This window comes from Polypterus senegalus, chromosome 5, assembly GCF_016835505.1.
Source record: "Polypterus senegalus isolate Bchr_013 chromosome 5, ASM1683550v1, whole genome shotgun sequence".
NCBI classification, from domain to species: Eukaryota; Metazoa; Chordata; class Cladistia; order Polypteriformes; family Polypteridae; genus Polypterus; species Polypterus senegalus.
The window spans coordinates 82,904,005-82,976,093 of NC_053158.1; positions in this window are offsets into that span (position 1 = coordinate 82,904,005).

Consider the following 72,089-nt stretch of genomic DNA (forward strand, 5'->3'; position numbering starts at 1 on the left):
TTAGCATTGCACCATGCAAGCTGTCGTGTCAATCGCCTACTTGTAACTTGCTTTCTTTTTTCTTCGGTTATACAGGTAGTCTTGAATAAAAGTGCACTTGTTTTGTTTGCACTTGTTTTCATCCAGGTACTGTTCTCCAGCTCATCTGTGGACAAAATGCCAAAACAAAATTCTAATTTTGACTTGTTAGTCCAAAGCACTTCCTGCTATTTATCTGCCTCCTAGTCTTTGTGTTTCAATGTGTAAGTGAGCCATCTAGCTTCATTTCCACCTGGTAGGAATGGATTTTTGGTCATATTTCTTCCATTAAGAACACTTCTGCAGCAGGATCCCAGTGGTTTATGCCACTTCTGCAGTAATAGCAGTGCTGGAGGTCTTCGGAAGTAAGCTTGATGAATTCCTCATTTGCTGTATTCAGTTTCCATGGAATTTCCAGTCATCAACTTTGCCTATTTGTTTGTTTTTTCTATAAAAGGGCTTTTCCAGCACATCTTGCCACAGAATTTCTGCTTGAGAGAGACCTTAATGATACAGGATGACCATCTTGTGTCTTGTTGCTATGTTCTCTTTTGCCATGGTGTAAGATCTGCAGGTTAAACTGCCACATCTACCACCTTACCTATTTAATATCGGTGTTCCTTTGCCAAGTTTTGTTCTCACTATGCAGCTGTTTCTGTTTCAGTGAACCTAAACATGATCTCAATGACTAATAGCACCTATTTGTTAGATTTGCTTTATCAAGCACTGCTCTATATATGCATACAAATATGTCACATTTTTAACTGAAAAGTGGTCTGTAAGTATGTTAGTGTATTTATTATGAGATACTCTATTGTGTTACTTTCTCCTTTAAAGGGAATGTTTTTAACTCTGAACTGTGCTTTTTTCTATTGACACACTATTCCAGGAGGCATAAAATAACCGTCTAAGAAAAATATTTTAGTGAGAGATATAAAATGCTTAAGACATTTTTAAAGTACTACATCTTCTACAACTACATCTTCTTTGGTATTATCCCTTCCACCTCCATCTTGCTGTACCTATTCATTAAATCTTCCTCTTCCTTTTGCCACCATGTCCATCCATCCATCCATTTTCCAAACCGCTGAATCCGAACACAGGGTCACGGGGGTCTGCTGGAGCCAATCCCAGCCAACACAGGGCACAAGGCAGGACCCAATCCCAGGCAGGGTGCCAACCCACCACAGTGCCCCCATGTCACATTTTCTTTAACATCTACCCCTCCCACACGCCACATCTTTCCCCATCTTAGCATTCATCTTCCTCTCATCCGTGACACTACAACTATTCACATGATCATTCTCATCTCTGTTCTTTTTAGATTTTCTTCACCGTGCTTTTATGGCGACACCTCACTACTATATACTTTATAAACAGGTATCCTAACCTGTCCCCTTCAGTCCCATAAAGACTCATTTTTAGCTTTACACAGTGGCAGTATTGTGGTTGATTGGGTTTATTTATGGAGTGGTTGTTGCTCATTCAAGAGAGTAAGCATTATTTTAAAGGAAATATTGCAGGTTCCTTCATTCCCTATTTTAACTACTTAATATGAAAGTTATCATTTTTTTGTATAAAAGCAGATTATGTTTTCACTCTGTGCCAGAAGTCTGACTGGTGCAACACAAACAGTGGCTCTTTCTTTGTCTGAAGAAGCCAGACTTATAGAGTTATTTTCTAGGCACTATCGAATTGAAATTCTCATGAGCTAACCAGCAATTCCCTGCAGTCCTGTAAAATTGCTCTTCATAAAATATGATAAAACACATTTGACACCTTCTGTTGAGTGCTATGTTAACTCCAATAAACTGCAAATAAATGTTTTGTATATGTACAGTAGATGAGTCACTGGCTGCACATTACTAGTTTGCCATTTCTAAAATACACTCTATCATTCCACATTTTGATTTGTTTTATGTCTAATAAGAACACCCTCAAACTCTTTATTCCCTACAGTATTTAGCCGTACATTCTAAGCAGGATAAGGTTTGAGTCATTTATCCATAGGTTCTGTAAACTATTATTGAATTACACAAACTGGTTAAACCATAGAGCTATATCTGTTCAATTCACTTCATGCAACAAGACCTTGACAGTCCATACAGGTAAAAATGTGATGTTAATATTTATCTCTTTAACATGTTTTTTTTCATTGTGCATATCCAGTCTATTAAGAAGTGTTTGTACAATACTGTCCTAAGCATCTATAATTTTGCCATGAAAATACATTAACACACAGTGATTCTGATAGGGAGAGAGTCACAGAAGTATGTCAATATTGTAGTATAAACTTGTAAATGTGTTACAGAAAAAATAAGATTTTCTTAAGCTATGTCCTCAGTACTATGTTTCTATTTTAAAACACAGACATTAGTTTCCACTTTTGCCCTTTGTTCACACTACCCTGGCATTTTTTACCTCTGAGAACAGAGAATTCTGAAAATGCTCTCCAGAGCTATATACTTCTGAAAATGCCTGTTCAGCATTGCAATATTGATGGGTGAAGACATAGATTTTTGAAATTGCAGACTCTAATTGCACTCTGATTTATTTGTGCTTAATAAATATCCCTCTTCTGATTAGATCCTGCTCATTACAATGTATCATTTCCTGATTGGTCATCATTTATTAAAGAAAACCATATTTACCTTTGAAATACAGCAGAAAGTTTTGAATGGTTTGCATTTGAGGTTTGTGCTTTGTTATTGGACAGAAATATTTTAAACCTTTTAAGCCTTACATATACACGCACATATACATATGTTTATTTATTCATTTATATATACATATAGACCGAACTCCTTGCATTTGCACATGAATGCGCAATTGGCCAAGCACCTCACGCATGCATGTTCCGGGACTTACAATTACTTATTTAAAATACCACAAACCCTTCTCATGACAATTAGAGACTGGGGGACACTTCTGTTCTCTCTTTGCCCTGAAAGTTCTTCTTTTGTTAGAATACTTAGAGTTTGGCGCTCCCAAATCCATATGAATAACCTGCCATGGGTGCATTGGAAGTTACTAACTCTAAGATCCAGTTTTCCTTGTAACGCTCAGACATGGCAAAGACTGTAAAACCCAAACTGAGATGAGAAAGATAACATCACTCACCAAGCACAAATGAAGGTAATGAGCACACTTTGCTACTAGCAAAGTTTTTCACCTGAACCTGGAGCATGACATGAAAATTCATACCACATAGGATAAAATCTATAAAGGTTTATTATTGTAAAAATTGTTTTCGTGTGAAAAGATAAATTATAGCTCTAAGTAGCTAGCAAACAGCCATAAAAAAACTGTCTCTTCATGTTTAATTGCTACTGAGTGACAAGCTCATGATTAACTGTGTCAGGTAAATGTCTGCCTTGCATAAGCCTCTAACTAATCTGAACATGAAGGAGTTACAGACTAATAGTTTAGCTCTCCTGGGACTGTGCAGGTCGACCCCAAGCTGCTGGGTCCTCCAGGGAGCCTCTTGAACCTGACACCACTGATAACGTACCCAAGGCATAAGCCAGCAGATGAGGACAAAACACATAAAACAAGGGGGCAGTGCATGAAGGTGCCAAATGCCTTAATTAAAACCATCAAATAACAAACAGTGTTCAAAAGTGCAGTGCGTTCAATAAATAAATAATCCATGAAATCAAGTTGCTGGTGGAGGTTAAAAAAATCCATTAAATAATCCAATAAAAGTGAGGTTAAAATTATTTGACAGGGAGCAGTCCTTAAAAACATGAGTGCAACCCTTTAAATGCTGACATCTCCTTGGCTTAACCCTAAGCAGTTCCTTGAGGCCAAGCAGATACCTAAACGGTATTTCAGCCAACCTTCTGTGCTGCTCCTAGGCTTGGGCTCCTGTAACCATCTCTGGCTCCCAGCAGGGTACCAAGTATCCTCAAGTATGCAACTCCCCCCAGGACACCTCACTAAGCCTTCCATTCCACTGCAGCTGCACTGCTTCCTTCTGGCCTTATGTAGTGAGTTGTGCCAAGTGAGGACCACGTCATAGTCCAGCTCCCAGATCGCCCCACTGGAGTGACCTCCTTCAGCCCCTGAGTGACGGCTGTCTTCCTTCTGTCTCTTTCTCTCTCGTTCACTCACACCAGCTCATGCTGTATTCTGCCTTCTCTTTTCATCTATTAACCCCCTTTCCTATTTCTGATCTTTTCTCTTTTTTATCTGATCGGTTTTCTTTTTTCCTTTCTGATCTTTTTCTGACTGATCTTTTCTATCTTCCTTTTGATTCTCCCTTTCTTTTTTCTGTTTTCTCCTTCTATTTCTCATGCTGCCTCTTTCTTGTATGCCTCTGCAGGCACAACATCTTAATCATGCTCTGCAGGAAGCCGATGAAGCAATCGAGACAGACTGCACTCTCACATGAAGGTGTGTTTCTCCTCAAGTACCTCACTAACTTCCCGTAGCTACGTAAGCTTACACACCCACAGAGATCGAGCCAGCCAATTAATTCATTATTTATTAAAACAGCCCCTAATTGTTAAGCCGCGGACCTACTATACCACCTCTCCCACCCAAGGCTATGTATTAGATAAAACTGACTGTGATGTCATGATGAAATTCCACAGCTGAATGAAAAAGCTTGAAGACTCAAGTTACTCCAGGAAACCTCTTAAATAACTATGGATAACCTCTTCTGTGTTCTGCCTTTTCTGTTTCACCTGTCAATCATCCTGCCTTTATGCTGAAATATAAACAATTCCAAAATCCTTTTATCAATATTGTATTACTCTGTTGCTTAAAAACAACTGTGAATCAGTTATATTGATAGAAATCTACTTGCCAAGCATGGCCAAAAGCAAAGCCTATAATTAATTAAATGAATGATTAACTAATTTGAGGCATTCCTTTTCCCCACAGCTTCTTACTCATGCAAAATATAAAGCCATGAAAGGTTTTATTATTAAATTACACATACAGTACATGAATAGTAAAAACTGATGCTGCTGTCTCCTTCAAATCCTTTTAATTTTTTATTTTCTAAGGCGGTGCAACACAGTGCAATTGTTGGTAGCAGTGGCTACCTGGCTTTTAATTACGCACCCAGCTCATGTCTGTGTAGAGTCTGTAGGCTCTAACCATGCATACATAGACATTTCACTTTATTAAATTGATTCCAGTATGTACAGAAATGTACTGACAGTACTCAGTCATTATACACAGAAGTTCAATATGGTGTCCCGCGGGGCTCAGTACTGGGACCTTTACTGTTTTCACTTTACATGCTTCCACTGGGATCTATCATTAGGAAACAATGTTAATTTTCATTCGTATGCAGATGACACCCAGTTATACCTTTTATTTAGATCAAATGAAGTTTCTCCGATGTTGTCTTTAATAAGTTGTGTTAGTGAATTAAAGGAGTGGATAGATGAGAACTACTTGTCTTTAAAGACAGATAAAACAGAGATGTTAATTGTTGGAGGGAATGACATTGATCACAACAATATTCTGTCATCATTTAACTCAGTTGGAATCACCATTAATTTTACTGAATCAGCCCAAAATCTCAGCGTTCTCTTTGACTCTAGCATGTCATTTAAAGCACATATTACAAAGTTGTTCAAATCATGTTTCTTCCATCTTAAAAATGTTAGGAAATTAAGGCACTTTATAAATAAACAGGATTCTGAGAAATTAATTCATGCATTTATTTATAGTAGGATTGACTACTGCAATGTGGTGTTCACTGGACGTTCAAACTGTTCTTTATACAGCCTCCAGTTAATCCAAAATGCTGCTGCAAGAATTATTACAAGAACAAGAAAATACGAACACATAACTCCAGTTCTTAAATCCTTACACTGGCTCCCGGTTAAGTTTAGGGCAGATTTCAAAATCCTTCCTTTAAAATATAGAGCATTAAATGGCCAAGGTCCGGCTTACTTATCATGACTTACAAACCAGAGCGCACATTAAGATCTCAAGATGCCGGTCTACTTATGATTCCAAGGATTAATAAAATAACAGTGGGAGGTTGAGCTTTTAGTTACAGGGCCCCTAAACTGTGGAATGGTCTGCCTGCTACTATAAGAGATGCCCCTTTGGTCTCAGCTTATAAATCCCGGCTGAAGACTCACTACTTCAGTTTAGCATATCCTGACTAGAGCTGCTGATTAACTGTACATACTGCATCTCTGTTGTCAGTCATTAGCACTTAAACATAAGTAACATGATAGTTATAATTTGATAGTAACCCTCACCTATTCTGTTTCTCTTCTCGATACTCAAATGTGGCACTTGGTGCCATGGCCCACCTGCCAAGTTGTTGTGCCTGCCTATGGTAAAGTCATCCTTGATGGAGGATCGCTGGAATCATGGGAAAGAGGGGTCCTTTCATCGGATTGGCTGGCCCAGCACTGTTTCAGCTGCGGAATTGCCGAATGGGGGAGGCAGCTTGATGGATGAGGTCTCCAGGACTGTAAACAAATCCAAATCATATTATGGGATATCATCAACTGTTAAATTCTGCTACGTACTTCTAAAATTTTTATTTTTATACTGTATTGAGGATTTGTTCTATTTTGTGTAGTGTATTGTATTATATTCACCCCCTTCTTTTTGACACCCACTGCACGCCCAACCTACCTGGAAAGGGGTCTCTCTTTGAACTGCCTTTCCCGAGGTTTCTTCCATTTTTTCCCTACTGGGGTTTTTTTGGGAATTTTTCCTTGTCTTCTTAGAGAGTCAAGGCTGGGGGGCTATCAAGAGGCAGGGCCTGTTAAAGCCCATTGCGGCACTCCTTGTGTGAATTTGGGCTATTAAAAATTAAATTGTATTGTATTGTATTGTATTTCCGTCAGATACTCTGGTTTTCCTCTTCTATCTTGAAGCTACTTTAATTGTAGATTTCAAATTGTCCGCACAGTGTCTGTGGGTGTGTGAGTGGACCCTGTGATAGACTGGGTTTTTTTCACACTTGTTTCTATCATTTCAGAATAGACCTTGACTCCCCAAAAGCATAAACTGGAAATTTGTTTTGAGAATGTTATGTTACACGATTTTCTAAAATGTAGAAATGTAATACAAAGTTAACATAGAAATAAAGCATTACTGTTCCTGTTTTTCTCAGTTTATCAATAACCAATGCACTATGCTTTATCAAAGGCTTGGAAAGCATAACAATTTATTTTTAATCATTAAAGGTTTAGTAGTGCTCCTGTTATAATTTAAACAAAGCAGAGTCCTCATATTATATTATTTTATAAATAATTATTATGGCATTTTACATTCTAATTTTCTTATATCCTTTCTTAAACTATATATTTTGAAAAAATTAGTTAATTTAATTGATATGAATTAATTTGTAAAACTCTCTACAATAGTCTTTATCTTTAAATGTTCTACATACAAAAAAAAAAAGCAAAAATGCATAAAAACATTTTTGCTGTTTTCACTGGTTTTTGTCTAATTTGCTTTTAGATAGAAAGGCTATATATATATATATATATATATATATATATATATATATATATATATATATATATATATATATTATTTTCACATTACTAGCTATTTTAGTCTTTTTATCAAAACCTAGATTTAGATGTAAACAAATTTTGTTTTGCCAGGAACTGATCAGTGTCCTCTGATGTGTTTTTGCAGAATATGCTTTAATTATTAATGATTTGTGACCACTAAGATAGAAAAGCATAAATTGTCATGCATGAGTGCCAATGTAACATTAGTAAAAACAAACATTAGGATGTCAGTTTACATGTTCACTAAAGACAAATAGTTTACTGTGAACAGTTCATTCAGAAAATATTCAGACCAGTTTGGTTTTTTTTTTACATTTTGCTATGTTACAACCCTGTGTTTGCAATTTTTTCCCCACATAAAGCAACACTCAATAACCCAGAATGACAAAGCGAAAGCAGGATTTTAGAAATTATTGCAAATGCATTAAAAAAAGAAAGAATATCACACAAACACAGGTATTCAGACCCATTACTCTGTATTCATAGTGGAGGCACATTTGGCAGTGATTATGGCCTCCATTCTTCATGGTCCAATCTGAGATCCAGACTACTTTCTATTAGGTTTTCATTAAGGATATCTCTCTACTTTGCTCCATTCAGCTTTACCTGAAAAAGAACTCCACAGTATGATGCTGCCACTACCATGCTTTGCCATTTGAATAGTATTGCACAAATTATGAGTGGTGCCTGGTTTTCTCCAGGTATGACACTAATTGTGGTTTCATCAAACCGGAGTACCTTGTTTCTCAGACTGAGAGTCCTTTAAGTTCCTTGGTGCCAAATTCAGAAGGGCTTCCGTGGGTCAATAACTGAAGAGGGGCTTCTCTGTTGCCACTCTGCCATAAAGTCTAGATAGGTGTAGTTTTGCAGTAATGGTTGTCCTCCTGGAAGTTTCTCTTATCTCCACACAGGTTCTCTAAACGCAAGCAGAGTGACCTTCAGGTTCTTGTTCACCTGTTTTAACATGGCCCTTCTCCCACAGTTTCTTAGTTTGATTGGGTGGCTAGCTCTAGGAAGAATTATGGTTGTTTCAAACTTCTTCCATTTAAGAATTGTGAAGGCAACTGTGCTCTTAGGCACATGTAATGCTGCAGGATTTGTTTTGTTGCCTCCTCCAGATCTGTGCCATGACATAATCCAGCCTCTAAACTCTGCAGGCAATTCCTCTGTTCATGGTTTGGTTTCTGCTCAGATATACAGTAAATTGTCAGCAGTGGGACCTTATATAAATCGGAAGTGTTTTTTTCTTCTAGACCTCTCTCTCTCACTCACTCTCATCAAGGACATGAAGCGGAAGTAGAAGATGGCCAATTGTGAGCTGCAATGTGTTGACAACGAACTCTGGGCCCTTGAGAGACAGATTAAGCAACTCCTTGACAGACAGACACACTTCAGGGATATGAAAGGTCTCCTGAGAAAAGAGAACTCCTCAGCATCCAAGGTCGATGTAACTTTAGTTGACGTGACATCAACCCCAATGCATACCATATGATTACTAGGCTTAGTGAGTTTTTCCCCTGCTCTTACTCAACATGATGATGATGATGTAATCTGTCTGTTTCAGTGTTGCAGGTGGGGGCTCAGGGCAAGATCATCTCCATTAGCCCAGGCAAGCATTGCAATCCACAATCGCTTTGATTCTTTCCACTCCTCCACAGTACCAACAGACTTTGGTAATGTACTTGTTTTAGAGGATTCATTTGTATGCAACCTCAATATTTCATTCCCTAAACAAAAATTTTTTGTTTCTTGTTTTCCTGGTGCACGAACACAAGACATTACAAGGAGAGCTTCAAAGGTCTTTAAGAAGCACAAGAACAGGGCTGTTGAGTCCACTGCAGTCTATGCAGGTATGAACAACATTTGATGTTGACAGTTGGAGGTTCTAAAAGTGGACTTTGCAGCATTAATTAAGGAGGAGAGGACCCTTTCTGTAAGAAGCATTACTTCAGGTCCTTTGCTGTTGGTTAGAAGGTTGAATGAAGCCTATAGTCAACTACTGTCCTTGAATAACTAGTTAAAAGGCTTCTACAAAAGATGAAATATCTGTTTCATGAACAACTGGGATTTCTACTGGGATAGAGTGTGTTTATTCAGACAACATGGTGCTGCATCCTAACAGATTCGGCACCTTGGTTCTCCCCAAAAACATCTCAAAGGTAATCATTTTAGTCTTAATATTTTCAATAATGCTGTATTTGGATGTGATAATTCTGTAGTGCACTCATCTTTAGATGTGCACTGTATCAGCACTATAATAACCAACCAGTCTAACTAAAAAACCCAGACAAAGAGTTATAAATGCAAATGATTTACTTACCATTTCACCTATTGATGTGCACTGTTTTAGAACTATAACAACACACCAGAGATTAAAAAAAATCTACACAAAATGACATTAATAAGTTAATTAACATTTCAAGCTGTTGTACGCTCTGATTCAGCTCTGCTCTTCTGAGACATTAAATATTAGTGCGTTAACCAACAAGACTTTTTACACTAATGATCTCATTAGTGTTGGGAAAATCGACTTTTTCCCACTAAGTGAAACGTGGCACAGCTCAGATGGTGCTGCAGTATTAATTGAAGTAGCACCTCTGAATTACAACTTTTCTCATTCGGTTTGACAAGGCAAAAAAGGTGTTGTTTCATCTTTAATTGAGGAGTTCTCAGACTTAGTATCTATAATAATAACTAACGATGACAGGTTCCTAATTATAGGTGATTTTGATTTTCATGTGGACAACCAGTGAGACCCAAAAGTAAGAGAATTCCTGAACTTACTGCACTCTTTCGATCTGAATCAGCATGTCAGTGAGCTCACACATAAAAGAGGCCACATGCTGGATTTAGCAATTTCAGAAGGATTAATAGTTGATGTGAGGCAGGTCATTGATACCGGTATTTCAGACCATTTTTGCATATAATTTAATGTACAAATACTGATAACTACAACTAATGAGAAGTATATTGTTAACATCATTTTAATATAATTGCAGGTTCAGTGTTTGCTAATATTCTAAGCAATCAGTCAGATTGTAGTGCTTATCTCAATAGTGCCAACAGTGTAAAGTAGAAAATTTCTATGCTACGATGAGAGCTGCAGTTGACCTAGTGGCCCCTGAAAAGACAGTTAAGAAATCCTGCAGCACTATTATACCATGGAAGACACAAAGAGTGCATGATTTAAAGAGAACATGCTTGAGAGCTGTTAGTAAATTGAGAAAAGCTAATCTGATAGTCCACTATGAAATATTCAAGGCAAAAATAACCAATTTTAACAATGCAGTCTGCCTTCAGAGGCAGTCCCATTTCTCTAAAATTATACATGATAGTTCTAGTAATTCAAGAGTTTTATTTTCAACTATCGATCATCGTTTAAACCCAGCTCACTCAAAGGAATGCCTCCTAAAACTACTAGTGAAGCTTGTGAGGCTTTGCTATATTTTTTAAACACTAAATACATGATAGTAAAAATAATATAGTGCATTCCCCCCAAAGTTATTCCAATTGAATCCCACAGTGCTCTTTTAAGTGTTAAGTTAAATTCTTTCAGTGGAATAGTTCGGCCCAAACTATGTAGAATAATTTCTTAACTGAAACCCTCCATCTGTGTCCTTGACCTAGTACCAACAGGATTTTTTTAAAGAAGTCTCCAATGTCCTTGTTGATATTGTACTTGACATAGTGAACTCATCATTAGATCTGGGATCTTCCCTGACTGTCTAAATACTGCAGTTGTTAAACCCCTGCTCAAGAAAAATGATCTTGACTCCTCTGTCATTGACAAATTTAGACACAAATTCCAACCTGCCTTTCTTAAGTAAAATTCTAGAAAAGGCAGTTATTAAGCAGCTTAATGATTGCTTGAATAAGCACTATATCTATATATATAAAAGTCAATGTGTGCATGTATTGTGGTCTATGGCCGGCCAGTCATCCCAGCCAATACCCTCAGGCCGCCAGATGGAGCCATCCCTGCAATGTGGAGAGGCCCCGAATTCCAGCAAGGCATCATGGACTATGGAATTTTATTACACGTCGGGGCCGGCAGGGGATGCTGCAGGAAGACACAGAGACGTTTGGTTTTCATACAGCCCGGAAGTACTTACAGGTCACGAGGATGGAAGAAATAAAAGTGCTTCCGGGCTGACCAAGAAAAGAAGGATTTTTATCTGACCTGGAAATGTTCCTAGTCACGTGGACAGAGAGAGCAAAACACTTCTGGGTCGAGGACTATAAAAGATTATGGGAAATCCTCAGACGACGAGCTGAGCTGGGTGGAAGGGTGGCAATGCGTCTGGGAGAGGAGGATTGGTTATTGTGTTGATTATTGATTGTATTTATGAGTATTGTGGAGAGGAGGGTGCTTTGTGCACTGTTTAATAATAAAAAATCAAATATTTGGATTTTTATCTGGTGTCTGGCGTATAGAGGGTTCAAGGGAGCGATAGTGCCCCCAATCTGTCACAGTATGTATGTTCCAGCATCACTTCCGAACGGCTGGAGCAATTTTCATGAAACTTGGTACACATGTTCCTCATTGCTCGACTAAACATACTGTAGGGTGAAATCAGCCCTAACCCACCCCCTTCTGGGTAGGGTGGGGGTGATCTTGCAGTCTTGTATGCATGCTATCATCCAGTTGACACTAAGAATGAGTGTCCCAACTATTTTTGGGACTCATTCTGTTTTTGTGACACGAACAGCCATTTATATACAGTAGATCCCCACAAAGTCACGGTTCAGATTTCGCGGCCTCAGTCATTTCGCAGATTTTACCTTAGAACCTAACTAATAATTGTTAGTGGAAACCACAAATATCCTTCACAATTTTTATGGCTTTTTTCGTGGCAATTCTGTACTGTAGAGAGAACAGTAAGCAACTGTAGGGAAAACCGTGACTTGGGATGGTGAAAGTAGCCAAAAGAATTTGAAACTGCAACTCCCAGCATTCCCTACAGTGGCTCTGATTGGTCTTCTGCTGAGGGTACTGGGGCTGTTGAGGTCAAAGGATGTCAGCAGGGCTTTTAAAAAGGGGGCTGGTGACCAAAAGCAAAAAAAAAAGTTTTTGTAATTTGTGTTTCAAGTTCCTGTATGTCTGCCTTCTGTTGGGTTACCTGCACTTATTCATTTTTTCCTGGACTCATTCTCTCTCTTTCTTTCCTAGGTCACGAAGCGGAAGTAGAAGCAGACAATGGCCGACAGTGAGATGAATCATGTTGCCGTCGTCGTCGAAGAACTCCAGGCACTCGACAAACAGATTCAGAAACTCCTGTCCAGACGAAGGTACCTTAGAGACTTGAATGCTCGGCTGCTGGATAAACCATCCTCGACATCTGAAGTCGACATAACATCAACCCCACCTCATGCCGCTCAATTCCAAGGGCAAGTAAGCTTCACCCCCGCGCCTCATAGGAGCGACGACGATGCCGATAAAGACCTCGGCGTGTTTCAACTATGCAGGCGGGGGTTCAAGGCTAGAACACCTCCATCGGCACAGGCGAGCATCTCAATCCAGAACCGGTTCGACCCTCTCCGTGTCCCCAGTTTGCCTTCAGCCCAGGGTGATGTAATCGTGGAAGGTGATTCGATTGTACGAAACCTTAATATTGCATGCCCTAATAGAAAATCTTTTGTTTCTTGTTTTCCCGGTGCTCGAGTCCGAGATGTGATGAGACATGCTCTGACCATCTACGAGAAGCACAAGAGGGCAGTTGGATCCATTATTTTACATGCCGGCGTAAACGACATAAGGCACGACAGTCGGAGGTTCTCAAGGTTGACTTCGCATCACTAATTAAAGACATGCAGGAGAGGACCCCATTGACAAAAATCTTCATCTCGGGTCCACTAACTCTCGTCAGATGATCAAATGAATACTACAGTCGTCTACTGGGATTAAACAACTGGCTGAAAGGCTTATGCAAGACTCGAGACATCGGGTTTATTGACAATTGGGACCTTTTTTGGGAAAGGCTGCATTTCTTCAAGCAAGATGGATTGCATCCGAATACATTTGACGCCCGGGTCCTCTCCGAAAACATCGCTAAGGTAATTCGTCTATCTTGACTGTCTATTTCTACTTTAAACCCCTTCCGTAATGCTACTGCTTTGCTAGGACATAATGGCTTAACAAGTCTTCCTAAAGTGCACAACATTAATAATCTAATAACCAATCTTAATGCACGTAATAAATCTAGGCAGTGCGGCATAAACATTAATAATTTAATTGCAATTACTACTTTAGATCAACAATGCATTAAAACTATAAAAACAGATTGTAGATTACATAAAAATACACACAGAGCGCTTAACAAAAATAACTTAGTTTTGTTCCAAATACCAATAACGCATAGAATTCAGCTCTGCCCCTCCGAAACATTAAATATGGCACTATTAAATGTTAGAGCTTTAACTAACAAGACATTTTTTATAAACGATCTTATTAGTGATAGAAACATTGATTTTATTGCACTAAGTGAAACGTGGCTTAACTCAGATGGCGCGGCTGTTTTAATTGAATCTGCGCCTCTGGATTACAGTTTTACTCGTGCAGACCGCCAGGGAAAAAAAGGGGCGGCTTGGCAAACATTTTCTCGAGCCGGTTAAAATGTAAAGATGTTAGTTTTGGTAAATTTAAGTCCTTTGAGTATCTCGCCGTTGTTATTCATGGAGATTCTCACGTTCTAGTATTATCCGTGTATAGACCTCCTAAATATAACACATCTTTCTTTGAGGAATTCTCAGACTTAATGTCAATTTTAATTACGAACTATGACACACTGTTAATTGTCGGCGACTTTAACTTTCATATGATAATCAGTGTGACCAAAAGTAAAGGAATTCATGAACCTCCTGGACTCTTTTGATTTGAGACAGCTCGTTAATCAGCCTACACATAAAGCAGGTCATACGTTAGACTTAGTGATTACTAAAGGACTAAAGTTGATATAAAGCAGATCATTGATATTGGTCTATCAGACCATTTCTTCTACTATTTAATATAGAAATAATGATAGAAAACATTCATGAGAAGCATATTGTTAAAAAACGCTTCTTTGACTCATCAGCAGCTTTAAAACTTACAAACATTCTAAGCAATCAGTCCGTTTATAGTGCCAACTATAATAGCGAGGATAATGTAAATAGTAAGTGGAAAAATTTAATTCTAAAGTAAGAGCTGCTGTTGACATAGTTGCACCTTAAAAGACAGTTAAAAATCTTCTAGCATTGTTATTCCATGGAAGACCCAAAGAGTGTCTGATTTAAAAAGAACATGTCGTAGAGCTGAGCGTAAATGGAGGAAAACTAAACTAACTATCCATTATGAGATATTGAAGGTTAAAATAACAGAATACAATAACACAGTCCGTCTTGAGAGGCTGCTATTTCTCTAAGATTATAAATAACAATGCTAGTAATCCCAGAGTCTTATTTTCTACAATTGATCGTCTGTTAAACCCAGGTAACACAAAGGAATGCTCCCAGAATACTTCCAGTGAAACCTGTGAGAACATTGCTGTATTTTTCAATCAAAAAATTAATGATATTAGAAATAACATAGTATATCTCCCCAACACTGCAGAACCTCCAAAGCCCCAGTACTCCGTTATAAACAAATTAATCTTTCACCAGGATAGATTTACCTGAATTACATAGAATAATCTCTCAACTGAAACCCTCCACCTGCGTCCTTGACCCAATACCAACAAGGTTTTTCAAAGAAGTATCAGGCGTGCTAATTGACAATATTCTTGACATAGTAAATTCGTCATTAGATACGGGGGTCTTCCCAGACTGTCTTAAGACTGCTGTAGTTAAACCCCTGCTCAAAAATAATCTTGACCCCTCTGCTTTGAAAATTTTAGACCCATCTCTAACCTGCCCTTCTTAAGTAAAATTCTAGAGAAGGCAGTCATTATGCAGTTAAATGACCACCTCAATAAACATGCTATTCTTGATAAATTTCAGTCAGGTTTCAGAACAAATCACAGCACAGAAACTGCACTCGTTAAAGTAGTAAATGACTTGCGGGTAAATGCAGACAGAGGCCATTTATCTGTATCTGAGTGCCGCATTTGACACCATTGATCACAATATTCTTAGAAATCGCCTTAGTCAATGGGTGGGCCTCTCTGGCAGTGTCTTAAATTGGTTTGAATCCTACCTGGCAGGGAGAAAATTCTTTGTTAGTTGTGGTAATACAACTCAAAGACACATGATATCTATATGGTGTTCCACAAGGCTCTATCCTGGGTCCGCTGCTCTTCTCAATCTACATGCTTCCGTTAGGTCAGATTATCTCAGGTTACAACGTGAGCTACCACAGCTATGCTGATGACACACAGCTGTACTTATCAATAGCACCTGATGACACCGACTCTCTCGATTCACTAACACAATGTCTTACTGGTATTTCTGAATGGATGAATAGTAATTTTCTCAAACTAAATAAAGAGAAAACTGAAATTTTAGTGATTGGCAATAATGGATTCAATGAGGTTATCAGAAATAAACTTGATGCATTAGGATTAAAAGTTAAGACAGAAGTAAAAAACTTAGGGGTAACTGTTGACTGTAACCCGAATTTTAAATCGCATATTCATCAGACCACTAGGACAGCATTTTTCACTTAAGAAACATAGCAAAAGTTAGACCTCTTATATCATTGAAAGATGCTGAGAAATTAATTCACGCTTTTGTTTTCAGTAGACTAGATTACTGTAACGCACTCCTCTCAGGACTACCCAAAAGACATAAATCGTTTGCAACTAGTGCAGAATGCAGCTGCTAGAATCCTAACGAGGAAAAGAAAATCCGAACACATTTCTCCAGTTTTAATGTCACTACACTGGTTACCTGTGTCATTCAGGATTGACTTTAAAATTCTGCTTATGGTTTATAAAGCCTTAAATAATCTCGCTCCATCTTATATATCGGAATGTCTGACACCCTATATTCCAAATCGTAACCTTAGATCCTCAAATGAGTGTCTCCTTAGAATTCCAAAAGCTAAACTTAAAAGAAGTGGTGAGGCGGCCTTCTGCTGTTATGCACCTAAAATCTGGAATAGCCTGCCAATAGGAATTCGCCAGGCTAATACAGTAGAGCACTTTAAAACACTGCTGAAAACACATTACTTTAACATGGCCTTCTCATAACTTCACTTTAACTTAATCTGGATACTCTGCATGTTCAATTCATCATAGTGGCTCTAAAATCCATACTGACCACTACTCTCTCTTTTGTTTCTTTTTCTGGTTTGGCCGCCACCACAACCTACTCAAAGCATCATGATGCTCCAACATTGATGGACTAAAAGCCAGAAGTCTACGTGACCATCATCATCAAGTCCTTCCGTGAGATCCCTAAATACAAAGAGGACTGTCTCATTTATGTTAGGTAGATTGCCCAGAGGGGACTGGGCGGTGTTATGGTCTGGAATCCCTGCAGATTTTATTTATTTATTTTTTTTCTGTCCACCCTGGCCATCTTTGTAAAGCACTTTGAGCTACATTTTTTTGTATGAAAATGTGCTATATAAATAAATGTTGCTGTTGTTGGACCGTTTTCTGCATCTAGATTGTCTGCCATCTGCCTGTGTACATGAGGACTGTAAGTGGATTCATGGCTATCCTGCAAAGAAAGGAGCGCTCCTGAACCCGTCCACCAATCTTCACCATTTCAGGAACTACCGGTTGGACTATCTGTACATTCCCATTCAACATGTGGATCTCTGGACTATCTGTTTTCATGATTACATTTCATCTGTTGCTGTTTTTCATTAGCTTTTTCATGATTTACTGTGTATGTTTTGTTTGTGCTTTGTTGTATTTAATGTGTAATTGCTGTAAGGGAAACAGGGGTGGTCCTTTTTGGCTGATTGCTTTGTTTCACTCTCCTCCCCCAGACATTCTCTGCTCCTGTTGGTTGTTGTGCTCTCCTATGATGTTTGTCTATTGTTTAATCGATAACTAACTACATACTAAGCTCCTTTTACTTCTGAAAGAGACATGTTTGTTTGAAGTGTTTGAATAAAGTTCCTGTCTCTCCAATCTCCCGTGTTTCTGTGCAACTCTGTGACCCAAGCATGACACCCTGCAGCACTGCCCCTGGGATTAAGCCACTGCACTAGACTAGCCTGGTAAGCTTCAGCGTTGGCCTCTGTGTGCTTGAGTGCAGCCTGTTCAAGTGCAGTTGGCTCTGTGATTTACATCCATGTACATATTGTTCCAGTAGTTTTTTAAATAGTTTTTACAGTTCATTATCAGTGTGTATAATGATTAGTGTTGCAGTAATTGCGATGGTCTTTGCATGAAAAAATGTGTTCCATTAAAATGTAACTTTTTCTTTGTGAATTGTGACGTTTACTTAAAGAGCAGCAAAAAAGTATTTGGCGTCCAGGGATGCATTAACCCCCAAGTATGTGGCAGTTTAAGGGTTAAAGCCCAAGATGCCGCCTGCACCTTCTAAGGCTTCTGGCAATGAAAACGCGCTTATATGAATTACAGTACATATTGCGGTAACATCAGTATTTTACATTCTAGTGCTGCAGAAGACATAGCAGTATAGTATACAGGTTTACCTTTACATTCTTTATTTTTAGGTAATGTATTAAGCTGAGTTTGAAATTAAATTAAAGTGTTTTGAGGGCATATTTAGGGTTTAAACTATGAAAATAGGCATTTTTTTAACCACATCCAAAATCTGCGGTTTTTCACAATTCGCGGGGGTTACGTTGCTAGAGCAACGTAGGAATTTACTATATCTTATATATAAATGTCTATGCGTGGAAGTGTGTGTCTTTGTCCAGCCCGGAAGTGAGAGGTAAAGTCGGGGTAAGAGCTCCAGCTCCGAGGATACGCAAGCGAAGCCAGCACACCAGCAAAACGGAACCGCCAAAGAAAGACAGTCGCTTAGCTGGTAATGCACAAACGATGCGAGCACATCGGCAACACGAATCCTCCTAAGGGAGAGATGCACAGAGTAGTTCTAATGATTTGAATACTTTCTAGGATCCTGTGCTGTTGTTAGTGTGTGAGTGTATACTGTATATATATTGTCTGTCTGCTTTTCACGAGAGAATTACTTAACAGATTTAGATCTGGTTGTTTTCTATAATTTGCTTGAACTTTCTGGTTGATTTTGTGACTTCTTTCATCGCACTAAGTACCATAGTTTGTGTGCGGTACCGATGTATTTATGCAAATCCAACAGAGTGGCTATGGGCTGAGAGCAGAGGGTCAGGGCCTTCCTCATTCCCTCGCCAACTTCTTTTCGAGTTAGTCTATGTCTCAACATGTGTTGCAGTGCACCCTGCCTCCACTTAGCTAGCGATACCTCTTTTGTTCAACAGACATTATCATCTACAGATTGTTACGGAGTAACGTTTGACACTTTTGAGAGAGAGATTAGAGCTACGTGTGTTTTACGGAGTAGCTGCTGATTGCCAGAGACATCACGGGCATGTGCTTTTCTCCCCACGTGGGGAACGATTTCCCGTCAAAGCTGAACACGATCAGATACAGTGCCAATGTCTATTGATTTTTAAAGTTTCTCCTGTTTCATTAAGTTAATGCATATGTGTGTGTGTATATGTATTTATGTTTCAGCATCACTTCTGAACGGCTGGACCAATTTTCATGACACTTGGTACACATGTTTCTCATTGGTTGACTTAAAATACTGTAGGGTGAAATCAACCCTAACCCACCCCCTTCTGGGTAAGATGGGGGTGATCTTGCGGTCATGTATGCATGTTATCATTCAGTTGACACTCGGAATGACCACCAGAAGACGAACTGGAGATGACTGTCAGCATTCTTTATGTTTGAGCACCACCGTGCCTCTGTTGCTTTTCAAATTAAATAGAGTTGACTAGTTCCGAACGTCAACTAGATGATAACATACATACAAGACCGCAAGACAAACACATTAGTGAGTCTTCATTGTTTGTTAATTTATTTATTTTTTTTTTTTTTAGTTTTTTACATATATTTTTTCTCAAACTATTTTTTTTAAACAATATATCTTCCTCCTGGGCAACGCCAAGTATTTCAGCTAGTCCTTAAAAACCAAGCAAAATGACACCTTTTATTTTAATGATTACATCTTGCCTGAAGAAGGGGCCTGAATTACCTCGGAAGCTTGCATATTGTAATCTTTTTAGTTAGCCAATAAAAGGTGTAATTTTGCTTGGCTTTTCTCTACATTCATAATGGCTAACACGGTACAACACCCTAGTACTACAGCTAGTTCTTAATAAATTTCAGTCAGGTTTTAGAACTAATCCAAGAGACTGAGCTGGTTAAAGTAGCAAATGATTTGCAGGTTAGCGAGGACAGAGGCCATACTGTATATCTGTTCTTGTTCTGTTAGACCTGAGGGCAGAATTTGATACCATAGACCACAATAGTCTTATAAGACAATGGGTGGGCCTCTCTGGCAGTGTCTTAAATTGGTCAAAGTCTTACTTAATAGGTAGAAAATTCTTTGTCAGTTTTGGTGATTGCACTTGGGTGATTCATGATATTGTATATGGTGTACCATAGAGATCTACTATATTCTGGGTCCCCTGCTCTTTTCAATCTACAGGCTTCCATTAGGTGAGATTATCTCAAAGCAAAAGGTGAGCTACCACAGCTTTATTTATCGATAGTGCCTGATGATCCTGACGCTCATGGATCTCTGATCCAATGTCTTAGCAGTATTTCTGAGTTTCTGAGTAGAAACTTTCTCAAACAAAATAAGGAAAAAACAGAAATCTTAGTGATTGGAAAATCTGGAAATAGTGAGGGTATTAGAAATAAACTCAGTCCCTTAGGTTTAAACATCAAGATGGAGGTAAAGAATCATTGACACTGACCTAAACTATAAATTGCATATTATCTAGATTATGATGACTGCATTTTTTCACTTAATGAATATAGCAAAAGTTAGACCTCTAATAATTTTATAAGATGCTGAAAAATGAATTCACACTTTTGTTTTTAGTTGACTAGAATAGGACTAACAGGACTACCTAAGAAAGACATAAATTGGTTGCAATTAGTGCATAATGCAGCAGCCAGAATCAGCAACCTGCACTTCTGTGGTGTCAATCTATGCCACCACCACCTGATCAAGGCACCCTGCAGCCCCCTGAGATAATGGAATGAAAGCAGGGGTCTCATCTGTCCACGAGGCCAACTTTATCAAATCCTATCATGTGAAGCCTGAAAACAAAGAGGACTGTTTTAGGAACATTTATGTTAGGTAGAATGCCCTGTGTAGGGGCTGGGTGGTCTTTTGGCTCTGGAATCCCTGCTGATTTTTTTTTTCTCTCCTCCTGGCTATTTGACCTTACCTTGTTTTGTTGTTGCTTATTCTTTAATATTATTGCCTAATCTTAATTGTTTTTCTTTTCATGTAACTTTCTCTTTGTTTCTTGTAAAGTACTGTACTTTGAGCTACATTGTTTTATGAAAACGTGCCATTTAAATAAAATGATAGATGTTTCCTGATTATGTACAATCAGTTGAATTGACCACAGTGGTCTCCAAACAAGGTGTAGAAACATATGAACGATAAATAATAGAATGGGATGCACGTGAGCCAAATTTCAATTGTCAAATTAAAGGGTCCGAATAAATGTGTCAATATGATATTTCTATTTTCTAATTTGAATTTGTTTTCAAAAAATTTTAAATACTGTTTTCCCTTTGTCATTTTGAAGTATTAATTGTTGCTTGACATTGGAAAAAAAATGAATTTAAATTATTTTACCACAAGGCTGCAACATAAAAAATGGAAAAAATGTGAAGGGTTCGAAGACATTTTGAATCTTGTCCACTGTGTGTGAACTATATTTGATTGTAAATGTTGACATGTAAGCAGAAAAAAATTAGAAAAGCCCAGTTCTCTCAAGTAACCTAATATAACATTATCCAGCCTGCCTAAACATACACCTGGCTATAATGGGCTTAGAGCATACCCCAGCAGCATCAGGCACAATGCTGGAATTGACCCTGAATGGAGTGCCAGTCTATTGCAGGACCAACTCAGGTGCAGAACCATACAAGGGCAATTTTTAATTGCCCTTTAACCTAACGCAAATATCTTCAAGAAGTGAGAAGATAATTAGAGTTCCCATCAAAAACCCAAGGAAGATACTGGAAGAAAGTGCAAACTCTACTCAGACCTGCCACAGAATTTGAACCCAGTATCCATGATGCATGCTAACCACTTCTCAACCACACTGCTCCTATGTCAAATGTTTTTGTTTCACTGATGTTATGATTTTCGAATGTTAAAATAATATTAATTTTGTATGTTGGTGATTCTTATATGCTTTATAGAATAAAACATTCTCTGGATTCTTCTTTGTAAAGTATGTCCACCTAATGTACTTTAGACTAAACTAACTACCAATTGGCTTAGCTGCGTTTTACCAAGGAATCGTTTTTGATTCTGAGCACCACCACGCTAGGTAATATTATTTTGAATAAAGAGTTAAGCAGTTATCAGTAAGAATAACATTAGATATAAAGCAGAAAATTTTGGTAGCTGCACTGTTTGGGAAACATTTAACTCTGGCAAATGTTTTGTGTTCATCTATTTTAAGATTCAGACACTTTGAAAGGCCACTTCATATATTGAAGCCACTTAATGATAGTTAGCAAGGACCCACTGCTAAAACTAAAGCACACTTGGAACATCGCAACTGTTTTTAATTATGGGTTTATAGAGTCGTTATTGTCTTGTGTACATTGTTCAGTGAAATTCTTACTTGAATGTACTAATCAATATATGCCATTGTCAGTCTCCAGTGCCATGATTATTTAAGCCAATTTCTATTTTTAAAGCTAACAACAGAACACAGTTTAAACATAAATACAGTTAAAATGAAAATAATTAAAATGTTAAAAAAAATCATATAATTAGGACAACTAGCAACTTTACCTTACATAAATTAAAAAGGATATCTAAAAATAACTTATGTAAAAATGAACCTTAAAGGAATACTCCACCAAAAAAATGACTTACCCCATATAGTTTGTAGTGAGAAGACTTTTAATCTTATGTTTTCATTCAAATGGATATAATAAAGTTTCTGATAGAATAGGTGTCTATGGCAAGCAACACTAGACAACAGCAAACAATATCAAAATGTCCATGAAAAAACGGTTACATTACTCGTGTCACATAATCCCCATTTCAAGTCATTCAGTTGTACTCTCACAACATCCCACATTCATCTATAGGTACTAAAATGATGTTTAATTGAATCACTTCCCAAAAAGACTCTTGTAAACCGAGCATTTGAATTATAGACTCCCCTCCATTCCTCATTTGTTGGTCAAAAGACCAATCTAGCAACAACTTATTCATAGATAGAGAGATAGATGTAGATACTTTATTAATCCCAAGGCGAAATTCACATAATCCAGCAGCAGTATACTGATACAAAAAACAATATTAAATTAAAGAGTAATAAAAAATGCATGTAAAAGCAGACAATAACTTTGAGTAATGTTAGCATTCACCCAAGGGTGGAATTGAAGAGTCGCATAGTGTGGGGGAGGAACGATCTCCTCAGTCTGTCAGTGGAGCAAGATAGTGGCAAAAGTCTGTCACTGAAGCTACTTCTCTGCCTGGTGATGACACTGTTCAGTGGATGCAGTGAATTCTCCATGATTGACAGGAGTTTGTTTAGTGTCTGTCACTCTGCTACAGATGTTAAACTGTCCAGCATAATTCCTACAATAGAGCCTGCCTTCCTAACAAGTTTGTCCAGGCGTGAGACATCCTTCTTCTTTATGCTGCCTCCCCAGTACACCACCACGTAGAAGAGGGCGCTCGCCACAACCGTCTGGTAGAACATCTGCAGCATCTTATTGCAGATGTCGAAGGATGCCAACCTTCTAAGGAAGTATAGTCGGCTCTGACCTTTCTTACACAGAGCATCAGTATTGGCAGACCAGTCCAATTTGTCATCCGGCTGCACTCCCAGGTATTTATAGGTCTGTACCCTCTGCACACAGTCTCTTCTGATGATCATGGGCTCCATGAGGGGCCTGGGCCTCCTAAAATCCACCACCAGTTCCTTGGTCTTGCTGGTGTTCAGGTGTAAGTGGTTTGAGTCGCACCATTTAACAAAGTCTTTGATTAGGTTCCTGTACTCCTCCTCCTGCCCACTCCCGATGCAGCCCACAATAGCAGTGTCTTCAGCAAACTTTTGCACGTGGCAGGACTCCGAATCGTATTGGAAGTCTGATGTATATAGGCTGAACAGGACCGGAGAAAGTACAGTCCCCTGCGGCGCTCCTGTGTTGCTGACCACAATGTCAGACCTGCAGTTCCCGAGACGCACATACTGAGGTCTGTCTGTAAGATAGTCCACGATCCATGCCACCAGGTGTGAATCTACTCCCATCTCTGTCAGCTTGTCCCTAAGGAGCAGAGGTTGGATGGTGTTGAAAGCGCTAGAGAAGTCCAAAAACATAATTCTAACAGCACCACTGCCTCTGTCCAAGTGGGAGAGGGATCGGTGTAGCATATAGATGATGGCATCCTCCACTCCCACCTTCTCCTGGTATGCGAACTGCAGAGGGTCGAGGGTCGAGGGCGTGGCAGACCTGTGGCCTCAGGTGGTAAAGCAGCAGCCGCTCCATGGTCTTCATCACATGTGATGTCAGAGCAACAGGCCGGAAGTCATTCAGCTCACTAGAACATGATACCTTTGGTACTGGGGTGATACAAGATGTTTTCCAAAGCTTCTGGACTCTCCCCTGTTCCAGGCTCAGGTTGAAGATGCACTGTAGAGGACTCCCCAGTTCCAACACACAGGCCTTCAGCAGTCGTGGCGATATTCCATCTGGACCCGCTGCTTTGCTGGCACGAAGTCTCCTCAGCTCTCTGCTCACCTGCGCTGCTGTAATTGTGGGTGGGGATGTCTTTCCTATGCTGGTATCAGCAGAAGGATGGGTGGAGGATGCAGTACTCCGAGGTGAGAGTGGGTTAGGGTGGTCAAATCTGTTAAAGAAGTTGTTCATTTGGTTTGCTCTCTCCACATCTTTCTCGATGGTGGCACCCCGCTTCGAGCTGCAACCAGTGATGATCTTCATCCCATCCCACACTTCCTTCATGCTGCTATTCTGCAACTTCTGCTCCAGCTTTCTCCTGTACTGCTCCTTTGCCGCCCTGAGTTGGACTCGGAGTTCCTTCTGCACACGCTTGAGCTCATGCTGATCAGCGTCTTTAAAAGCCCTTTTCTTTTGGTTCAAAAGGCCCTTGATGTCACTTGTAATCCATGGCTTGTTGTTAGCATAGCAGTGTACTGTTCTTGCTGGAACTACAATGTCCATACAGAAGTTGATGTAATCAGTTGTGCAGTTAACAGACTCTTCAATATTCTCACTATGTGACCCCTGCAGTATATCCCAGTCTGTAGTTCCAAAGCAGTCTCTCAGAGCCTGCTCTGCCTCAGGGGACCACTTCCTGAATGAGCGTGTGGTTGTAGGTAGAGCCTTCACTCTTGATCTGTAATGAGGCTGAAGCAGAACCAGGTTATGATCTGCTTTTCCCAAGCGCAGGCAGTGGGGTGGCGCTGTATGCATCTTTAACGTTTGCATACAGTAGGTCAATCGTCCTATTTCCCCGGGTGTTGCAGTCCACATACTGAGAGAAGGCAGGTAATGTTTTGTCCAGCGTCACATGGTTAAAATCTCCAGAGATTAGCACAAGCGCCTCGGGGTGCTGCGTTTGTAACATAGCAACTACGGAATGGATTGCATTTAACATAGCACTTCCAGTGATATCAAGATTAAACGTTAAAGAAAACCCAGTGAAAATATTATTAGGAAGAGAATATACCTCATAATTGTGCATATATCCAATATGCCTCATACTTGTGCATATCCATGGTGCTTCGTTTCACCAATGCATATTCACAAACTGCTGCAAAATAATCCTTAGGGATTCCACTTGTGACTCACCACTAAATATACAATATACAAGCAATGATGGGAGGCAGGTCTACAGTTCAAATGCCCTTTTGCATCTGAGTGTGTTCCATTTTTGTTCCCATGGGAAGTGGTTTATTTAACAATATTTTATTAAAAATACAGTTGTTTGGGGCATTGTGAGAACATGACTGGATGACTTGATATGTGGATCATGCAAAATGCGTAACGTGAGATTTTTCATGGACGTTTAAATATTTGTCTGGCATTGGTTACCAGAGACGCTTGTTTTATCTGAGACTTTGTTATCTCTGTTCTACATGAAAAGAGTAGTTTAAAACTCTGTCCACCAGCACTACAAACTACATGTGGAAACTATCTTATAAAACTAATTTTTATGGGTGTAGCATTCTTTATAAACATTGTGATCTCATTAGAATTTTATAAATTCTTGTGCTAACAGCTTCTACAATGTGGCGGAACTTTCAATAAACATGTAATAATGTACAGTTTTGTGTGCAATATGTATTTAGTTAGACTCTTTTAATTTACTGTTATGGCTCAGATGAAGATCATATCAAATTTTAGCCAGCCATATAGCATATGGGAAACATTTTACCATTTACAGACTCAATGAGAGGCATTCCCCATCATTCAGCCACACTGACTGACTTTAGTTCTCACTGTAGTATATCACAGAATGCATGAGAAGAGGTTGGGTCCCCCAATATGCCCAAGTCAGAATGACTTTAACTTGTATTTTGTTTCCAGTGACCAATGTGTTTTCTCTGGAATATTTGTAGATCCAAGTTTTGGTTTTCTTTTCTCTACTACTTTGTTTACTTACAGTACATCATAAACTGTATATGTGTGTATTGATTTATATTGCATGGTATTTTACTATTTTATAGCATAGTATTTAGGGCTTTTCATTGAAATTTAATTGACAACTTTTTGTAAGAGTACAAATGATATACTTATAGTTTTTCATTCCAGAAAATACTGCTTTTCTTTTGTCCAATAGAATATACTAGGTCTACTTCTAAATATAAAAAGAAAGATTAAACAGATTCAAGTTAAACTGAATTTGTTTTTACTTCCCTTGACACAAGATAGATCTCAAGTAAATAGAGAATTATAGTTTAATCAGTGGGATTTGAATGTCTTTTCTGTTAACTATTTCTCCTATCTCCTCATAGCTAAAAGCAGGGATTAACCAACCATGATTAAGAAAAATATATACTGAAATATCACTTTGACAAGTTGCAGTAGCAGGACAGATAAACATGCCAGAGAATCACTGTTAGCTGAAATGCAAAAGTAAATATACCTGTCTTGGGAGCGCAGAATTAGAGGAAAGATGGGATGCACATACAGTATGCCATATTGCTCTGTAATGAAATGCCTAAGCAAAATTTTTATTCTCTTTATCTAATGCTTTAAAAATATGTTTCCTTGTAAATCACCATGAAAGCCAACTGAAATTCACATCAGCCTTAACAATCTATTTTAATAAATAATAATAAACTGGCATTGGCTGTTCAACTACATAATTAATACTGTTCTTTTGTTGCGTGAGAATTGTTTTTAGTTAAAGTTTAACTTCAAGCTGTGCCCATCAATCTCATACACATTTGAAAGCTGGCGCCTGAAGTACCATGCCTCTAACAAATACCCTTTGATGACCAGATTTCACAAACAATGCAACCCATCTAGGTACAGAGCAGCTGCCCTGGGCAATGTAGCTCTTTATTGTTTCTTATGATGTGACATTTTAGAGTGATGGGGCACTTTAATCCACAAAGGAATTGAGGAGCACTTTACAAAAGCTAGGGTCAAAATTATGCATTAACAGTTGCTGATGAAACCTGCGCAGTAGATCATATGTTAAGGTTTACATGGCACATGGGAAAGCTGAGTGAGTACTGAAGTCCTTTTACTATTACTGTAGCTAAACAAAAAATCTGAACTAGTAACATAATATGAGCTTCTCTTTTCACGACTGTTTTATTACAATATTTCTATAAGAATGTGATGTGTTGGATTATGATGTATATTGTCTTGTTGAACAGTTTTTATAAGTTAAATAGTTCATTCTTAGCGCCCAAGAAATTCTGTGTCTTAATTACTGTATTGTGTATAGATTGGTATAGCCAGAAGCAAGTCAAGTCAAAATAGTTGATTTAAATTGATGTAAATTTGCAAAAAAAGTAGAAAATAAAAACAAGTTTTTTTACCTTCTAGGTATATACTGATGTTAGACTTTCCAGTCCCTTCTGTATGTTTACTTACTAATAATACATGGTACAAGTGTGGAGAAATTGATATAGTAAAGGTTTATAATTGTGTAGCTTAGATGAGGACCGATATTGTATCTATCTGACTTTGTACATCATTATCTGGATTTTGTAAAAATGGAAATTAAATTTCCTCCCCATAATATTGTGTTTGCTACTTGAATATGTTATGGTAATATTTTAAAAAGCACACGCATTATAAAACCAGTACCTGTGTATAGATACCTTATATTACAATAAATATCTGAAAAAATGCATTGGAATTGGAAAGCACTCCAACCCCACAATTTCCTGATTTTTTCAAAACTCAAAAATATAAAAATTCAGAAATGTTTTTGAATAAGTGAGAGAAATAAAGCAGTAGTATAACTGGTAAAACTGACAAATAAACAAGAAGTGCTTCTATGTTAAACTAGATAGATAGATAGATAGATAGATAGATAGATAGATAGATAGATAGATACTTTATTAATCCCCAAGTGGAAATTCACAAACTAAATGCCTGTTTTAACTCTCCTTTTCCACCACAAAAGCCCTGATTCTCAACTTCCATCTATTTTCTTCCTTTATCTCTCTCTATCCTATCAAATAGCTGTTGTCCTTCCCCAGTACCAGTGATTTTTGTGCACATTTTCAACAGACTTAATGGGAGTTTGGCAGGGTGATGCCTTAAAATACATTATGAAAGTAATTGCTGTGCCAAAACGGTGCGATTATTTCCAGAATCAGTGATTCTGTATAAAACCCCTAGGTTTCTAACTCAGAGTTCCTTCTTCAGCTGTAGAAAGGAAGAACACTTTTGAGTACATTTCCTCTGAAGGGAGCATCTTCCAAGCTGTCCAATCTTTATTTTTGTTATGTTGTAATGGAAAACAGGTGGAGGAAATTTTTTAGAAATCATTAGTACTGTATCGCTATATATTAATTAAGGTAATCATTATTAATCTCTACTTTTTTTTCTCTGCATTTTTCTGTAGTGGCGTTTTGCAGATACTCTAACTGTCCATGAGATGCACTGCATCCAATCTCCTAGGATGACACTTAAAAAACAATAGAAACTATTTAAGCACTTTTGTTAGTAGAATGTCCAGTGGGGGCTTTTGGCCTTTAAAAAACTGCAGATTTTCTGTCATGCCCAGCCATCTGACCTTAGCATTTGCCTTATCATTAGAGAATTAAAAACAAATCTATATAAACAGCTCAAAAAAATTAAAGGAATACTTTGAAAACACATCAGATCTCAATAGGGAAAAAAAAATTATGCTGTATATCTATACTGATATGGAATGAGTAATGTGTTAGGAATGAAAGGATGCCACATCGTTTGATGGAAATGAAAATTAGGGAATTCAAAGACAAATCAAAGTGAAAAAATGATGCAGCAGGCAAGTCCATTTTGCCGAAATTTTATTGCAGCAACTTAAAATCGTACTCAGTAGTTTGTATGGCTCCCACGTGCTTGTATGCATGCCTGACAGCGTCAGGGCATGCTCCTAATGAGATGAAGGATGATGTCTCAGGGGATCTCCTCCCAGATCTGGACCAGGGCATCACTGAACTCCTGGACAGTTTGAAGTGCAACCTGGCGGTGTCAGATGGACCAAAACATAATGTCCCAGAGGTGTTCTATTGAATTTAGGTCAGTATAGGGGCCAGCCAATGGTATCAATGCCTGCATACTCTCGCCACATGAGGCCAGGCATTGTTGTGCACCAGGAGGAACCCAGGACCCTCTGCACCAGCATAGGGTCTGACAATGAGTCCAAGGATTTCATCCCAGGGTGAACCTGCTCTCATCTGTGAAAAGCACAGCATGCTAGTGGTAGACCTGCCAATTCTGGTATTCTATGGCAAATGCCAATCGAGCTCATGGTGCTGGACAGTAAGCACAGGGCCCACTAGAAGACATCGGGCCCTCAGGCCACCCTTATGAAGTCTGTTTCAGATTGTTTGGTCAGAGACATTCACACCAGTGGCCTGCTGGAGGTCATTCTGTAGGGCTCTGGCAGTGTTCATCCTGTTCCTCCTTGCCCAAAGGAGCAGATAACGGTCCTGCTAATGGGTTAAGGACCTTCTATGGCCCTGTCTAGCTCTTCTAGAGTAACTGCCTGTCTCCTGGAATCTCCTCCATGTCCTTGAGACTGTGCTGGGAGACACAGCAAATCTTCTGGCAATGGCACGTATTGATGTGCCATCCTGGAGAAGTTGGATTACCTGTGCAGCCTCTGTAGGGTCCAGGTATCACCCCATGCTACCATTAGTGACAATGACCATAGCAAAATGCAAAACTATTGAAAAACAGTAAGAAAAGATGAGGAGGGAAAAATGTCAGTGGCCTCCACCTGTTAAACCATTCCTGTTTTGGGGGTCATCTCATTGTTGCCCCTCTAGTGCATCTGTTGTTAATTTCATTAACACCAAAGCAGCTGAAACTGATTAACAACCCCCTCTGCTACTTAACTGACCAGATCAATATCCCAGAAGTTTCACTGATTTGATGCTATACTCTGATTAAAAATTGTTCCTTTTACTGGTATATCTGTGTTATGTAAGTGTTGATTTATTCTTATTTTTGGATTGTCATTTATTCATTTTTATTCTTACCTATCTGTAATTTGTTTTGTTCTTTCTTGCAGTTTTTTTCTTTGACATACTATAAAGCACTTTGAACTACATTTTTGTATGAAAATGTCATATAATGTCATTTACTAACCAGACCAGGATCACCGGTGCTGGGCTCTATCCCAGCTAGCATAGGGCACAAGGCAGGAACAAACCTTGGACTGTGTACCAGTCCATGGCAGGGCAAACACACACACACACACATAGAGCAAACACACACTATAGCTAATTTAGTGTCAATTCATCAAATCTGAATTGTCTTTGGACTTTGAGAGGAAACCAAAGCACCCAAAAATCCCATGCAAACTCAGAGACAACATGCAAACTCCTTGGAGAGGGGACCTGTTATGCCAATCCTGGTGTCCTCACTGCGAGGCATCTTTGTATGAAAATGTGCTATAAGCCAAAAGTCAAAGTCAAAATAGCATGCGCAAATGAAAAAACTAGGTGGTCAAAACAAAACCAAACAGCCAAGTATAATGCACGAAATAGTCAAATTTGAAGTAACACATTAAAATTCAGGATCCCTAAAGATTTTACCACACTCCTAACACCATGAAAATTGTAGTTTTTTGAAAGAATCCAGCATATTGGACATCAGGAGAAGCCTGTCATCATTTTTTGAGTGGTGACATCATCACATGCAGCTTCATAGCATCATGTGATGGCAACAAGGGTATATTTCTAACCACAAGATGACTTCCTACACCAAAGCAAGCTAGAAAATGTTGGCAAATAATATAAACAAAATCATAAGATAACCATCAAAATGTATTCCAATTACTACAAAAATGGGGAAGAGTTCATTGCAATTTTTAGGTGGCAGAATCTAAACATCACAAGTGGGTTGTCTTTTTTGTAATCTTCTGTTCTGGAGTTTTGCATGATTCCTAACTTTTCTTTAATCCTGCATGAAAATGATATTTCTTGGACTTCTTTCCTTGCATCATAAACAACACGCTCCTATTTCACCTTACAGTATTTTGCTACTTCTATATGTTTCCTTGATGATCTCACTTTCACTATGGTTGCCTCATTAAAATGTAACTCAGACTGACCTGAGCTCGGGTATTCCATAATGTCATTTATAGTACGTGTGCAATCTAACTGTCAATAAAGGTTTTCATATTTCTCTTTCTTTGTTTGACCCCTTGTGTTTCTTTTACAGTTCTATGCTACCATGGTGGCACATTGACCTCTGGAAATACATTGTCCACCTATCAGCTCTGTACAGCTTACATCCTAATGATTTTTGCAAGTAAGGATATTTATTTTAGACTGGTAGGCCATAGAAGCTGCCTTTTGTTTTCTAAGATGCTTCAAAGAATGAGATATTTAATAAATAGCTAAGTAATAAAAGTGTATTTTGAGATTTTTCCATGCTTATTGAATATCCATTATTTATTTGGTCACATTTAACATGTGGGTGAAATGCAATCATAATCACGCACCCATTTGAAATCTGATTTGCTACACAGATAATAAGAAATAGGAGGCACAGTGTTCTACTTGTTAGAGTCGCTGCTTCACAGCTCCAGGGGACTGCTTCTGAGCAGAAACTCAGATTGACCAACACTCACTAGTTTGAAAAAACAAAACCTGTAATTTATTTCAATGTAAATGGTCATTTTCAGAGTTGTGAACAGAATCTTACAGTTAAAGGCTTTAACTTCAATCTTTCTATTTTGTTTGATAAACAACTAGAATGGATGGGCATTCCATCCCAACTGAGATGGTTGCTGTTCCATTTCACAGACAGCAAGTATAGTATAACTGAATGACAGAGGGAGATTGTGATCTCCCAGTATGCTGGAAGCAGTATCCCTCTGGTGTAGCTCACATTTGTATACCTGCAGGGCTGCATGGGAATTGTAGTTATGTAGGGTCGCCCTTTTGATGTACTTGTGGCTGCTAGAGGGAACTACTGGAAGGAGGCTTCCTTGTCAGGTAGAGGTTCTATCTGGCCTGAAAGTTCTTCCAGGCTACAGCAGGCATTTGCTGAGACGTGTTCTCCTGGGCTAAAAAAGAGCACTGTGCCTCAACCATGTGAGTCAGAGTCAGAAGTGGAGGAACACAAAGCTCACCTAGGAAGGAGCTAAGGGGAAAACAGAAGAAAAGCAACAGAGAATTATTTTCTGATTACAAAGACCTGGGGAAGAAGCCATTATTGTAAGGTAAAAAGACACAAAAAGTGTCATTTGAACCCAGAAGTAGCATGCTGTGCAGTTGTGTCTGGGGTTGTGATCTTAATCCTTAATGGAACAATGTCTGCATGTGGGAAAGGGTACAGGATAAAGCTAACTGTTCTCATACACCAAGGCAGGTGACAGGAATGGAAAAAAGGTAACAAAGACCAGGAGATGAAAAAGTCAAGATTGGTCAATGCCACCCTTTTGGTGTACCTGCGGCCATATACACAAAACAGAAAGCAAAGATGGAAAGTCATGTAAAAAAATAAAATAAAATAATACCAAAATAGTTTGTGCCAATTACCTCAAAAAAGAAATGTTCTTGTTATCCAGAAACTTAGCAACTGCCATCTTAAACTGTGACTTACAAAAGACAAACACATCCCATTTCTCACCACCATATGGTTACAGTGGGGCACCTTTGCTATCAACAAATAGCCATGCCCATGTGTAAGCACAATAGTCACATGGAAAATAAAGTGTTCAGTATGATAAAACATTGTGGAAAAATGCAAGAAAGACACAAAATAATAACATCTAAATTCTGAACATATGAAAACCTCCTAAATTATTACAAGAGCTAATATTTTTTTCCATTAGATTCTCTGAGATAATCCATGCACAGAGCCAGATAATTTCCTTTCTTCTCTATTAGTGTGATTCTTTGGGGAATGGCCACCATCTTCTAATATAAAATGGGCTAAAACTGCAAGTGAAATGCTATAGTCCAAATTAGAAAGAGAGTATTGCTATGATAAGTGCAGCCTATGCAGGACCAGTTTTTTACATGAATTAGAGGGTCTAACCCTGATGTGCTCTGCCTACTCTCAGCGCTCTTCTTTTAAAATGACAGCATTATAGGAACAAATAAGAGGTATGGTATATCTAATTGCTCTGAAGTAGGAGACATTTTAATAAGATAAGAAAAATCGTTCCTAATACCATTCCATAAAGTCTGATCAAATCTCTCTAGATGGACATTTTGCATTGGGTGATGAAAATCTGCACCAGATATATAAACTTTCCTGGGTAAAAAGGAGTGAACTTCAAAAAAAGTAAATTGGAGGTTATTGACAGTTATACTGGCTTTTAGGAACATTAACCTACCGGAAGTGAATGCTGGTGTTTCTGTCTGCCGCTGCTTGACGGTGCTCTGTTTGTGTACTTTTACTAGTTGTTTTTTTTTACTCATTTTTTGCCTTTTGCATCAGATCTTCCTTCACCTTTGCATTGGATTAAAAAACTGATAACATGCATTTGCATCCCTTGCCTCCTTCGGCCTTAAAACGAACCCTCGTAAAACTGTTCTTTCCGGCTGCAACCTGTGTGGGTAAGTGGAAACTTTCTCACTGATTCTCTGCTCAAGTAACTAGCTTTGATGAATAGGTGGTTGAAACTGTCTCTTGTCAATTGCTGAGTACTTGTGGAAATGCCAGTGGTGACGGTCTAGTGGCTAACGTGTTATTTTAATTGGGCCGAGTAGGTACACAAGGGGTACATTGCTTTGCTGCCAATCTGGAATTTGCTTGGGTGATTTCTAGATATCTGCTATGATAAACCTCAACTGGATTACTATGTGTACTTTGCTATCTAATGCAGTCACAACTACAAAACTAAAATATTCACCAGATGAATTGTATCGACTTTGAACAAACTATGAATTGCCTGCTGATCTCCTGCTGCACCACGGCATTCTCCGACAACCAAAGTACATTCACCGGGGTTCTCGTCGTCATTTTTGTCTCAGCAGAAGTAGCGGCAGGTCTATACCTTCACTTTGGTCTGAAGCACGTACTTGTCCACATATTTTTGAGTGACGTGTTGATCATAACGTGCTGATTCCTCTGATAAAATCACCGGAATATACGTCCATAGACGATTTGAAGTTTGGATTATTGAATACTCAATCTATCTCTAACAAAGCTCTGCTGATTGGTGATTTTATAATAGACACAAAGATGGACTGTTTATGTCTTACGGAGACTTGGCAGCAACCGGGTGATTATTTTCATCTAAATCAAGCGTTCCCTCCAGAGTTTGTCTGCATCTCCAAATCCTGTTCTTCAGGGAGGGGAGGCGGTCTTGCAATAATACACCGCCTAAGACCTAAAATTATCACTGATACCTCTTCCAGCAAATCCATCCTTTGAACTGTTAGCTGGAAAACTCTGTGGACCTTCACCTATTAGAATTGCTGTTTTATATAGAACTCCTAAACTATTAAGTGGTTTTATTACAGAACCTTTTACTGTTTTAACAACTTTGTGTGCAATGTCTACTAATGTCATCCTCATGGGTGATTTTAACATACACTTTGATGTGCCAATTGATGCACTGACAAATGATTTTAATGAAATCCTTGACTGTTTTAATTTAATTCAATATGTCAACTTTTCGACTCATAACAAGGGTCATATTTTGGACTTAGTTTGCTGCTCTGGTATCACAACTCACAATCTTATTCCTATTGAATTACCTATCTCAGATCACAAAATGATCACATTTGATGTTAGCTTACCTCTCAGTAAATTAAACGTTCAGCGTGTAATTTCATTTCATAATGTCAAGCATGTAAACCCAGAGACCCTTATTGATTTATTGCAATTCCAGCTTGTTTCTCCTTCTGCTACCACACTTTCAGAATTAGTAGACCATTAAAATGCTGCTCTGTCTTCTGCGTTTAATACACTACCCTTAAAAACATGGCCTGTTTCATTTATTCGCACTGCTCCCTAGTTTACTGAACTCTCAGCTTGCTCAAAGCCACGGGCAGACATTTGGAGCGCCTAGCTAAAAAGACGGGTCTTGTTGCACACAAGGAAATGTATTCAGATCATATGTTAAAATACTGATAGGAGGCAATTTGTTCAAAGAAAGGGCTTCAAATGTGAGAATACATTCATTACTCAAGGAGTCCCACAGTGTTCTGTTTTGGAGCTGCTTCTTTTTCTCATTTATATCTTCCCAATAGGTAATATTTTCCGGCACCATGGTTTTAAATTTCATTGTAACGCTGATGACACACAGCTCTATCTATCCACTAAATCCACTTCTGTTTTCCCTCCAGATACTCTTATGGCATGTCTCCAAGACAGAGACATGGATGACTCACAGTTTTCTCCAACTAAACAGCAGTAAAACTGAGGTGCTCCTCATTGGTTCTAAATCCACACTTGCTAAGGTTAACCAGTCTTCTATTTCAATTGACAATATTAACACAAACTTGTCTACCCAGGAGAAGAGCCTGGGCATCATTCTTGACAGCACTCTGTTTTTTTCACTTATAAGTAATGTTTCTCAGACTGCCTTCTTCCATCTCCGAAACATTTCTAGACTTCGTCCTGTTCTTACCCAACACAGTGCTGAAGTATTGATTAATGCCCTAGTCACCTCACATATAGATTACTGTAATGCTATTCTATCTGGCATCCCACAAAAACTTATCTATCGCTTACAACCTATTCGAAATTCTACTGCCAGGATAATAACTTGTTCTAAATCCACTGAACATATTACACCTATTCTCTCTCAACTTCACTGGCTCCCTGTTAACTACAGAATACAATACAAGAGGCCCATGATTAAATGAATGGTAAAAAAGTAAGAGCGAAGCAATGGTGACTTATTGAGCCAGGCAGGCCAGAGCACAATAGCACGGGGCTCGATGTAGTGTGCATACGGTTGATCTAAAATGCGCGCTCAGATTCGAAAAAATATATCTTTTCAAGTTCTATTTGGATATAAGTAGGTTCTATTTAGTTGGGGCAGCAGTAGCTCAGTCGGTAGAGCAGTTGTCCAGCAATCGGAGGGTCGCAGGTTCGATCCTGGCTTCCGGCATGAGAATGCAGCTGTTGTGTCCTTGGGCAAGACACTTAACCTACCTTGCCTGCTGGTGGTGGTCGGAAGGATTGGTGGCGCCAGTGTTCGGCAGCCTCACTTCTGTCAGTGTGCCCCAGGGCAGCTGTGGCTACATAGTAGCTTATCATCACCAGCGTATGAATGTGTGTGTGAATGGGTGAATGACTGTTGTGTTGTAAAGTGCCTAGGGGGGTTCTTGAACTCTAGTTAGGCGCTATATCAAATTCAGGCCATTTACCATCTTTGGTAGGAATGTAAGTTGAATTTAGTCTTTACATTTCTATGGTGAAGAAACATTTACGCAATGATGACTAAATTTAACTTACATTCCTACCAAACATATTTCTGTCGACTAAATAAAAATGACTTATATTTAAAATTTAAATAGAACTTGAACAGATACGATCATAATGCCCATGCAACACTACGTGCACGTAAAAGCAGAAGTCATCCGTTTTAACAAGCAGTGTATTACACTGATACGAACTAGCCTGCCCATTTAATTATTTAGGAATGGATAGATAAATTAAGAATTTGTACAAATAATGTTTTTCTGTTTACTTCCTTGATGGATTCTGGCAACAGCTGCTCACACCCCAAAGGGTGTAATATATATATATGTGAGTGTGTGTGTGTGTGTGTGTATATATGTATGTGTGAATATATGTAGATATGTGTATATATATATATATATATATATATATATGCATATATGTATATGTGTATAAATATATGTATATATGTATGTGTGTATATACAGTGGTGTGAAAAACTATTTGCCCCCTTCCTGATTTCTTATATTTTTGCATGTTTGTCACACAAAATGTTTCTCATCATCAAACACATTTTACCATTAGTCAAATATAACACAAGTAAACACAAAATGCAGTTTTTAAATGATGGTTTTTATTATTTAGGGAGAAAAAATCCAAACCTACATGGCCCTGTGTGAAAAAGTAATTGCCCCTGAACCTAATAACTGGTTGGGCCACCCTTAGCAGCAATAACTGCAATCAAGCGTTTGCGATAACTTGCAATGAGTCTTTTACAGCTCTGGAGGAATTTTGGCCACTCATCTTTGCAGAATTGTTGTAATTCAGCTTTATTTGAGGGTTTTCTAGCATGAACCGCCTTTTTAAGGTCATGCCATAGCATCTCAATTGGATTCAGGTCTGGACTTTGACTAGGCCAATCCAAAGTCTTCATTTTGTTTCAGAGGTGGATTTGCTGGTGTGTTTTGGGTCATTGTCCTGTTGCAGCACCCAAGATCGCTTCAGCTTGAGTTGACGAACAGATGGCCGGACATTCTCCTTCAGGATTTTTTGGTAGACAGTAGAATTCATGGTTCCATCTATCACAGCAAGCCTTCCAGGTCCTGAAGCAGCAAAACAACCCCAGACCATCACACTACCACCACCATATTTTACTGTTGGTATGATGTTCTTTTCTGAAATGCTGTGTTCCTTTTACGCCAGATGTAATGGGACATTTGCCTTCCAAAAAGTTCAACTTTTGTCTCATCAGTCCACAAGGTATTTTCCCAAAAGTCTTGGCAATCATTGAGATGTTTCTTAGCAAAATTGAGACAAGCCCTAATGTTCTTTTTGCTTAACAGTGGTTTGCATCTTGGAAATCTGCCAGGCAGGCCATTTTTGCCCAGTCTCTTTCTTATGGTGGAGTCATGAACACTGACCTTAATTGAGGCAAGTGAGGCCTGCAGTTCTTTAGACGTTGTCCTGGGGTCTTTTGTGACCTCTCGGATGAGTCGTCTCTGCGCTCTTGGGTAATTTTGGTCGGCCGGCTACTCCTGGGAAGGTTCACCACTGTTCCATGTTTTTGCCATTTGTGGATAATGGCTCTCACTGTGGTTCGTTGGAGTCCCAAAGCTTTAGAAATGGCTTTATAAACTTTACCAGACTGATAGATCTCAATTACTTCTGTTCTCATTTGTTCCTGAATTTCTTTGGATCTTGGCATGATGTCTAGCTTTTGAGGTGCTTTTGGTCTACTTCTCTGTGTCAAGCAGCTCCTATTTAAGTGATTTCTTGATTTAAACGGGTGTGGCAGTAATCGGGCCTGGGGGTGGCTACGGAAATTTAACTCAGGTGTGATACACCACAGTTAGGTTATTTTTAACAAGGGGGCAATTACTTTTTCACACAGGGCCATGTAGGTTTGGATTTTTTTTCTCCCTAAATAATAAAAACCATCATTTAAAAACTGCATTTTGTGTTTACTTGTGTTTTATTTGACTAATGGTTAAATGTGTTTGATGATCAGAAACATTTTGTGTGACAAACATGCAAAAGAATAAGAAATCAGGAAGGGGGCAAATAGTTTTTCACACCACTGTATATGTGTGTATATGTATATATGTAGATATGTATGTATATGTATATATGTATATGTGTATATGTATTTATATGTTTATGTGTATGTATATATATATGTATGTGCGTGTGTAGGTATGTATGTGTGTGTATATGTATGCAGATATGTATATATATGTGGATGTATGTGTGTGTGTGTCTATATATATGTATGTGTATATATATATATATGACAGCAACACTCATAACAGTGACAAAACAATTACATTGACAATCATGTTACGTTATTTTCAAAATGTTTCCTGTTCTTTTTCATTACTTTAACACACTACTTCTCCGCTGTGAAGCGCAGGTATTTTGCTAGTGTTAGTATATAAGGACAACAGCGAACAACACAAAGTATAAATTTAAGATAGCTTGGTTAGATGTCTTTATCTCTTGCAGAAAGAGGCTGAAAACTTGTAAAGTCTGTTTCTTTAGTTCTTATCTAAAGAATGCCTAGAGAATACATTGTTCAATCAGGACTGGCTTTTAGATGTTCTTGTCAGAGTTCTGTTTTTTTTGGCTGGTAAGGCGCATCAGTCTCTATATAAGTTTCTTAGCTCTGTTGTCTTTCTTAATGGATTGGGTTTGAAATGCTCTTATGTGAATACATATGTGTGTTTTTATTAAATTTAAGAAGAAACAGTAATTATGGGTAAAAAGCTGTCTACACAGAAGTATTACTTTCAGTTTCTGTAATACCGATTACTGGAAATACACTTATTAATAAAGTATGATAGCTTCTGTTAGACTGACTCCTAAGGTACAAAAATAACAGTATCAGAAGCAAAGAATAAAGGGTATTTGTCAGTTTGATTCCTGTCATCTCCAGGTGGAGGCAATACTTTGTCCTGATTTCTTAGGGGACAGCTTTTCTCCTGCGTACGTGGGAGGATGTTCAGCTTTACATTTCTTTCTTTCTTTCTTTAGATACACTCTCCTGTTTCACTTGTGGTTATTGGCTATAGTGCAATTATAGGTTTCATATACAGTGGTCTACTTTTGATAGCATTAAGAATTAAATCTGCAGTCGACTCCTTTCTTCAACTAGACAAACATGTTGCTTTCACATACAGTTCTGTTGCTTGTGCAACTTGCTGTCTTTTAGCAAGACTGGACTCGCATCCAACTCTGTTATGGGCAGCCTACTGCTTTTATGGTTCAGGACTAGATACGGTATTGCAGAAAAAGTAAGTGAAAAAGGTAACAAAGAAAAAATGCATCAAGTAATTCAAAATACAATAACAAAGAAAAGGCAGAATAATTCAAAACACAACAGCCAAAGTAATTCAAAAATACAATAAAGAATCAAAAAGTCAAGAATTACAAAAGTTCAAAACATTGCAAAAATAATAGTTACAAATACAATGTAAGAAAAGAAAATCTAAGTACTCAAACAGGGAAGTGCTGGTACAAAATAGGACAAACACATTTTGAGTCCTGGTGGCCAACTCACTGCAGGTCGAATCCACATAAAGGAAGGGGTTGCGGGCCAAAGGCAGGCACAGTTAGTAATGCCTAATTAAAGCAAACTTTAAAAGTATAATAATAATGAAAGATTTATTATCTTCTCGATTGAAGAAAAAAGTGTAATATGCATTAACATTTCGTAAACAAATAGACATGCCAGCTGTGTCCGATATATAGTATCTGTGTGAATCCTTCGCACTTTTCTCTTCTGTGTAAAAGACAGAAATGCCTTGAAAATAGTAATAGATCTTTTGTTATTATTACTTTACAGGGATTAAAGTTTGCTACACATGCATTCAGCCCACTACCCCTTCCAGCAAGTGTGGGGTGGGAGTGCAGAGAGTACTCTGCAATTCGAGATATCAGAATGGTTTGTGCTAACCACTTCATGGCACAGTCAATCAGTGCTCTAAATAATGGAACTCTGTGAGAGCAATTTAGTATTGTATATATTTTACTTAGTGCTATTTGCTGGCCATTTGTTGTATTTTGTTTTTAGTTACCATTTTTTGTTGTTTGTGGCAGGATGGAACTGCCTCACAGCTCAGATCACATTTGTTGCCTCTGTGATCACTCCAGCATAGTTGGCAGATGTTTCTTCAGCCCTTTGGGTCATTTAAAATACCACTGCACTACTTTACATCACTCAAAACTAGTTTATTTCCAACTTCGGAATGCAAATTCCTTAACATTTGTATGATTCTGCTGAACTCACAGCGAAGCAAAGTTCACAGGGTTTGCTCATCACTAGTGAGAATTACAGAAGCCAAAATACAAAAGGTAAAACTACCTTAGCAATGAATGTAGAGAGACTTCCCGCAGTGCACCAGTAGTTCTGCTGGGGCTTGCACAGCTTTTAAACTGGAGGTCAGGCGGTGGTCCTGTTAGCTGTACATCTACAGTATTCATAGGCCCCTTCCCCTGGGTTCAACACACAGATTTAAAGGCAAAGTGGAAAAACAACATAGAACAATTCAGTTAAAGGAAATTGCAAAAATATCATCAGAAAAGAGAACTTCTTCAAATTCTTTTGGCTTCTCCCGTTAGGGGTTGCCAGAGCAGATCATCTTCTTCTACATCTTTCTGTCCTCTGAATCTTGTTCTGTTACACCCATCACCTGCATGTCCTCTCTCACCACATCCATAAACACTCGCTTAGGCCTTCCTCTTACCTGGCAGCTCTATCCTTAGCATCCTTCTCCCAATATACCCAGCATCTCTCCTCTGCACATGTCCAAACCAACGCAATCTCGCCTCTCTAACTTTGTCTCCCAACCGTCCAAATTGAGCTGACCCTCCAATATACTCATTTCTAATCCTATCCATCCTTGTCACACCCAATACAAATCTTAGCATCTTTAACTCTGCTACCTCCAGCTCTGTCTCCAACCCATATAACATAGCTGGTCTCACTCCTTCCTGTACAGAAAAGAGAACATGTAATGAAAAACAATTATAAAAGAAAATAATTCATACATCAGATTTCACTTACAAAAATAAGACAATTTATAAAAGACAAGAAATAAAATAATAATTAACACAAATAAGACCGGGGACAAAATCGTGGCAAAACCATGACAGGTTACCCAGGATCAGCAAGCACACTGCACCAATATGACGCCAACAAGATAGACAAGACAAAGGAGGGCATCAATTTACTGATTCAGAAAAAAAACACCAATTACAAACTGTTTCACAATAATATAGTTTCTCATGCATGGTTTCTAATTCTTACCATATTTTTCAGTGACATTTTAGGAATCAGAAGATTACACTGGTTAAATACATTTGAATCTATCATCAGGATATGAGGTTTAGGGAATTGATAGATGGATGGAAAATAAAAGTAAGAATAATTACATTGCATTAGAATAAATAGTCATTGTGGTTTGTGTATTGAAACATTAAAACTGCTTCCATTTATTTTGTGTAAAGTCTGAGTCATTACAGTGGCTGGAGATGTGACATTTAAATCTTGACTGAAGTTAATTAAAAAAAATCACTCTATTACCTATGGAACATCTCCAGTTTTAAGCTTTACTACTTCTTGTCAGATGCAGAAATATTATCTAATGTATTTATTGGTATTCAAAAGGATTAAAGTAAAGCCCTGCCCAAAAGTTAAAAAGTATTATTGCATTGGAAAGGGTTCAGAATGTTGCTGCCAAAGTGCTGACACACAGAAAATGTCATGAATGCATAACTCCTTGGCAAGTCTGGCTACATTGGCTTTTTCTTTTTTTTTTCTTTTTTTTATCGTCTCTTTTCGGAAATATTGTCAGCTTTGAGGTAAGTGTCCTGCATTAGATTGTGTGTGCATGCAAATACATTATTTTCTTTGGAATAGAAGAAAGTTTTCTTTGCGACTAAGAAGGTGTCATATGAAATAAAGACTCATCACTCATTGTTGCTTTTAGATATTTTCCAGTCTAAAATCAAGAAAATTATATTTTGAAAAAAAAATTTTTTAAATGAAACTGTGACTCTTTTGTATGTTAGGGAAGTGCTGTGAAGTGGAAAGAACTATGAGGTAGACAGGATGTTGAATGCTCATGATTCATATAATATGCATATAAACATTAAGTATATCAATCAAGCACATCAACCCCACATATAAGTGGAAAAAGATGAAGAGGAAGAAGAAGAACAACAACAGCAACTAATATTAAATATATTAGCATTAGATGTTTTCCATACTGGACTGTAACCTCCAGTATTGTCTATTCCTGACTCACTGTGGGAACACCTAACTGACCAGTACTCCAAACGTAAACATAACATTTATCTGTTACTGTAAAGAAAAGGTTGGTTAAATTAAAAGTCATCTTTTTTTATTTCTTCGAGACTTCACTGGAGGAGTACAAACATTGCATAATTAATAGGGTCAAAGATCCTTTATAAATTTCATTAACTTAATTGTCTGAATGGTTGTACACTGCTTTTATTGAATAAATTACACTACTAGAGGAATAGGTGAAGTACTGTTAATATCAAAACTGTTTTTCATTAGACACTAAGTCTATAACTTGAAAGCAGAACGGAGTTCAAAGCAATGAACACACAAGGGACAGGCCCTCAATCATCTCTAATTTTATTAATTTAGAGTAATATATAGCTTTTCATAAGTCTAATTGGCTCTAGTTGAACGTGATACAACAAAATCATCTCTAATTTTATTTTTTTTAGTAATATATAGCTTTAATTTTATTAATTTATTTTAATATATAGCCTTTCAGAAGTTTAATTGGTCCTACTTATATGTGTTAGAACAAAATCATTTAAATCATGTCTGTATTAATTTATGATGTCTAATATATAGCTTTTCATAAGTTTAACTGTCTTGTAGTTGCCTGGGAAAAACAAAATCATCAAAGCTCAAACATAAAGAAAAGAATCAAAAAGGTTAAGCCAGCTCATTAATAGGGTAGTTCAATACACAAACAATATTTTTATTCCATTCTTGTGTAAACATTTCTTTGTATATGAGGTTGACTCTAATCTTTTTTGGGAATTGTGTATTTTAATTAACTAATTATGCAGATGTCGAGTAATTATCTTTGCAGTATTCATTCAATCAACTCCATTGTTTTTAAACTCATTTGAACCAAGCTCTATAAAATGTAGATGATTCTCACAGTATAACTTGCAAAACTAATAGAAAAGATTATTTCATTAGATTCTAATTAGTGCTATTTTGATACCTTTTATTAATATTTGAATATTTTAAATAAAGATGAAAAAGCTTTATCAAGACAGTGCAAAGGTGGAATTCATTAAAACAGGCCAGTGCTTCAATTTATTATCCACATCTCTGAACAATGCCCTTGATTTCAAACACAAATAGGCCAAATTTAGTTAATATCAAACCCTACTTAAATTTAAAACCATTAAGTTTAAATAAGGATCACAATTTTTAACCATTACCTCTCAAATACAAGGCGCCTTTTTGAGTAAGCAATTCTTCCATCAATTTCCAGTTCCCACTTATCCAAACGGTCAAAGGCAGCTGACGTTTCTGTGGCAAATGCACATTGAAAATATGCCAGCCTATATCATTACATTCTCATTAACACACGCGCCCACGCTAACTTACAGCAGGCCAGTTTAGAGTCTGAAATTAACCTGACCTGCATATGACTAGCCATGTTTCTAACGTCTTCGATTCTTCACTCAGCCTGATAAAAAGCTTCCTCCACTTTATTAGAGCAGTCTAGACAAGAAAAGGCCATTCAGCCCAACAAAGCTCACCAGTCCTATCCACTTAATTCTTCTAAAAAAAACGCCAGGTCTAGTTTTGAAAGTCCCTGAAGTCTTACTGTCTACATCACTACTTGGTAGCTTATTCTGTGGTTCTCTGTGCAAGAAAAACTTCCTAATGTTTGTGCGAAATTTATCTTTAACAAGTTTCCAACTGTGTCCCCATGTTCTTTTAAAATAACATTCTTGATCCACTGTGCTAATTCCCTTCATAATTTTTAACACTTCACTCGTGTCACCCCTTTTGTTTAAACTGAAAAGGCTCAGCTCTTTTAATCTTTCTTTATAATTCATTCCCTGTAGCCCTGGAATCAGCCTAGTTGCTCTTCTCTGGACCTTTTCTATTATTGCTATCTCTTTTTTGTAGCCTGGAGACCAAAACTGCACACAGTACTCCAGATGAGACCTCACCAGTGTATTCTAAACCTTGAGTATAACCTTTGGATTTATACTCTACAAATTGTGCTATATAACCGAAGAAGATGAAGAAGAGGGGGGAAGACGTGTCTGGAGGCAGGAGGAGAGGAGGAAGGTAAAGAGCATGGAGCTGAGGGTAGGAACTTTGAATGTTGGTAGTATCACTGGTAAGGGGAGAGAGTCAGCCGATATGATGGAGAGAAGGAAGGTTGATATATTGTACGTGCAAGAGACTAAATGGAAGGGGAGTAAGGCCAGGTGGATCGGAGGTGGATTCAAATTGTTCTATCATGGTGTGGATAGGAGGAGAAATGGAGTAGGGGTTATTCTGAAGGAACAGTATGTCAAGAGTGTTTTGGAGGTGAAAAGAGCGTCAGACAGAGTAATAATTATGAAGCTGGAAATTGAAGGTGATAATAAATGTTGTTAGTGCATATGCCCCACAAGTTGGGTGTGCAATGGATGAGAAAGAAGATTTTTGGAGTGAGTTGGATTAAGTGATGAACAGTGTACCCAAGGGACAGAAAGCGGTGATTGGAGCAGATTTTAATGGACATGTTGGTGAAGGGAACAGAGGAGATGAGGAGGTGATGGGTAGGTATGGTGTCACGGAAAGGAATGAAGAAGGTCAAAGGATAGTAGATTTTGCCAAAAGGATGGACATGGCTGCTGTGAATACGTATTTTAAGAAGAGGGAGAAACATAGGGTGACGTACAAGAGTGGCGGAAGATGCACACAGGAAGATTACATCCTATGCAAAAAGATTCAATCTGAAAGAGACTGAAGACTGCAAAGTGGTGGCAGGGGAAAGTGTAGTTAAGCAGCATAAGATGGTGATCTGAAGGATGGTGTTGGAGATCAAGAAGAGGAAGAGAGTGAGGGCACAGCCAAGGATCAAATGCTGGAATTTGGAAAAGGAAGACTGCAAGGTTGAGTTTAGGGAGAAGGTGAGACAGGCACTGGGTGGTAGTGAACAACAACCAGACAGTTGGGAAACTACAGCAGATGTAGTAAGGTTGACAGCAAGAAGTGTGCTTGGTGTGACATCTGGACAGAGGAAAGAGGAAAAGGAAACCTGATGGTGGAATGGGGAAGTACAGGAGAGTACAGAAGAAGGAGAATGGCATTGAAGAAGTGGGATAGTCAGAGAGATGCAGAAAGTAGACAAGAGTACAAGGAGATAAGGCACAAGGTGAAGAGAGAGGTGGCAAAGGCTAAAGAAAAGGTGTATGATGAGTTGTATAAGAGGTTGAACACTAAGGAGGGAGAAAAGGACCTGTACCAATTGGCTAGCACAGAGGGGCCGTGCTGGGAAAGATGTGCAGCAGGTTTGGGTAATAAAGGATAAAGATGGAAACGTACTCACAAGCGAGGAGAGTGTGTTGAGCAAATGGAATGAGTACTTTGAGAAGCTTATGAATGAAGATAACGAGAGAGAGAGAGAGAGAAGGTTGAGTCATGTGGAGATAGTGAATCAGGATATGCAACGGATTATCAAGGAGGAAGTAAGGACAGCTATTTAGAGGCTGAAGAATGGAAAAGCCGTTGGTCCAGAAGACATACCTGTGGAAACATGGAGGTGTTTAGGAGAGATGGCAGTGAAGTTTTTAACCAGATTGTTTAATGGAATCTAAGAAAATGAAAGGATGCCTGAGGAATGAAGAAGTGTACTGGTACTGATGTTTAAGAATAAGGGGGATGTGCAGGACTGTAGTAACTAAGGGAGGATAAAATTGATGAGCCACAGCATGAAGTTATGGGAAAGAGTAGTGGAAGCTAGGTTAAGAAGTGAGGTGATGGTATGGTTTCATGCCAAGAAAGAGCACCACAGATGCAATGTTTGCTCTGAGGGTGTTAATGGAGAAGTATAGAGAAGGACAAGAGGAGTTGCATTGCGTCTTTGTGGACCTGGAGAAAGCATATGACAGGGTGCCTCGAGAGGAGTTGTGGTATTGTATGAGGAAGTCGGGAGTGGTGTTGGACAGTTTGACAGACGAGATTAGACAGGAGTCCCTGTGGACTATGATGTTTGCTGATGACATTGTGATCTGTAGCGATAGTAGGGAGCAGGTTGAGGAGACCCTGGAGAGGTGAGAGATATGCTCTAGAGAGGAGAGGAGTGAAGGTCAGTAGGAACAAGACAGAATATATGTGTGTAAATGAGAGGGAGGTCAGTGGAATGGTGAGGATGCAAGGAGTAGAGCTGGCAAAGGTAGATGAGTTTAAATACTTGGGATCAACAGTACAGAGTAATGGTGATTGTGGAAGAGAGGTGAAAAAGAGAGTGCAGGCAGGGTGGAATGGGTGGAGAAGAGTGTCAGGAGTGATTTGTGACAGATGGATATCAGCAAGAGTGAAAGGGAAGGTCTACAGGATGGTAGTGAGACCAGCTATGTTATATGGGTTGGAGACAGTGGCACTGACCAGAAAGCAGTAGACAGAACTGGAGGTGGCAGAGTTAAAGATGCTAGGATTTGCACTGGGTGTGATGAGGATGGATAGGATTAGAAATGAGTGCATTAAAGGATCGGATCAAGTTGGACGGTTGAATATGGTGAAAGAGGACATGCAGGTGATGGGTGTAACAGAACAAGATGCAGAGGACAGAAAGATATGGAAGAAGATGATCCGCTGTGGTGACCCCTAACAGGAGCAGCCGAAAGAAGAAGAAGAAATTGTGCTATATAATCTAACATTCTGTTAGCCTTCTTAATGGCTTCTGAACACTGTCTGGATGTTGATAGCATAGAGTCCACTATAACACCTAAATCCTTCTCAAAAGGTGTACTCTCGATTTTCAGACCTCCCATTGTGTATTTACACCTAACATGTTTACTTCCTAAATATAATACTTTACATTTACTGACATTAAATATCATCTGCCACAAATCTACCCAAGTTTGCATGCTGTCCAATTCCCTCTGTAATGATTAAACAGATACCAGATTATCTGCCAATTCAGCTATCTTGGTATCATCTGCAAACTTAAACAACTTTTATTTATTTATTTATTCCTATACAAATCATTTATATATATTACAATTAGTAGCAGCCCAAGAACAGACCAATGTGGAACACCAATCTTAATGTCAGCCAGTTCTGATTAGGTTCCTCTCACCATCTGCTTCCTGTGTCTGAACCAATTCTGCACCCATTTAAAAACATAACCCTGCACTCCCACTTCTTTTAGTTTGATGCCCAACCTCTCATATGGCACCTTATCAAATGCTTTTTGAAAGTCCAGAAGAATAATATCATATGCTCCACTTTGATGATACCCTTTTATTGCTTCCTCAAAGAATTCCAGGATGTTAGTAAAACATGACCTCCCTTTTCTGAACCCATATTGAATGTTCAGAAAAACTACTTGCCATGTGTTGCTCAATCTAATCCTTAATAATTCCTTCCATTAATTTTCCTGTGATGCACGTTAAGCTAACTGGCCTATAGTTGCTTGAATCTGCCCGATCACCTTTTGTATATAATGGGATGATATTTGTCATTTCCTCAGTGTGCAGTGACTTCCTAAAAAAATGTCAACAGTTTATATATTGTCATAGATGGCCAAGGCCTTTGCCCGGCTGGGACACCTCTGCTATAGAAGTACCTGGGGAGCCAGTTGGACAGAACACTACCTCCCCGAAACACGAGACGGCAGCCCCTGGGTGGCAGCCGTACCTCGGACTCCCGCAGGGTCATGGGAGATGGAGTCCGATACAGCCCTGTTGGGATCTGGGGATGCCGCCAGGGGGAGCTGCAGCTTTACCTGAGCCTGTGTGAGCGGTTCTTTCACCATACCCGGAAGTACTGTCAAAAGTAGGGCAACAAACACCTGAAGCACTTCCAGGTGCCTTATAAAAGGGACCAGCAGACAGTCCTCAGTGAGCCAGAGTCGGGTAGAAGGTAGACAAAGCTTGCCAAGGAGGAGTGGAGGAGTAAAGAGAGAGAAGAAAAGATTTATAAGTATTGTGCTTGTGGGACTGTGTTGGGCCTGTAGGAAACAGGGAAGGCATTTCCCACGTGGTGAAGAAAATAAAAATGTCTTTGTTTTTATCAGTGTCCCTCTAGCGTCTGTCTGTGTCGGGTGGAGTGGTTGGCACGCCCCCTAGAGTTGTTACAATATGTACTTGCTAACCTCCTTAAGAACTCGAGAGTAAATATTATCTGATCCCATAGATTTGTTTGAATTCTGCCTATTTAAGCCAAGTAGTACTTCTCCCTCTACAATTTCCAAATCAATCAATAACTCCTTACTAGTCCTGTTTACCTCTGGGCGGTTATCCAGTTGCTCACTTGTGAAGACCTCAGAAAAATGTGACATTAGAGTGTTTGCTATTTCGCTATCTGCATTTTTTAATTTCCCTTTACTATTCCTGATGTACTTCTCATCCTCCTTGACTTATCTTTTACTACTAAAATACTGAAAGAATCTCGTTGGATCATCTTTCGCCTTATCTGCTATATTCCCATCCAACTGTCTTTTAGCCTCTCTAATATCCTTCTTAAGGGTTGCCCTCATGTTCTCATACACCCCACGATTTACATTGGACCTATTAGTCTTATACATCTCATACAGGTGTTTTTTACTTTGCAGCCTCTTTTTTAAACCACTACAGTTTTGTTTTATTTCCTATGAATTCAAAATTTAGGTATGTGCCTGCCCTGCATTACATTTAAAACATTTTTAAACCTGTTCCACTGCTCCTCAACTGTCTCTACACTTAAAAGCTTATCAAAGTGTATAGACATTGCCACATTTGCTCAAAATCTGCCCTACCAAAGTTAAACAGTTTTAGTCATTGCATCTGCACTCTTACAAAACACTGGAAATTGTATTATATATATATATATATATATATATATATATATATATATATATATATATATATATATATATATAGTCACACACATGCGCATGGGAGGCAGCTAAAGGGCTTGAGTGAAGGCAGTTCTGAGGCATGCCGGGATGTGGCAGAGTGCACTGACTCTTTTTCTCCCTTCCCTGTAGACCATTCCTGGGAAATTCCACCAGGCTCTCTTGGCATCACTTCCGGGAACGAACCAATGGAAACAGACCTTACCAGCTCCGGCCCCTCTGATGTCACATCCGGGATTATCCAATGAGTGATGAACACGTGCCCAATCCTTATGACCTCACTTTCTGTCTTCCCCTTTAAAAGCCTGCCCTTTTTCCCTTTTCCCTCAGTCTTGTTTTGGACTCGGTTGTATGCACTTCAGTGCTCTGTATTTCTATAAAAACGACTTTGAAGCCAGGATACCAGATTATACGGGTGGCTGCCCCAAACCTTTATCTAAGTATGTCTCATTCTTGTGACAATATATATATATATATATATATATATATATATATATATATATATATGCAGTAAACCCCTAAGGAAAAATCCGCGAAATGACTGAGGTCATGAACTCTGAACCGCGACTTTGCAGCCTCAGTCATTTACGGATTTTTCCTTAGAACCTAACTAATAATTGTTAGCGGAAACTACAAATATCCTCCGCAATTTTTATGGGTTTTTTTCGTGGCAATACTGTCCTGTAGAGAGAACAGGAAGCAGCTGAAGAGAAAACCGTGACTTGGGATGGTGAAAGTAGCCAATAGAATTTGAAAGTGCAACTCCTAGCAGTCCCTGCAGTGGCTCTGATTGGTCTTCTGCTGAGGGTGCTGGGGCTATTGAGGTCAAAGGATGTCAACGTGCGGCTTTTAAAAAGGGGGCCAGTGACCAAGAGCAAAAAAAGAAAAAGTTTTTGTAATTTTTGTTTCAAGTTCCTGTCTGTCTATCTTCTGTTGGGTTACCTGTACTTATTTATTTTGTCCTGAATTGTTTTGTGTGTCTGAATTGTCTGCTGTCTGCCTGTGTACATGAGAACTGTAAGTGGATTCATGGCTATCCTGCAAAGAAAGGAGCGCTCCTGAACCCGTCTACCCGTCTTCACCATTTCAGGAACTACCAGTAGGACTATCTGTACATTCTCATTTAACGTGCGGATCTCTGGACTATCTATTTTCATCATTACATTTCATCCATTGCTGTTTTTCATGAACCTTTTCATGATTTACTGTGTGTGTTTTGTTTGTGCTTTGTTGTATTTAATGTGTAATCGCTGTAAGGAGAACAGGGGTGGTATTGTTTTTTTCTTATTTCATTTGTTTTCTTTACATTCTTTATTTGCTGTTTGATTACCGGTTTGCTTTGTTTTTGTCTCTGTTTGTGATTGTGCGCGGGTTGGGTCAAGGCTGAATGTGTCCCTGGAATCTCCACTATAAAAATAAATAAATTACCGTCCTCTTGATTGAGGCTTCTCGAGCGACGCTACGCTTATTTAAAAGCCTAAACAGTGCCTGTCCATTTTGGCTGATTGCTTTGTTTCTTTCTCCTCCCCCAGACATTCTCTGCTCCTGTTGGGGGTTGTGCTCCCCTATGATGTTTGTCTATTGTTTAATCGATAACTAACTACATACTGAGTTCCTTTTCCTTCTGAAAGAGACGTTTGTTTTTTTTGAAGTGTTTGAATAAAGTTCCTGCCTCTACAATCTCCTGTGTTTCTGTGCAATTCTGTGCCCCAAGCGTTGCACTTTGTACATATTGTTCTAGTAGATTTTAAAATAGTTTTTACAGTTCATTAGCAATTTGTAAAATGATTAGTGTTGCAGTAATTGTGATGGTCTTTGCATGAAAAAAGTGTTCCATTAAAATTTCACATTTTCTTTGTTAATTGTGACGTTTACTTAAAGTGCAGCAAAAAAGTATTTGCCGTCCAGGGATGCATTAATCCCAAGTATGTGGCAGTTCAAGGGTTAAAGCCACAAGATGCCGCCAAAATGAGCTGCACCGTCTAAGGCTTCTGGCAATGAAAACACGCTTGCATGAATTACAGTACATATAACGGTAACATTGGTATTTTACATTCTAGCACTACAGGAGACATAGCAGTACAGTATACAGGTTTACCTTTACATTCTTTATTTTTAGGTAATGTATTAAGCTGAGTTTGAAATTAAATGAAAGTGTTTTGGGGGCATATTTAGGGTTTAAACTATGAAAATAGGCATTTTTGTAACCACATCCAAAATTCACGGTTTTTCACAATTCGTGGGTGCTCTAGGAACGTAACCCCCATGAATTTGGGGGTATATATATATATATATATATATATATATATATATATATATATATATATATATATATATATATATATATATATATAGTGGGATATGGCCGGTGTTCATCCTGGCCAATACTCCCAGGCCGCCAGGTGGAGCCCTTCTTGCAACATAGAGGTGCCCCGAATTCCAGCAAGGCATCATGGACAGTGGAGTTTTTCATCACAGCCCTGCTGGATACCTTAGGGACCTCCAGGGGATGCTGCAGGGAGGAGCAGGGGCTGCTTTTTTCCCTATAACCCTGAAGTACATCTTAGGCACAGCGACAGAGGAGATGACGTACTTCCTGGATGAAGAAGAAGCGTTTTCACCCGACCCAGAAGTGCTGGATAATCACGTGGACTGAGAGCTCAGAAGCACTTCATGTCATGAACTATAAAGGACTCTAGGAAATCCCAGACGAGTGAGCTGAGTCGGGAGGAAGGGTGGCAACATTGATTATTGGGTATATTTATGAGTATTGTGGAGTGGAGGGTGCTTGGTGCACATTATTATTATAAAATGAATAATAATTGGACTTTTATCTGGTGTCTGGCGTCTGATCTGAGGGTTCAAGGGAACGACAGCGCCTCCTATCTGTCACAGTATATTTATATATATATGTACAGTATATATATATATATATATATATATATATACTAGCAGAATACCAAGGCTCGCAGCGAGAAGTAGTGTGTTAAAGAAGTTATGAAAAGAAAAGGAAAAATTTTTAAAATAACGTAACATGATTGTTAATGTAATTGTTTTGTCATTGATATGAGTGTTGTTGTCATATCTATATATCTATATATATATATAGCAAAATACCCGCGCTTCGCAGCGGAGAAGTAAAAAGAAAAGGAAACATTTTAATAATAACGTAACATGATTGACAATGTAATTGTTTTGTCATTGTCATGAGTGTTGCTGGTATATATATATATATATATATATATATATATATATATATATATATATATACATACATACATGTGTACATATATACACACACACATATACTATGGGGTGCCAAACAGGCAAATACATTGATTTTCTTTTTTTTTATTTTTTTATTTTATTAATTTTATTACAATCCATACAAAGCAATCAAGTTTTACAAAAAAAAATAGAGTTAAGAACAGATCGATCCCCACCCTGAGAGAGAGAGCAAGCCAAACGTAAAATTTAAGGCTTTAAACATACCTAAATTAATAAATTCTCTGTGCTTTATGAACTTATTTTAAAATATTACTGATTAGATCCTGCCATGTTTTGAAAAAGTCTGTACAGATCCTCTAACTGAGTATTTGATTTTTCCAATTTCAAATAATATAACACATCAGTTTCCCACTGACTTAAAGAGGAGAGTTTGGGTTCTTCCAGTTTATCAGAATAAGTCTGCGTGCCAAAGTGTAGTGAATGCAATCACAATTTGTTTGTCTTTCTCCACTTTAAGCCCTCTGGAAGAACCCCAAACACAGCTGTTAATGGGTTAGGAGGGATTGTGAGTCCAAGGCTGTCTGAAGGTAATTAAAATTTTTGTCCAGAATAATGTTAATTTGGTGCAGGCCCAGAACATGTGACCTAGTGAGGCTGGGACTTGTTTGCAGCGTTCACAGGTTGGATCATGCCCTGGAAACATTTTGAGAGTTTTAGTCGAGACAGATGTGCTCGATATATAATTTTGAGTTGTATAATTGTATGCTTTGCATATGGAGCTCGAGTGAATTCTCTGCATTGCTACTTTCCACTCCTTTTCTGATATATTAATTGAGAGATCTTTTCCCAGTGTCCTCTTGGATCTTTGAAAGGAGGGATTGTAAAATGATTTTATATATTGTAGAGATGGAGTCTAAGTCCTTGAGATTGAGCAATATTTTTCCAGCATGGATGAGGGTGCAAGATGAGGAAAATCTGGAAGGTTCTGTTTAACAAAGTTCCTGATTTGAAGATAGTGAAAGAAATGTGTAGCTGGAATGTTAAATTTGGAATGTAATTGTTCATAGGATGCAAAGACGTTGTCTATATAAAGATCTCTAAGCAAGTTAATTCCAAATTTTTCCAGATATTAAAACTGCATATGTTTGTGAAGGTTGAAAGAGGTGGTTCTCTTGCAGAGGTGCCACAGATAGAAGCTTCTCCGTCTTAAAATGCTTTCTACATTGGTTCCAGATTCTAAGTGAGTGGAGCACAATTGGGTTATTAGTGTATTGCCGATAGCTGTGTTTATTGGAGCACAGAGCAAGGAATACAAAGAAGTACTGCAGGATTTTACTTCTATTGTGGTCCAAGCCTGTGTATGTTCTTCTATTTGTGTCCAGGTTCTTATCGCCTGTATATTTGCTGCCCAGTAATAAAACTGGAAGTTAGGTAGAGCCATGCCACCTTCTGCCTTTTGTCTTTGTAGGGTCGCTCTTTTGATGCGTGGATGTTTTGAATTCCAAATAAATGAGGTTATTGTTGAATCTAATTGCTTAAAGAATGATTTATTAATGTATATTGGGAAGTTTTGAAATAAAAAGGAGCTTAGGAAGAATATTCATCTTAACAGTGTTAATTCTTCCAGCTAGTGTGAGATGAAGGGTTGACCATCTATGCAAGTCTTGTTTAATTTTTTCCATGCAGACGCGAAATTTTGTTGATAAAGAGCTTTATGTTTACTTGTGATGTTTACCCGAGGTATTTAAACTGTTCTGCAATGATAAAAGGTAGGGTGTCTAATCTAATATTATATGCTTGAGAATTCACTGGAAAGAGTACACTTTTATTCAGATTAATTCTGAGACCAGAGATCTTTTGAAATTCTGTGAGTGCTGCTAAGACTGCAGGCACAGAATTTTCTGGGTCCGATATATACAGTACCATGTCATCTGCATATAATGAGATTTTCTGTTCCAGTCCTTCTCTGCTAATCCCCTTTATCTGATCAGTATTTCGACAATGTATTGCCAGTGGTTCAATGGCAATGCAAACAGCAGCGGTGACAAGGGCATCCTTGTCTAGTGCCACGCTCTAGTTTAAAGTAGTCTGAGCAAATGTTATTGATGCAAACTGAAGCTTCTGGGTTAGTATACAGTAATTTAATCCATGCACAAATGTTGGGCCAAACCCAAACTTCTCCAATGTAGTAAAAGGTATTTCCATTCAATCATGTCGAATGCTTTTTCTGCATCCAATGATAATAATATTTCTGGGGTGTTTGATTTAGTTGGTGAGTATATTACATTAAACAGGCGTCGAAGATTTGAAGATAAGTGTCGGCCCCTAATAAATCCAGTTTGGTCTTGTGATATTACGAGGGGAGCACTTTCTCCATCCTTCTAGCTATGATTTTAGAGAGTATTTTAACGTCGTTATTCAGAAGTGAAATTGGTCTGTATGATGCACATTGTAATAAGTCCTTATTTTGTTTTGGAAAGACAGTGATTAGTGCTTGGCGAAAGGTTTGTGGAAGAGATTGGTTATCTCTGGCTTCCGTAAATGTTGCTAATAGGAGGGAGCTAGCTGAGCGGAGAATTTCTTGTAAAACTCTGCAGGGTAGCCATCAGGGCCTGCTGCTTTTCCACCTTGGAGTGACTTTATAGCATCTAGTAATTCTGATAATGCCAGAGGTTTATCAAGTTCCTCCACACTAAAAGCGTCTATTTGTGGTATCTGTAATGTATCCAGAAATGCATTAGATTGTGTATTGTCTTCTTTAAACTCAGTAGTATATAGGGATTTATAGTAGTCTCTGAAAGTGTGCATTATATTTTTGTGTTCATGATTTTATCTCCGTTCGTGTTAGTGATTACCGAGATTGCGTTGCACTTCTTGCTTGTGAATTTGTTGAGCTAAAAGCTTATTAGCTTTCTCCATGTTCATAATAATGATGTCTGGATTTGTAAATTAGTTGTTCAGTTTCTTTAGTTGTCAAGAGGTTTAATTCTGAATGTAGAGCCTGCCTCCTCCTATGTAGAGTCTCGCTTGGTAGTCTGGCATGTTCTTCATCTATTTTAGTAATTTCGCTTTTTATCTCTGCTACTTTCTTGGCTTCGGATTTATTTCTGTGGGAAAGATATGAGATAATCTGTCCTCTTAAGAAGGCCTTAAGAGTTTCCCAGAGTATTCCTGCAGAGATCTCAGGGATGTATTTGTCTCTAGAAAGAATTTGATTTGTTTGGATATAAATTCAGTACAATTCTCGTCAGCTAATAGAAGCGGTTGAGGCCATCTGCGGGTGAGTGTATGGGGCTTAGTAATTTTAGCTCCAAGATCATAGGTGCATGGTCAGAAATAACAATAGCATCGTATTTACAAGATTTAATCTTAGGCAAGAAGTTATTGTCTATAAAGAAGTAATCAATCCTTGAGTAGCAATGATGTACTGGTGAGTAGAAAGAATATGTTCTTGAATTTGGGTTTAAAACCTCCAGGGATCTGATAAGTTGTGATCAGTTATAAACTTTGTAATTATCTTTGCCGTGTTAGATGCGTTCCCCTGTGGAGGAAGTCCTATCTAAAAGTGGATTTAGAACACAATTAAAGTCCCCAGCCATTATAACTTTATGAGTGTTCAGATTGGGAATGGATGCAAATAAATTTTGTATAAATTCCTTATCATCAACATTAGGTGCATAAACATTTATCAAAATCATTTTACAGTTAGATAAGTCTCCCATGACCATTACATATCTCCCTTCAGGATCCAATACTACATCTGATGCTACAAATGGTACTGTTCTATGTATGAGAATTCCCACCTTTAGTTTTCTTTGTAAAACTAGAATGGAACATTTGGCCAGTCCAGTCTTTTTGCAGCCGGAACTGATCCTTGCTTAGTAAGTGGGTTTCCTGTAAAAATACTATTTTAGCATTTAGACCTGTTAGGTGAGAGAGTACTTTCTTTCTCTTTAATTCGTGATTCAGGCCTTTAACATTCCAGCTTACGAAGTTAACTGTCCCATCATGGAGACACTGATTCTGAGTTTTTGATGTCATTTTATAGTCTTAACTGGAAGTGAGACAGTTTAGGTCTTAATTTCCTATTTCCCCTAGAGTTGTTGCCATGCAGCTTATTATTACGTTGGTAGTTATAATTATAAAGATTGAGAGGATAGATTAGGTATAGATCAAGCCTGCTCTCTTTCTCTCCCCTTAACCCCCACCCTCCCTTTTGCCTCCCCAAGTGAGGCTAAAACCCACTTCACATAGTCCCAGTCCTCTGACATACCCAGAGACAGAGCACGTCCAAAGCAAAACAAGCCCAAATGCAGCGGCGCTTTAGGGTTAAAAGATAGAGATATCTGTTACCAATATAGTCTTTAAAAAAAAAAAAAAAAAAAAGAATTTTGCACTTAAAATATATATATAGTCTTCAGCAATTTTAGTGCATTAAGATGATACACCCAGATAATAAACCCGGTGATGGTGTTAAAGATGTGTCCAAAATAAGCATAACAAGTCTTAATGCAGTAATAGCAATAACAATAAACCAAGGGTATGATATTGAACAGTCTTGTTTAGGGTAGAGATGAAATAATTAGAAAAGAAAAAAAAGGAAAGAAAAAGTAATTAAGCACAATAAAACATAAACAGATAGCGCCTAGTAATACTAAGTAATAATGAGAAAAATGAGAATATATGCTGATAAAACCCGTATTTTAAAACAATAGATCAGACAGTAGATTATTAATCCGCCATGACTCACTATTATGTATCAGAATAGTCCCGGGATCAGCTTTCTTAATTCCTTTTCTGCTTCTTCCTTGCTAGCGAAGACATAGAAATGACCTGCCATTCCACTTTCAGTTTTGCGGATACAAGAGGCTGTATTTGACGCTGGCTTGCCGTAACCGCTGTTTAATGTTGTAGAAGGCTGCGTTTAGTAGCTGTTGCTGGAGAGAAGTCAGGAAGATACGAATGTGGTTATTTTCATATATAATATCTTCCTTGTTTCTCAGGAGTGCAATCACCTCTAGCTTAAATGATAATCGTTCAAAAAGAACTATAAAAGATCTGGGTCTGGGTCTAACGGTGTTTGATCGCGACGCGTAAGCTGCTGCTATCTCAGATTCTGCTTTAAAGTCGTCCCCGATTATTTTAGAAAAAAGTTCAGCAGCGAATTTCACCGGGTTTGAACTTTCTCGATTCTCAGGCAGACCTTCAATTCTGACATTATACCTTCTACTTCCATCTTCCAAAGCAGCCAGTCTTTCTCCGAGTTTTTGCATTGAGCTGACATTTTCTGCTTTTTCTTCAGCACTGGTGGCTAAATTTTCGGCTAATTCAATCCTAGTCGTGAATGTCTCCTTGAGATCCTCCAATTGATCAGTAAGCGTTTCAATTTTACCCAGCACCTGTCGGATTTCCACTTGCATTTCTTGTCGCAGCCTTTCATTTGCCTGTTGCAGCATCAGCCGTTGCGTTTCGTTTGCTTGCTGCCATTCCTGTTTCAATTCCAGCAACTCTTGTTTCAGCCTCTCATGTGCCTTTGCCCTTGCTTTCTCATTTGCCTTCTCGGTTTTCTTTATATTTTGTATGATCTCAGCGAGCATCACCTCCAGTTTAGACATTTTAATTGTGCCTTCTTGTACCGTGGGTGAAGCGTCAGACTCTACTGTAGCCAGTGCTCCCGCTATTCCCGGCTCGCGTGGAGTAATTGAGATCGCGGACTGCAAGGCCCCTTCCAGTTTCAGGTGTTCTCCGATCAGCGAGCTATCGAGATCTGCACTCCCGATCTTACATTCGCTCCCCTTTTCACTCTCAGCCGTAGTCTGTACTTTCGCCCAGCTGTTCCAGCTCTCTCTCTGAAAGGCCGTATCTTGAGCTAGGGCTTGCTGATCTTGGCTTGGGTGCAGCTTTAGTTTTCTTTTCTTTCGGACCCCCTTTCTTGCTGGCCATATTTATATATGCTTACATATATAATGTAGCAGTGTCCTTTGAATTGTTGAATAAATGCAGGATATCTCAGGATAATAAGCAAATAATATGAAAAATAACACCGCTGCTAGCGGAGCTCCACTTCAGATGTCCATCAATCGCATCGGACGAGACCATCCCCATACATTGATTTTCTGAATATGTAAAGTCGGCGTCAGAATATATAAAATCAAAACTATTGAAAATGTTCTGTTATATCAGATCGCCAAGCATGAGGGGTGGACCGGAAGTTGTTGCTTATTTCACGAACCTGTCTGTGAGTTGGCACACGCCCACCTCCTTGGAGGCCATCTTGGCTCCGAAAAAACCTTGGAGTGGATTAAACTCTGATTTTTCTGGTCGGGGATCAATGAGGAGGTTCACCGTTTTTGCATTTCCTGTCCTGAGTGTCAACTACGGCAAATTCCTAGGAGGTACCATGCTCCTCTTGTTCCCCTTATTGATGTTCCTTTTGACCGCATTGGGATCGATATACTAAGACTCTTAGAGCCCTCAGCCCGAGGACATAAATATATATTTGTCCTCATGGATTATGTGACCCGCTACCCAGAGGCTGTTCCTTTGCGCTCAGCTGCTTCTAAGACAATTACACTGGAGCTAGTATGGGTCTTTGCGCGAGTTGGCATCCCTAGAGAAGTCCTAATGGACCAAGGGACGCCTTTTACCTCAGAAATGCTCAAGGAAACGGGCAAGTTATTGAAGATAAAGTACTTGAGAACCGCGGTGTACCATCCTCAAGCCGACAGTTTAGTAGAGAGGTTAAACTAAACTTTCAAGCAGATGCTTCACAAAGTGGTCAGAGAGGATGGGAGGAATTGGGATCAACTTCTCCCCCTCCTACTCTTTGCCTATCGGGAAGTCCCATAAGCCTCTACAGGCTTCTCACCTTTTGAGTTATTATACGGACAGGAGCCCCGGCGAATATTGGATATCTTAAAAGAAGGCTGGGAAGGAGAGGCTCTTTCCTCAAAAAACATACTTGAATATATTGCACAGTTATGTGATAGATTTGGCAAAATTAGACTGATTCTAAAGAGTCATATGGAGGAAGCACAAGCAGCACAGGCCCGCCTTTATGATCGTGGCACGACCCTCCGGAGTTCCATCTGGGGATCGGGTCATGGTTTTGATTCCTACCTCTCATTCCAAATTGCTCACCCAATAGCAAGGCCCTTACAAAATTAAGGAGAGGAAAGGATTGGTTGATTATTTGGTGAAACAACCTCATCATCGGCCAAGCAAGTGGGTGTATCATGTGATCTTACTGAAACCATGGAAGGCAAGGGACCCCGATCCCTCCTCTGGTCAGCCCCGCTCACTCTTTGCTCAAACAGACCCCCTTCATTTCGGCGAGGAATTATCGTCCAGACAGAGGCAGGAGCTGGAATTAGCTATCAGCTGCGTCCCAGAGGTGGTGAGTGAAAAACCTGGTCAGACCTCTCTGGTTGCGCATGACATAGTGACTGAACCAGGGTTTATTGTCCAAGAGCGGCCCTATAGACTCCCGGAGGCAAAGAAAGCTGAGGTAGAACTGGAAATCAAGCAAATGCTGGAACTAGGAGGGACTGAGGAAAGTTTTAGTCCCTGGTCCAGTCCCATCGTCTTGGACGGCAGTTGGAGGTTTTGCAATGACTTCTGTCGGCTTAACCAGGTATCGCAGTTTGATGCTTATCCCATGCCATTCGTGGACGACCTCCTCGAGAGGCTGGGACAGGCTAGATTCTTGACTACACTTGACATGTGCACCCGCGAAGGTCAAGACAGCGCTTAGTACCCCTAGCGGACACTGACAGTATCATGTCCTTCCATTCGGGTTACACCTGCAACTTTCCAGCATCTGGTGGACAAAGTGCTCCAACCCCATAATGTGTATAGTGCTGCTTACCTGGATGACGTCATCATCTATTCCAGCACATGGAAGGAACACATGCAACAGGTCACAACGGTATTGCGGACACTAGGAGAGGCCAGGCTTCAAATCAATCCCAAGAAATGTTTCTTCGGACTGAGAGAGGCTAGATATTTAGGCTACCTGGTGGGCTGGGCTGCATTCTGTGACTTGAAACAGGCTCTGACTTCAGCAACTATATTGATAGCCCCTAACTTTTCTCTTCCATTTATCCTCTAGACAGACGCTTCGGAGCCATGTTGTGCCAAAGCATCGATGGTGTTGAACACCCTGCAATGTACCTAAGCTGGAAACGTTTGGATTGGGAGACCAGGTACGCAGCAGTGGAGAAGGAAACCTTGGCAGTTAAAGGGGTGATTACCCAACCGAGATACTACTTTTTGGGCCAAGACTTCACTCTGGTGACGGACCATGCATTATTAAAGTGGATGGCCCTTTACAAGGAGTCGAATCCACGGGTCACTAGGTGGTTTCTTGACCTGCATGCCAACGCTGACGCCCTCTCTCAGGTTCACGACCTCTCAGTGCTGGCTGCCCGACCCGACGGGTCTGGGCTAAGGGGGGAGCCTTGTCACACATGTGTGAATAGGAGGCAGCTGAAGGATTTAACGACTGGTAGTAACATATCTGCCTAGGGGGTGGCAGGGTGCACTAACTCTTTTTCTAAGTCTCCTGCAGACCTTTCCCGGGAAATCCCACGAGGAGCCGCTACCTCAGCAGGGAACACATTACTGCCGGTCCCAGCCCTGAGGACAACATCATTTCCGTTCCCAGCCCCTAGGACTTCCCCTAGACTTCCTATAAAACCTCACTCCCTTCCTCTGGATTTTAGTTCTGTTTTGGACTCTGTCTTGTAAACACTACTCGCTTTAAAACCTTTTTGCTTTTGCAGCCAGGAACACATTATATGGGTGGCTGCCCCAAACCTTTGCAAGGTCTGGTGTCCTTCCCTGTTACAATATATATATATATATATATATATATATATATATATATATATATATATATATATATATATATATTATATATATATATATTATATTATATTATATTATATTATATTATATTATATTATATTATATTGTCACTTGCCCCTATTGATTCAGTCACCTCTACACCTTTAGTTCTATCCTGATTATTACAAAACACTAAATCTAGACAGACTTCACCCCCCATACTCTTTAACATATTGTGATAAAAAACCAGTCACTAATTACTTCTTAAAACTCCTGCTCTTGTGCTCCACTATTTGCAAGGTTATCCCAGCTGAAATTTGGATAGTTAAAGCCCCTTATGACTATAATATCCCCCTGTAAACATGCCGTTTTTATATTACTAAAGTAAAATTACTATTATTTTGTTACTTATTTCAGATACAAATAACAATAATGAATACAGTTATCAAGTAACTTCTCCAAGTGCACCACCAAACACCCAGCTGCTTTTGCTCCTGTGCGGGTGAAAAAAAAAAAGAAGAAGCAAGAAATACTTCTAAAGGGAAAAAAAAACCCCTTTAAAAATTCAAATACAAAAAATGCAAATGGAAAACAAAATCTAAGTTTATAGAAGTAAAATGTATTTTAATTAACTTTCACACCACAGAAAACAAAAACTCTCAGCAACTTTCAATTGCTTTTCCCTCAATTGCAAAGAAGATGTCGGCATGTCTCCCACCGTCAGTACATCTCCGCAGTACTTCTTTCTATCCCATGCCACTTCCTGCAGGTATCTTCCCTTTGCTCCTCTGTCTTTTGCTCTTGCTCACCATATCTTTCCACCTCTTTCTTGTATTTGATTTGGAAGAAAACTGAATTATTCAGAAAAAAAACACCAGAACACAGGAAGAACATAAAAAATCTAAACGGCTTGGAATAACCAAACTCATAGAATCAATAAGGAGGCATTGCTGGCCTTGGAGGCACTCACATGAAAGAACAATTCAGTTTATAAAGATACTAAATGGTGTACTAATTAAATGTAGGAACAAAATAAAGGATCTATAAAGGATCCTCAAATGAGTATCTCCTTAGAATTCCAAGAACAAAACTTAAAAGAAGTGGTGAGGCGGCCTTCTGCTGCTATGCACCTAAAATCTGGAATAGCCTGCCAATACAGTAGAGCACTTTAGAACACTGCTGAAAACACATTACTTTAACATGGCCTTTTCATAACTTCACTTTAACTTAATCATGATGCTCTGTATGTTCAATTCATCATCTATATATATAATTCACTAAGGCAAGACACCCATGGAAAGCACGCCGGAAGGGGCGTGGATTCACTAAGCTGCCAACAAGTGAGACACCTATGGTGCACGCAGGAAGGAGCCACGCCCACCACCTCCAAGACCATTGGATAAGACGACAACTCACGGAGCCACGCCCACCAACTCAGACGTGACGACACAGAAAAACCGGCGTCATTTATATTCGTCTGTCGTAGAGGTCACATGCAGCTCCGACCCACGTTGACTGTTAATAGAGGCATGTTTCTCTTGGAGGTGAATCGCCATATGCAGCGTGTAAAACTGTTTGCGAGGGGTATCCCATGGGATCCTTAAAACATTCCTTTACAACTGAGGTTAAAACACAATGAAGTAAGCAGTCTTTAAAAACCGAGTTTTCATTTACGACGCACGACTGCGTGCTCCATAGCAAACTGTTTTACTGTGTTGGATCGTTCTGTGCATTGTTATAATGTTGCTTTTCTTGCTGATTTATTAAATTACAGATTTTTCAAATGTTAATTTTCTCCCTGTGCTTAAAAATCATTAAAAAACCGGCCTGATTATGCGGCGTATGGTACGCCGCGGGTTGCTAGTAATAACTATTCATGGTGGCACTAAAATCCGTACTGACCCCTACTCTCTCTTCTGTTTCTTTTTCCGGTTTCTTTATGGTGGTGGCCTGCACCACTTCCACCTACTCAAAGCATCATGATGCTCCAACAGTGATGAATGGATTAAAAGCCAGAAGTCTATGTGACCATCATCTTCAAGTCCTTCCGTGTGAACCCTAAATCCAAAGAGGACTGTTTCAGTTATGTTAGGTAGAATGCCCAGAAGGGACTGGGCAGTCTAATGGTCTGGAATCCCTACAGATTTTATTTTTTTGTTTGTTATTTCTGTCCACCCTGGCCATTGGACCTTACTCTTATTCTATGTTAATTAATGTTGACTTATTTTCTTTTCTTACTGTGTCTTTTATTTTTCTATTCTTCATTATATAAAGCACTTTGAGCTACTTTTTGTATGAAAATGGGCTATATAAATAAATGTTGTTGTGGTTTGTTGTTGTACTTTAGAATCGCCAGTTCATATACATTTCTTTTTGGGCACAAACCACAATACTCAGTAAAAAGGTATGCAGATTTAGAGAAACCTAACAATTCAACTCATACTGTGAGTGTCTAAAAATCAGCCCTAACAACTGTGTCATTGTGCATTTACTAAACTACTTATATATTCTTTATCGCCTTGTCTTTTTTATTGTAAATTTTATTATTTCCCAAAATATGCATTACAAGGGAGGTGTTTTAATGATCAAACACTTATTACTATAAACAAAAAATAAAAAAGTCCAATCAGAAAGAAAAGAAAATGAGGAAGTTGAGATTAGTTAATCTTAAATCTCACTAAAAACCCCAGCCTTACCCTAAGCCGACAGCTAATTATTATTAATAAAAAGTGTGTTACACATCTTTACATTGAAAATTTAAAAAGGAGTTTGGCATTTTGCTTGATTTTTTCAGATAGTTCATGATTTATTCTGGGGCTATGATACCCATAATAATGTGAGAAGATATGTGAGTATTACATGCGACTAGGTGAGTGAACCACAGCACCTGAACACATACCATGGTACACCTCACTGCAGCTTGCAGATCTGCCCTGCCACATTTGAAAGGCTGCTGTAAAGACAACATGCTGTGGCCCATTTAGTGCCTACCATGTGGACAGTCTCTAAACACAGCATCAGGTCTGAGAATGACTGTAAATGGGATTGTGTGTCACCCACGTCCAGTCCTGCACCAGACCTACATTCTTGTCCAATTCTGCAGGCTGCAGTGAGGTGTACTTGGAATGACTACGTAGATGACGCATATTTGAAAATCATTTTCAATTTTCCTGAAGCAGTAGAAGCCTATATTTTAAATAACTGACTGAGCAAACATTATGTTTATTTGTGTGGCTTATTTACTTTCTGGTTTACTAATGCAGTATGAATGGATCTAGCAAAATACATCTTACTGAAAAGTAGCCATTAGAATTTGGAAATGTGGAGAAGTAAAACTGAAAGTAAACAGAAGCTTTTATACTCAAGTAATCTAAAAGTATTCTCAAAACATACTCAAGTGTAGTAACACAATATTTCTACTTTGTTACTATACAACTAAGACACACAGTAGTGTCACTATAGTTTTTAAGTATGCTTATGTCCAGTGTAGTAATGCTAAGTAGAACTGTGTAAATCTTAAATCAGTCAGTCAGTCACTGTCCAACCTGCTATATCCTAATATAGGGTCACGGGGGTCTGCTGGAGCCAATCCCAGCCAACACAGGGAGCAAGGCAGGAAACAAACCCTGGACAGGACGCCAGACCACCGTAGGGCGCACACGCACACACAACAAGCGCACATTAAGGACAATTTAGGATCGTCAATCCACCTAACCAGCATGTCTTTGGACTGTGGGAGGAAACCGGAGCACCTGGAGGAAACCCATGCAGACACTGGGAGAACATGCAAACTCCTAAATGTTAAATAATGGATTAATTTATATCACCACAATTATAAACAAAATTCACATTTACACTAAGCTAAATAACATATATTGACTGTTCTATTGGAAAAATATTCCCCTCAAACATATCCAACTAATAAGAGTACTGCACTGTACTGGAATCTCATATTGTATATGCTGTATGACATCTGTAGTCCTTCTGTTTTCGTGTAGGAGAGCGGTATGTAATTTCCATGAAATAAGAACATGAAACTTAAAATATTGCAGTTTCAGGCATAAAAAATAGCCATGTTCTTTGATAACAGTTATAAATATGCAAAAGATATCATGTGAAAAAATCCCTTGAGATTTCATCACTACTTCCTCTAGAAGAGGCAAAAAATGCCTAGCTCATCAAAGCATGCAAGTAAGCAAAATTATACAGACAGTGTTACACATTATCTACGGCATTTAAGAGACTATCTCTTCTACAAGTACTAGAATCTATTTATATGTTCCTACATGCTGTTGGTGCTCTAAATTTGATGTGTAATTCAGTCACTCCAAGACAAAAAGATGAATAATGTATCATATATAAAATACCATACATAAACAGTAAAACCGATAAATTTGGATATAGCATTCAGGATGAACACTGCTGACCGGTTAAAACTGGCAATTCTGTTTTCCATTAATTTGATGTTGCTTAGTCAGATATAATTGAAAGAAATTTGCAAAAATTATTTTTTTAATAATCTAATAATTCCCTTTTAGGATTGTGACCTAGGTGTAGTGGTGGTGGGGCATGTGTGCCTCAGCTATGTTGTTTGTGCTCCTGATAGGGTTACCTGCAGTAAATAGGACTAATGAGAGGAACAAGTCAACGTCCAATTCAGTATTTGATTCTCATGAATCTTCTGATTAAATCTAGGTGAACCTAACCCAGAACAGCCATACTCGGAACCCACTCCTCTAATCATGCCTGGAAGTGAGGGCCTTGTAGCCAGGTGATCCACATAAATCAAATGGGCTTAACTTGAAAAAACTATGTGAATCACCCACAGCTGACATTCAGCATTAAGACAGATCAAGGTGTATTCGACCATGATAATAGTCTGAGTTTCTTGCAGTGCATGAGAGGGTCACCTCAATGTAACTTTGTTGAAGAGAGGCAATACATGACTATCGTTAGTATGTATGCATTTATGCATTTAAATGCAGCCTTTTTTTAGTCACACTACATTCAGTGTTCATAATAGTATCCTGTAATGACCCTGTAGTCCTTTGTAGTCCTTCTTGGAGACTTCCGTGCTCACCCGAGGAATGATAGATATATCTGACTGGTATAGGAATGAATGGATTCCCAATATGAATCTGAGCAATGAATTGTTACTGAATTTTTTTTGCTGATTGCTCATAATAAACACCATGTTCCAACAAAAAAATGGAGTTGCTTGCAAATATCAACTTTGAAACTTTGTCTTCAGATCCAGGGCCTTTTGCTTTGTACACTTAAGTAAAGAGATGCACAATGCTAGTAAATCTTCACCTTTTGTAGTGAGCTAGATCAAAGTGACAAAGCTCCTGTTGAACAGACCTGAAAAATCCAAACCTCTAATAATTGTGTGTTGGGAACAACACAGGGATGCCTCTGATCAGAATGAATTCATCTGCCATCTCTGGATGTGGTTCTCGTGCATCTCTGGATAGGACAGAGACATATTGCCTGAATGGACCCTGTTCATAATGTCAGTAGAGGAGGCAGCTGCAAGGATCTGTTGTCAGAAGGTCACTGGTTCTAGGTTAATGGGAGAAATAGAGCAAACTATTTCTAATCTATCCTTTTGACCCTTGCAATTTTAAGTGTAAACACAACAATAGGCTTCATAGCAATAACCCTTGGAAAAATGGGAAATTAAGGTTAAAGCTATCTTATGTAATAATGTACTGCCTTAATTTAAGACTACAAAATGTTAACAAAAGTTCAGAAGCAATGTCTCTATGACCAAACAGTGAACTTTGTGAGCTGGAATGTCAAAGGTCTCAATCACGAATTAAAGAGAAAGAAAGAATTCTCTCACCTTACATGTCTAAATGCCAAGATAGTATTTTACAGGAGACCCACTTATTAAGCAAGCATCAGCTTCAGTTGCAAAGAGATTGGACTAGCCAAATATTCCACTCCAGTTATACAAAGAAAGCTAGAGGTGTGGGTATTTTAATACATAGAACAATTTCATTTGTAGTTTCAGATGTAGTATCTGATTCTGAAGGGTGCTGCATGATTATTATGGGTAATGTATTTAATTGTAAAGTGATTTTAATAAATATCTACAAACCCAATGTTGATGATAGACACTTCGTTCAAAACGTATTTGCATACATTCCTAATGTGAACACTCATAAAATTATAATGGCTCGAGAATTTAATTGTGTTTTAAATGCAGACCTGGATAGGTCTTCAGCCACAGGGGCGAAAACATCTAACACTGCAAAAACAATCACACAGTTTGTGACTGATTACAACTTATTCGTCTCATGGAGTTTTTTAAATCCAAACTTAAGAGCATATTCCTTCTTCTCACTAGTACATCATTGTTAGTCAAGAAATTATTATTTCTTTATAGATAACAATTTTTTAACCACGATCAGATCTTGCAAGTACAACGCTATTGTCCTCTCTGTCCATACCTCTCTGATCATGGATCTCAAATCATTATGCCTCACATACTCATCTCACAGCTGGCATCTTAATCCACTTTTATTAGCTGACGAGAACTGTATAGAATTTATATCCAAGCAAATTGATTTTATTTACAGAAAATACATTTTTAGAGGTCTCTGCAGGAATACTCTGGGAAACTCTGAAATCATTTTTAAGAGGGCAGATTGTTTCATATCTCTCCCACAAAAATAAATCGGAAACCAATGTGTCTGGATACTGCCAAGGGTGCATCCTCTCCGCCTTTATGATTTTCATGGACAGGATATCAAAACAGAGCCAAGGAATGGTGAGTCTTGAGTTTGAAGACTGTATGCAGATGCTGTCATCCTCTTGGCCTCATCATCATAATATCTGATGCAAATTTGGGCAGTTTTAAGCAGTGTTATTGGGTCAAGAATTAACTTCTTCAGCTCTGAAGTCATGGTCCTCTTCCAGGAAAACGTTGTAAGTTTTCTGTAGGTAATAGGTGAGTAGTTGCCTCAGGTGGAGATATTCAAATAACTTGGGCCTTGTTCACATGTGAGGTTAGCAGGGATTGTAAGAGTGCCTGGGTATTTTTGAAGAAAGAATGGATAAAGTTGCTGGGGATAGGAAGGACTGGTCAGCCCAGCTCAGTGTGCTACTTCAGGGTGGTCCAGATTTAATTATGCAGATCCAGATAGTCTGGATGACTTTGATTTATGTGGGGACCATTCCAATTCGTAGTTCGGTACAAAGACGATTCTTCATGTCGTCAGTTCGCACACTTCTCAATGGTCTGGGATTTTTTGGGTGATTTTCTATGTAATAAACTTAATAAGTTATAGAGTAATGAAAATTGCATAATTAGATCTGGACCACCCTATATACCCCTCACCAGGATAAATGTAAAGCAATAATGATGAGAAATAATGATTAAAGGAATGTTGTAAGAGGGTGTGCACCATCAAATGTAACTAGGTCTTCCACCAAGTGTCACTCTTTGTGCAACTAAGACCTTTGTAGGTAAAAAATGTTTATGTCCACTTTTGGATATTTTTAATGTGCAAATCTGAAATTTGGCTTGCTAAACTGCAGGTAATAAAAAGAGGGGAAACAGAATTATCCTTACAAATCAGGCCTTTAGCCTTAATATACAGTAAGTCACCATCAATGCAAGACAAACCAGAAAGCATAAAGGTATTTGCATTAGAATTTAATTATTTTTGCTGCACTACTTATCAAAAAAGGCGAAACATAAGCAAAAAATGAAATCACAAACTGGTCAATAGACAATCGCAAAATACACTTAAACACACCCATACTCATTCATATTGAGCCATTTTATATATAATGTACTTTTAGGTATACATATTTGAATTTGATTTATTGTTATAAATTAACTTTTAGAAGTGACACTGTTTCCTTTTCAAAGGCAGAGATTCTTGCAAATGTGGGAGGAGCACGTAATTGCATCTTTACCCAGGTTTACCTTTGAACAATCTAGACGAGAACAAGCCATTCAGCCCAACAACATTCGTCAGTCCTGTCCACTTAGTTCTTCTAAATTAACATCAAGTTTAGTTTTGAAAGTCCGTAAAGTCTTACTGTCTACCACACTACTTGGTAGCTTATAGAAACTACCTATGATTCTCTGTGTAAAGAAAAATGTCCTAATTGTGCAAAATTTATCCTCAAGAAGTTCCCAACTGTGTCCCCTTATTCTTGTTGAACTCATTTTAAAGTAAAAAATCTCTATCCACTCTACTAATTCCCCTCATAATTTTAAACACTTCTATCATATCTCCTCTTATTCTTCTTTTGCTTAAATTGAAAAGCCTCAGTTCTTTTAATCTTTCTTTATAATTCATCACCTGTAGCCCTGGAATCAGTCTAGTCACTCTTTCTCTGTACTTTTTCCAGTGCTGCCATGTTCTTTTTGTAGCTCGGAGACAAAAACAGTACACAGTAATCCAGATGAGGCTTCACCAGTCCAGTATAAAGCATCAGCATAACATAAACATCTGCCTATGAACAGACAGTGGGATCACTTCAGTGGGGAAAAATGTTTTGCAAGAATTTCTGTATGCCTTATTCGGATTTTACTCTTTCTTGGTAATGATGAACCTACTGCCCTATTTTTCTAATGAAGTTAATCCTTTTTCTGATTTATGCATTTTTCCCTGTTATTTTTTTTTCTGCATTTAAATTTTTTGTTTACTCTTTTTTTGTTAAGGACAAACAGTCTATACTGTAATGACTGGTTAATCAGGATTCTTACTTTTTCAATATAGGTGCTCTTTGAAAGTAACTAAGATACTTCATGGGACTAAAACGTTTATGTGAAAGCTTTATTTAATAACTTATTATCTGTCTATGTAACAGAAAAATTTCTACTTCATCTTCACAATTTCAAAGTGAATTTGATTTGCATGTGTCAATTATTAATCACTAAAATCACATAATCTTGCCAAAAATCTTTCCTGTTGTATTGCAATCAATGTGTTGGAAAGGATTCCTATAATAGCTAAAGAGAAGAAACTGAATTTCCTCAACTAGTTTATTGCCATAATTTCATACCCATTTATATGATTATTGCAAGAAGGTGTTACAGAATTATAAATTTCTGGTGTTATCATGAATCCATGCTTGTAAAACTTTCTCTATAAAGACATTGACAGTCAATCATTATCCAACCTGCTATATCCTAACACAGGGTCATGGGAGTCTGCTGGAGCCAATCCCAGCCAGCACAGGGTGCAAAGCAGGAACAAATCCCTGGGCAAGGCGCCAGCCCAGTGCAAGGCACACACGCCCCCACACCAAGCACATACTAGGGACAATTTAGGATTGCCAGTGCACCTAACCTGCATGTCTTTGGACTGTGGGAGGAAACTGGAGCACCCGGAGGAAACCCACGCAGACACTGGGAGAACATGCAAATTCCACGCAGGGAGGACCTGGGAAGCAAACCCAGGTCTCCTAACTGTGAGGCAGCGGCGCTACCACTGCACCACTGTGCTGCCCAACATCAACCGCGACATGTCATTTTTAGTGATAGAATATATGGCAATACTCAGCTTTAACAAGAAAAACCACAATGTATCTGTCAACATTTGTCTCAATTTCATTCATTTACTGTTTGTTATTTCTATATGCCAATTCCTTCATGTCAAACAATTCAAAATGTGAATACTTGATATTGTCTGATGTAATCATTGTAATTTTCAGTTACAACTGGAAATTGCAAACTCAAATAATGCTGTTACTATATTTTTAGGCTGGCTACAGACTTTGATGGCGCTTTATATGGCACACATTCTCCTAACATCTGCATGGGTTTTCCCATGGACATCAGTTTTCTTCAACATAGGAAAGAAAGGCATATTAAGCTAATTAGTTCTTTTTACATTTTCCCAATGTATATAAGTGAGGCTGTATGGACGAGTGTGTGCTCTGCAATTGACTGACACCCCCATACAGATTATTTCCTTGTACCCTGTGTAGTCATGACAGGCTCTGGCTATAAAGTGGATTGGTGATCTAAGAAGAGTAAGAGTCCTTCTTCAGTAATTCAACTATTACATTTGGAGTGCTCATTTTAACTAGTTAGGCTCAGATAAATACAGTTAATTCAAGTTTTGAGACAACCTCTCATCTATCATCTTTGTAGCATCCTTTCAGGGATGGCTCAGGGCAGTCATTGTTCAAATGAGAGGTTTTGGCTCACCTGAATG